At 36.5% G+C, this 72,089-nt stretch overlaps 3 protein-coding genes and 1 non-coding gene across 4 annotated transcripts; 3 read left to right on the plus strand and 1 right to left on the minus strand.

Annotated features, from left to right (window-relative positions):
* The first annotated feature begins 36,669 nt into the window (after positions 1-36,669).
* On the plus strand, positions 36,670-40,590 carry LOC131157243 (uncharacterized). The gene is made up of 5 exons (XM_058111235.1): positions 36,670-37,052; positions 37,191-37,311; positions 37,440-37,543; positions 40,085-40,216; positions 40,300-40,590. The coding sequence occupies exons 1-5, from the start codon at positions 37,050-37,052 to the stop codon at positions 40,324-40,326; spliced, it is 387 nt and encodes a 128-aa protein (XP_057967218.1). The 5' UTR covers positions 36,670-37,049; the 3' UTR covers positions 40,327-40,590.
* Positions 40,591-42,747: 2,157 nt separating this feature from the next.
* TRNAS-AGA (transfer RNA serine (anticodon AGA)) lies at positions 42,748-42,829 on the plus strand. Its single transcript has one exon. It is a non-coding gene; the product is annotated as a tRNA-Ser (tRNA).
* A 260-nt stretch (positions 42,830-43,089) lies between these two features.
* LOC131157245 (pentatricopeptide repeat-containing protein At4g32430, mitochondrial) lies at positions 43,090-45,692 on the minus strand. The gene has a single exon (XM_058111236.1). It carries the CDS (start codon positions 45,525-45,527, stop codon positions 43,179-43,181), a length of 2,349 nt encoding a protein of 782 aa, XP_057967219.1. The 5' UTR covers positions 45,528-45,692; the 3' UTR covers positions 43,090-43,178.
* Positions 45,693-63,719: 18,027 nt separating this feature from the next.
* Positions 63,720-69,260, plus strand: LOC131157246 (protein NRT1/ PTR FAMILY 6.2). The gene is made up of 6 exons (XM_058111237.1): positions 63,720-63,914; positions 64,051-64,153; positions 65,612-65,829; positions 66,518-67,068; positions 67,428-67,768; positions 68,587-69,260. Exons 1-6 carry the CDS (start codon positions 63,912-63,914, stop codon positions 69,120-69,122), a joined length of 1,752 nt encoding a protein of 583 aa, XP_057967220.1. The 5' UTR covers positions 63,720-63,911; the 3' UTR covers positions 69,123-69,260.
* Positions 69,261-72,089: the final 2,829 nt, after the last annotated feature.

Consider the following 72,089-nt stretch of genomic DNA (forward strand, 5'->3'; position numbering starts at 1 on the left):
TTTTAACCTAGGTCAACCTAAATTCTAATTCTTAATCCTAGGTTCTAAGGAAGCGATGTTTAACCGGACTAGGTAACTTTGGGTACCCACTCTTCTTTGGGTCCCAATGGGTTTCTTTTCTTGACAATCCATTTCATCTTCCTCTCTTTGCCTCTTTCTCCTCTATAAGGGCAAAATATCTAATATGACCATTTCTTTCACAATATAAACAAATCTTGTTTTCATGTGAGGGTCTTGACTTATTTGCATTATTTTTACTTATTGAGGCATAACCTTATGATTTATGAGAGGATTTTGAATTATTTTTTGAAACATTATTTTTCTTAACTCCCAAAGATTTCTTGGAGTTTTCTTTTCCTTTTATTACTTTGCCATGATCTTCATTTTTCTTTTTCAAGATAGTATTTTCCTTCAAAACATTTTCAATTTTATTTTTCAAAATTTTCACCTCAACTTGAAAAGATCCATGGTCTTTTTGAGCATTTTCTATAAGCTCATCATTTTCCATTTTTAAGGAGTAATTTTCTTCTTTTAAGATAGAACAAATACAAGGCTCCTTGCCTTTGGATTTTGACAATTTTCCTTCCAAATATTCTATCTTTTCTTTTAAAGTTTCATGCTCTTTTTGAGAATTTAAAACAAACTCTTCATTTTTCCTTTTAAGGGAATCATTTTCTTCTTTCAAAAAAAATTCCATTTGTTTTGACAAAACAAACTCTTTCTCTACATTTTTATTTTTCTTTTTTACTAAAAGTAATTCATCAAACAATTTAACACAACTATTCACAATTTCATCATACGAAGGTGCATAATCCTCCTCATTGGAACTTACTTCATCTTCTTGTTCGTTAGCCATGAAGTAAGGATGTGCTTCTTTCTCGTTTTCATTATTGGTGGCTAATCCATCGATTTGATCCCTAGTAGCATCATTCATGGGATTATGATCTCCATTTAGATTATTTTCTTCATTTTGATTTAGGGGGCAATTTATCATATCATACCTAGAGTTAATACAATTGCAACATTCAATGCATGACTCTTCTTTTTCTTTTTGTTGCATTCTTTTACTTAAAAATTTCTTAACTTCTCTTGTGAAGAATGCAATATCATTATCTTCAATTATTTCTTATTGATTAGCACAAGATGATTCTAAGACAAAACCATTTTCTATCTTAGGTTTTTCTAGATTTCTTGCTTCTTCAATGGTCTTAGATGACTTAGGTAAAGATTGGATAATTTTTTGAATATAATTTTCTAATGAATAAATTCTACCAAATGCTTTCAAGTTGTTTATGAGGCATGTGAACTGAGTGAGCATGGAAGAAATTTCTTCACCATCATTTAATTTAAATATTTCATAATCTCTAACTAGCATGCATATTTTTGATTGTTCATTTTGTGATGTGTTTCCATAGATGTTTTCAAGTACATCCCACATTTCTTTTGCGGTTTGATATTCACAAATAAGACTATGTACATCATCATTTAAACCACAAAGAATAACATGCTTTGCTTTAAAATTTAGTTCAACTAACCTTTTTTTGCTTGGTGATTGTTCCAATAAAGTCTTTAGAATATCCTCATTTTTCTTTGTGATTGAGAAGTCTCCTTTGGAGATGATCTCCCACAAATTCAAGTTGTATGCTTGAATGAATACGGACGTTTGAATTTTCCACGCATGGTAGTTTGAACCGTTGAACATTGGTGGTTGATAAATAGATCGTCCATATGAAGAGGTGCTCACCGAATACTCCATTTGATCTTTTACGCTCTGAATTTTATTCCGAAAATACAAGCGCTTCGCTCTGATACAACTTGTTGGAAGTCCCAGCTCAGAGTATATAGTCTAGAGGGGGGTGAATAGACCCTTTTTGAGGAATACGTATTTTTCTACAAAATAAAAACTCTTGGCAAGATACAAGAAATTATATCGCAATATAAATATAAATCATGCACAAGATATAAAATAAAAAGTATAAGGGAGAGAAAGAACAACATCGATATTTTTACGTGATTCAGCATCAAGCCTACGTCCACGCCTTAGCACCAAGCCAAGGATTCCACAATCCACTAAAGATACTCCTTCACTGGCGGAGAAGTCTTACAACTTGAGAACAAATCCCTAGACTCGGGAACAAATCCCTACCGCACTCACCAAGAGCCTTCGCTTCGGTTCACAAAAAACCTTACAACAATGAATCACAAAGAACCTTACAAGAGATTGGAAATAAAATTTAATGATCCTTAAATGAGCCAATATGAAATACAATCAAATCCTCACTTTATTCTCAGAAGGAATGAATCTTACAAGATAAGTGAGCAAGAGAGGATTGATCACTTGTGAAGAATAACTAAAATGCAAAATGTAAAGTGCTTAGGTTTTGGATAAAATGATATTTTTCACAAATATGATCAACAATGCTCAAAACCATGTTAATACAAGTCTAATAGCTTGTATTTATAGCCCAAGAGCCTTAGGAGTCGTTAACTAGCTGTTGGGGGAAAGAAAAGATATTTTATTTGGTAAACTAGCCATTTTCCGCCCATTAGCGTCATTCTGCCCGTTGGACTCGTCGACTAGGCCCCTGCACTCGTCGACTAATCATATACTGCGACTCGTCAATGAATCCCCTTGTGTTCGTTGATGAGATCCCTGAATTAGAAAAAATCATCAACTTTAAAGTTGTGGAATTTTGTCTTAGCTTTCTAGGGACACCAAGATCGTCTCATTTGGACTTTTTTAGAAAAAGTTATGCCCAAAATACTGAAAGGTGTTCAGGATGTAAGGCTGCACTATGGTAGTGACGATTGCTTTGTGTTTTCCTTGTCAAAAAGCATTTTAATGACTCAAAACATTCTTGGACAAAAGTATATGAAATGTATAAGGTCTAATGAAGATTAAAACTTGTCCAAATGAGTTTTCTTTTAAATATAAGATATCTTAATTAATAAAACACGTTTGAAAACTCATTTTGATATCTTATATGCTTAATATGTCATTTTATAAATATACTTGACTTTCTTTAAACCTTTAGGACACAAGACTCGTTTTGATAAAACTGGGACTAAGTATGAAGATGTTCAAAATACTAAGATGTTTGAAAACTTATCTCTTTAGAAAACATATTTGAGTTTAGGATTCATTTAACAAACTCTTTAAGTTTAACTTTGAAAGCCATAAAAGGTGAGTTTGTGTTTATGTCTTTAGTGCAATCCTATAAGCTCATGTGTCCTAGTATGCTTATGCAGTGGCTCAACTCTTACTCAGAAATCATGCAAGACACACACCGCAAGAGTTACAATACACACCCACTCGCACAACCCTTATTACAATTACTTTATACACAATAAAAACTTCAGGATGTGTTTTGGTGCTTCCGAGTCAGCGTCCTTCCGATCTTTTCTATTTGATGTCTACTCGGTCTGATCTTTGTTTCTGATTTGGTACCTCCATGTATCCAACACTTTGTACTTGTACTAGATAAGATTTGCAAGGATGGAAAATACTAGGAACAACAAATAGGTTAATATCATCGAAACATATAAACCAATATAGTGTAGCTGTCAAAGCTAACAATTTTTAATCACATGTACTCAACCATCGGCCATTTCAGAAACTCTGATACCGTAACAACATAACCTGACCTGAAGAGGATATCAGGTAAGCAGTCATACATACAACCTTATCAGCAGAAGTTAATATACAAATCATCCAGAATACAAATAACGAGAGTACTAAACATGCATACACATATACATATCTAACACACTCCCAAAAGTTAATCAAAACTCTAGGAGATAACATACATCCCTCGGCCAAACATTCACCCTGGCTATCAAGGTACCATCTCCCCTCTATCTCGAAGCTTTATCACCTGGTCTTTCTTGGTTTCCTGAAATATTTAAATGATTGAGTGAGATCAGTCTCCATAAGACGGAATAAATTATTTATAGTGTGTGACAGTATTAATTTCATTATATCATAACATATATTCATTTCAGTGATAATACCTTCTGAGAAAAATATACCAATTCCGCATTTATAGTCATATAGATATAAAACACAAGCTTTTATAAGCTTTATTCCATTCTCAAATTCATTCACACTCAACTCATGTTTACCAACGAAGTTCTCGAGAATAGGGGAGATTACATGCCCATACATGTAGCTCCCCTCTACTCAAATATCATTTGTATTCTTGCCCGATTAACTCAGATTTGGCTACAACTGATACTTATCAGGGCACTCACCTTACTTAGTAAGCTTTCAGGCGGAGTGTTTTTGTAATAACCCCAAAAAGGGTTATAGAAGATTAGTGGAATGATTCCAAAAAAAAATAATAATAATAATAATAATTAATTAATTAATCAGATTTTTTAAAAAAAGAAAAAAAAATTAATTAATTTTTTTATTAATAAAATATATTATTATTAATATTAATTAAATATATTATTATTATTATTATTATTATTATTATTATCCTCCTAAAGCTTGCTGAAGCTTTAGGAGGTTCAAATTAAATTCATTCTTCTTCTTCTTTCTTTCCTTTTATTTTGTTTATTTTTCCTGCTGCAACGCAGGATTCTCTCTCTCCTTACGTTCTCTCTCCCTCTCTCCTCTATTTCGTGACGGATTTTCACTCGATCGAAAATCTGAAGATACCACTGAACTCCATTCACCGCTGTCGTCATTTCTACTAGAGTAGATCAGTGGTAGGAGCGGCGTAGGCATATTCCCTAGGGTAAGCCATTTTTCCTTTTTTTTTTTAATTTCTTGTAAAATATAAGCCCAATTGACGAACGGACACCACCACGAGAATCTAGGGATGATTCTCTACAAGTCTAGTGGGATGGAATTCTCGTGGGGATGTCGGGCCAAACCCCCAAATTTGAGATGCTGGGGTTATTAAGGGGCTTATTTTTAATTAATTAACATTAATTTAGAAATGCTAAAATATTGAGCATCTGGAGCTGAAATAGGATTTCTGGAATTTAGGGCCCGGGTGAGCGCTGTAGGAGTAATTTTGGGACCGGTAGGCAAAATTTAGAAAATTAAGTGGGGGTTTTAAATAATAATTTAAATATTAATTTGAAGTATATGGAACATAGGGAAGGTTAGATGGGTATTATTTTGGAGAAATAGATTAATTAATTTGGGAAAAATGCAAATTGTAGGAGTTAAATTTCGAGCGCCAAGGGCGTGAGATTTTGGGTTCTAGCGAGACTCTCAGTAAACCAGGTAAGGGGAATAAATTATAGCAGTATTTTTAGAATTATTATTTGAATTAATATGTGAAAATGAGCATGTGATATTTTTTCTAAAAATTATTATGATATAAATATCAGATAAATTGTGTGGCATTTGAGTGATTTTAAATTGTGGTATTTTGGAGTGTAAAATATAACGATGGGTAATTTCTAAGAAAATATTGAAATGAGAATTATTGATGTGATTAGAAAATAATGAAATGTGATATTTATTTGTGAGTGGAAATTATTTGCATGAGAAATGAATTTGTACAAATTGTTGATATGAGTATTTTGGGAAAATGTGAAAAATACGTAAAATATGATATATGATATTACGAGATGAGGAAATGTGCACAGAAAATGATGAAAATATTTATATTGAACTGAATTGTGATATACAGGAATATAATTGATGAAATGCCAATACCGCATAATGATTGTGGCTATGTGGTGGTAAACCCGGTTGGATGGTTATGATATTGAGCACGGTACCGCTGCGAGTGGTGTTAGTGCAACCACATGAACTCTTGGAGCGTGTGGCGTGACGGTTGACTGTGCCATTGTGTAGGATTGTTGGGCCCCCTGAGTCCAGATCAGGGTATTAGGCCGGCCAGTTGTACTACAGACGCGATATGTGATATGATATTTGATCTAACCGGGTCAGCCAACCGCGGTTAGATCCAACTTTCGGGCCGCACAACCTTGACCATGGGGGGAAGCATGGCGTGTATAGAAAGATCCTCAGGGTGGCCATGAGTTACAGATGCGATGTTGGTATTTGATACCGAGGATACTCATGACCCGGAAAGTAAAGTGGAAATGAAAAGTGAAAGAATGATAAAATTGGCTAAAATGATAAATGAAAAAAAAAATGGAAATTGAGAAATAAAGAATGATAAAATTGAGAAATGGAACAGTGTGAGTTAATAATATAAATAATTAAGGCGAAGTGAAACTCTCCACCTGAGGGCTTATTGAGAAAAGTGAGTGCCCTGATAGGTATCAAATGTGGCCATACGTGGTTGCATAACGTGTTAGGGCAAAGGGAAGCTACCTGTATGGGCGGGTAATCTTCCCTATTCTCAGGAACTTCGCGGATAAATATGTGTTGGAAACTATTGAATTTGATAAATGATTTTAAAGCTTATAGAAACTTGTGTTGTATATCTATCCGATTATGAGACTATGTATATCAGTGTTTTTCTCATATGAAATGGTGATTTGAAAAGTAAAGTGTATTATAACTGTACTCACATGGCCACACACTGTAAATAATTTATTCCTTCTTACTGAAATGTGTCTCACCCAATTTATCTAAATTTTTCAGGAAACAGAGACCGACCAGGTGATAGAGCTCTGTGAAAGTAGGGAGCGGGAACCCTGGTACACAGGGTGAGTTTTGGACTAAGGGAGATGTAATTCTCCTAGAGTTGTGTAGTTATTTTTAGTATGGGAGGGTAGTGTGAATATTTGTATGTATGGTGATGCTCTGGGTATTGTATTTTGACTGATGTGTGTATATTGTCTTCTACTGTTAGGTTGTATAATAAAATAACTTTTTACCCGGTACCCAATGGGGGTCGGGTCGTATGAATGATAGTAGGATTGTTGATGTGGCCAATTTGTGGATTTATGACGTGATTATTTATTTATTATTTAAAAAAAAATGTATGAAAATCGGGGCATCACAGTTTTACTTCACTTTAATTATTTATGTTATTAACTCACGCTATTTCATTTCCCATTTTCATCATTCTTTCATTTCCCATTTACATCTCACCATCCAGCCCATAAGTGTCCTCGGTAACCAGTTCATCTGATATTCATATCATAATAATTTCAAGTAAAATATCATATTTCAATTTCTCATACTTCCCAACTAGTAATTTTCAGAAAAACTGTTATAATTTATTCCCTTTACCTGGCTTACTAAGATCTCCCTAAAATACCCAAATTCTAAGCTCGTGGCGTTCGACACTCAAAACCCTGAAATTCACATTTCCTCCAAATTAATCAATTAAACTCCCCAGAATAATAAATATTTTAATATTTCCTAGTCCCACACACTCCCAATACTAATTAAACTTTAAAAAAAATTAACAGATATATTTTCACTATCCTACCCTAGCCTTGGGTGGTGCCTAGGAAACCCAAATTAAAAATATGTTCCGGCCAACATGACGAGGATCAGAGCTAGGACAGCGTGGAGGTGTTCGATCGTCGAGTTGGCTAAAGATTTAGGGGAAATTGAGGAGACAGTGAGAGGTTACCTTACCCTAAGATTGATGCCTACGTTGCTCCTACGACAAATGCACTCCTCCAAGGCCCTCAGCTGGACCCTACTTGAAAATCTGAAGGCACGAGCCTCTTTCTCTTGCTTTATGCTGCAGCGCCTCTCTATAGGCCCTCTCAATCACTGCGGCTCTATCCGCTACTTCTGAAAAAGTCTGGGTCTAGAAGCCTATAACTTGCTCAAACAGACTCTGTATCAGGCCCTCCTCGAATTTCCTTGCCTTCCTTTCCTCATTTGGTACCAAATACAGAGCAAACCAAGACAACTCAACAAATCTGGTTGCATACTACTATACCGTCATCTACCCCTGCGTCAAGTGCAGAAATTCCACTGCCTTCGCACTTCTGACAATAGCGGGAAAAACCCGCTCAAAAAAGATCTCCTTGAAGTGGCTCCAAGTCACCGCTACAGGCTTAGATCTCTGCTCCTCTAACAGTTTCGCTAATCTCCACTAGCATTTAGCTTCCCTAGTCAACTTAAACGTCACAAACAGTACTTTATGCTCATTTGTACATGGGAGAACTACCAACACATCCTCTATATCTTGGACCCAATTCTTGGCTACTAGCGGGTCAGCTCCTCCGAAGAATGATGAGGGTCTCATACGGGTGAGTTTCTCAATCGTGCAACTCCACCCTCCTGAACTCCTAGCCATCTCTGACATCACCTGCTGGGTGATGCTACGTAACACTGCATCGGGATCTCCGCCCCTATACTGGAAGGCCCTGCATCATCACCCCAAGCATGTGCACGATTACTCCCTGGATCCATCCTGCAAATGGTATAAAACAGTCTTAGAATTCTATCCTCATAATACCACTAATACACTTAACAAACTAAGATCTATAAAATAATATCCTATAACCATTCATCTTCACATTCTCTATCCTAACTTAAGATTCAATCCTACCACTCAGAAACAAGAACTGGCGATAGTTTACTATGGTTTTCCTGAAGTCATCACCCCAGGAAAATCATAGAAACAATCACGGAACTCCTGCCTCTAGGTCGCAAGATAGAACACTAAACACCAATCCCATCCTCTAACAATAACTAACTCATATCTCAATCTACCCACCTCTTATTCTCATCAAAACCCATTCCTATATTCTGGTATTGTATTCCACTATTTACTAAAGTCTGCAGAACCTAACAACCTAAGCTCTGATACCAAACTGAGACACCCCGATTTTCATACCATTTTATTTTCATTAAATAATAATTATTAATCACATGTACTCAACCATCGACCATGTCAGAAACTCTGATACCGTAACAACATAACCCAACCGGAAGAGGATACCGGGTAAGCAGTCATACGAACAACCCTATCAGCAGAAGTCAATATAAAAATCATTCAGAATACAAATATCCAGAGTACTAAACATCCATACACATATACATATCAGACAAACACCCAAAAGTCAATCAAAACTCTAGGGGATAACATACATCCCTAGGTCAAACACTCACCCTGGCTATTAGGGTACTAGCTCCCCTCTATCTTGGAGCTTTATCAACTGGTCTTTCTCAATTTCCTAAAATATTTAAATAATTGGGTGAGACACATCTTAGTAAGACGAAATAAATTATTTACAGTGTGTGACAGTATGAGTTTCATTATATCATAACATATATTCATTTTAGTGATAATACCTCATGAGAAAAATATACCAATTCCGCATTTATAGTCATATAGATATATATAAAACACAAGCTTTTATAAGCTTTATTCCATTTTCAAATTCATTCACATACAACTCATGTTTACCAGCAAATTTCCCGAGAATAGGGGAGATTACACGCCCATACATGTAGCTCCCATATGCTCAGATATCATTTGTATTCTTACCCGATTAACTTGGGTTTAGCTACAACCGATACTTATCAGGGCACTCACCTTACTCAGTAAGCCCTTAGACAGAGTATTTTACTTCGCTTTAATTATTTAAGTTATTGACTCACGCTCGTTCATTTCCCATTTTCATCATTCTTTCATTTCCCATTTACATATCACCATCCAGCCATTGAGTGTCCTCGATAACCGGTGCATATTGCTTCTATAACTCGTTTCACCCTATGGTCGAGGTTATGCTACCCTGAAAATATTCTCCACGTCATGCTTCCCCCCATGGTCGAGGTTGTGCGGCCCCAAGGCTGGATCTTGACCGCGGTTAGCCTGCCCGGTTAGATCAAAATAAATATACCATATACCCGTCTATAGTACGAATGACCTGCCTTACCCTGGTCCAAACTCTAGGTGTAACAACCTGCCTATTTTACCATAATAATTTTTTTTCATAATAACATTTAATATAATAATCCTGATATCCTATTCAACTGATAAAACATAATCAACCTGGACCCATGGGTACCAGGGATATACCTGAAATACAACTCTCATACCTAAGCAGAAGGAAACGTAATTTACAAACATACCATACCACCAACCATGATACCAGAGTTCTACTAAAACTGTTATATTTATATACATACAATCATCCATCAAAAGATCAAAAGTAACCTAGGGTCACTTCCCAAAAATAAATCTAACCCTAGCTCATCAACTCACCCTTCTGACAGGGTAGCTCAGTCAGACTCTACTGTCGTAGAGCTCTATCTGCTCCTCTACTTGGATTTCCTGAAATGTTTTTATAGTTAGGGTGAGACACCTCTCAGTAAGGGAAATAAACTAACATCAGTGTGTGGCATTATGAACATTTTCGTGTTATATATATAAATGGTATAATAAGCATATTTGGTAAAATCTGTCTGTATCAGAACTGAGTAAAACATGATTTGTCATATCATAATAAAGCATACTAGATTTATATACATGAAAATCATCTTATATAACTGTACAATACTGAAATAACACTCAAGATGGATAGCTAGCTAATGTCATGTTTTACCCCCACATGACTAGGTTGTGCAGCCCGAAGGTGGGAACTGGCAATGGCTGGCCGACCATGCTAGATCAATCATAAGTCTGTAAGTACAATGGGCTTGTCCCACCTGGTCCTGGACTGGCAGGGGAACAACTCTACTCTACACTGAAGCCACATCAACTGCCATCTCTCACACAACTGGTCGTGTGGTAGCATTATCATAATTCTGAACATATGGCTATGGTACCGTGCTATTGAAACTGAATTAAATCATACCATTCGGGTTCTAATAACATATAATATGTCTCATATACTGAACATAACTGTTCCATATTTCATAATAATATCTGACATGATAATATTTCATGAATTCTATCTTATCATACATGATTATGGCATCTGCGCAAACATGAATCATGACATCTGCGCCGACATGAATCATGACATCTACGTCAGCATATCATAACATACTAAATCATGGAATCTCTGTACTGTTTAACATAATATTTAGAACATAGTTCCTGTACTGTTTTATGGTTTATCCTGAAAATTGGTGATACATGAATATTCTGGAAAACATAATATTCCATAATATTCCATTAACATAATTTCCATGGTAAATTTTACTCATGCCACACAAAAGGGTAATATCCAAAACATAAAATCTGTTCTAAAATCATATTTCTGGTAAAATACATTAAAATTATATTCTTGATCAACAACAGTATTCTCAAACATAATTCTACCATATACATATTTACCTGAAATTAAATGCTATTAAATAATAAATATATTTTCATAAGAAGGCCGACTTAGTTTATCCCCTTACCTGACTTACTAAGAAGCCCACAAAATATCCAATCTTACACCTGCAATGTTCCTAGCACAACACCCTGAAATTAACATTTTTCCCAACAAAATTTTAGTATAAACTCATCTAATACCTTTCCTTAGCCCAGAAATACCAAATACCTTAATAAATATTAAAATAATCAACTTACCCAAATTTTGGGATGGCGCCCAAGTTGGCCCAACCAACGATCCACTCCTGTAGAAATGAAGAGAAACTTCCCAAGAGTAACATGGCAACTTTGGATCGTCGATCCGGTGAAGAACCGAACCAAAAAGTTAGAGAGAAGGTGAGAGAGCCGAAGTTTGGAGAGAGATAAAAGGTTTTGCATAAAATTTCCTCACAGAAATTGGATTTGAGCCTATTAATACACCAACCTTCGTCGACGAGACACGTCACTTCGTCGACAAGGCCAAGTGGAGTGTTCCTCGAAGAACACTTATTCATCGTCGACGAATTTCAGGCCTTGCAAACAGTCCTCTCGGTAATTTCTCATCGACGAGACGCGTGTCTTCGTCGACGATCCCAATAAGCCACTTTGTCGACGAGATCCTACTGTGACCCCCTTTAAAATTTCCTTTTTCTCTCCTTCCTTTTATTATTTAATTGCTATAATTCACTGGGTCTCTACATTCTCCTCTTCTTATAAAAATTTTGTCCTCAAAATTTACTATCTGTATTGGACACCATACTTTGAGGAAAATGGGCTACTTATTTTATTACTTATCCTCACTTATGGCAGAGGAATCCATGGTTACATGTAGGGTTTTGGGAGATTACAAATACTTAAAATAAAATTCTCCCACAACCAAAATACTATCTACTATCAAAAGACTATTACATGCACTGACTAACCTACAAAAGAAACACCACATATCTACTTGTATCTTATTTTGATTACTGTTATTCCCCATTGAACAAATACGGGTATTTCTATTGTATCACTTCCTCGAGTTCCCAAGAAGCTTCTTCCATCGCATGATTTCTTCACAAGACTTTTACTAATGGTATTTTCTTATTACGCAATTCCTGTTCCTTTCTGTCTAGGATTTGTACTGGAGTTTCCTCATAAGCCAAGGTATCACTGAGTTCTAACTCAACATAACTGATGATATGGGAGGAATCTGGGACGTATTTCCTTAACATGGAAATATGAAATACATCGTGAATTCTAAATAAAATGGTGGTAAAGCCAACCGATAGGCAATTGACCCTACTCTTTCAAGAATCTCGAAAGGGCCAATAAACCTAGGGCTCAACTTAATCTTCCTCCCAAATCTCATAACCCCCTTCAGTGGCGCTATCTTCAAAAACACATGGTTTCCTACTTCAAATTCCAACTTCCGACGACGAGTATCGGCGTAGCTCTTCTACCGATTCTGAGCTGCACAGATTCTTTCTTTAATGAGCCAAACTTTATCGTATGCCTGCTACCCAATTTATGGTCCCAAACTCGCCTCTCACCAATCTCATCCCAATAAAGAGGAGATCGACATCTCCTACCATAAAGCGCCTCATAAAGTGTCATGCCGATACTGGCTTGATAGCTGTTATTGTATGCAAATTCTACCAGCGGCATATACTGGGTCCAACTACCCCCAAAATCCAGTACGCACGCTCGCAACATATCTTCTAATGTCTAAATTACCCTCTCAGCCTGATCATCCGTCTAAAGATGAAATGTCGTGCCAAAAGATAACTGAGACCCAAGAGCCTCCTACAAGCTCCTCCAAAATTGTGAGGTGAAACGGGGGTCTCGGTCTGATACTATAGACATTAGCACACCATATGATCGTACTATCTCCTGAATATATAATTCTCCCAGTCTGTCTATGAAGTAGTTGACTTTAATAGGAATGAAGTGAGCAGTCTTCATCAATTTATCAACGACCACCCAAATAGCATTTTGTCCTTGTCGTGCCGACAGTAAACTCATCACAAAATCCATAGAAACATGATCCCACTTCCACTCTGGGCTATAAAGTGGTTGCAACTAACCTGTCGGTCTCTGGTGCTCAACCTTAACCTGCTGGAACGTCGGGCACTGCTGCACAAACTCAGCAATCTTCTTCTTCATGCTGCTCCACTAGAAAGACTCTTGCAGATCCCGATACATTTTAGTGCTATCGGGATGTACTGTGTACAGGGACCTGTGAGCCTCATCTAAAATCGTCCTCCTGATATCTGCATCTGTAGGTACACATAATTTGATATGGAACCGTAGAGTTCCGTCATCTGAAATACTGAACTCCTCCCCCTGTCTGTCCTGCACATTCTCGATCAACTCCACCAACTCCGCTTCATTCTTCTAGGTTGCTTTAATCTTTTCATATAGCGTAGGCTGCACCACCAGGCTAGCAATAAATGTCTAATGATCACTCTCCACTAATTCCATACCGAGCCTCTCCAAGTCCATATGGATCGAGTGCTGAATAACTGCTATTAACTGTACTGCACCCCCTGATTTACAGCTCAGTGCATCAGCCACCACATTTGCTTTACCTAGATGATAGCTAATGGTGCAATCATAGTCCTTGATAAGCTCTAACCATCTTCTTTGCCGCATATTTAGTTCTTTTTGCGTAAAGAAGTACTTTAAACTTTTATGCTCCTAGAATATTTCATATCTTTCCCCGTACAGGTAATGCCTTCAAATTTTCAATGTATGAACTACTGCAACCAATTCTAGATCATGAGTGGGATAATTATTTTCATATTCTTTCAATTGCCTGGAAACATATGCTACAACCTCGCCTTACTGCATCAATACACATCCAAGCCTTTTCAAGGATGCATCACTATAGATAACATAACCATCACCCCCTAACATGATGATCAACACTGGTGCAGTAACGAACCTCTACTTCAATTCCTAGAAGCTCTACTCACAACTGTCATCCTATTCAAACTTGACATTCTTTCTAGTTAGTCGAGTCAAAAGCCCTGATAATGTCGAGAATCCCTCAATGAACCGACGGTAATAACCTGCCAGTCCCAAGAAACTCTTGATTTCCTGAACGTTCTTTGGACTGGCCCAATTCATTATTGCTTCAATCTTGCTGGGATCCACATAAATTCCATCCCTTGATATAACATGCCTCAGAAATGCCACTTTCTCCAACCAAAATTCACATTTACTGAACTTGGCATACAATTTCTTTTCCCTAAGCGTCTGAAGTACCAGTCGTAAGTGTGTGTCATGCTCCTCGAAACTCCTTGAATAGACCAGTATATCATCAATGAAAACCACAAAAAACCGGTCTAAATACTGATGGAATATTCTATTCATCAAATCCTTGAATACAGCAGAAGCATTAGTCAGACCAAAAGGCATAACAAGGAATTCATAATGCCCATATCTAGTCCTGAAGGTTGTCTTTTAGACGTCTTCTGATTTTACTTTCACCTGGTGGTAGCATGGTCTGAGGTCAATCTTGGAATAGACCCGCGTACCCTGAAACTGGTCAAATAGATCGTCTATACGGCTTAGAGGATACCTGTTCTTGATTGTCACCTTATTAATTTCCCTGTAATCTATACACATCCTCATAGACCCGTCTTTCTTCTTTACAAATAACAATGGAGCTCCCCGCAGTGATACACTGGGCCAAATAAATCCTTTATTCAATAGATCTTGTAGTTGGTCCTTTAATTCCCCCAATTTTGCTGGAGCTAACCGATAAGGAGCTTTAGAGATCGATGTCATCCTAGAAAATAAATCGATAGTGAAATCTATTTCGCGGTCAGGAGGCAATCCTAGAAATTCTTATGGGAAAACATCTTGAAACTCCTTGACGACTGGTGTATTGCCAAGCTTTAATTCATTTCTTGACATTTCCTTTACAAAGGTCATAAACCCCTGACAACCGCCCAAGAGTAATCTCTTCGCCTGTATGGCTAATACTAACTGAGGCAGAGAACTCACCTGTGACCCCACAAACCTAAATTCTTGCTTGCCTGGTGGTTTGAAGATCACCTCTTTCAAATGACAGTCAATATTAGCATAGTTAACTGCCAGCTATCTATGCCCAGTATTACATCGAACCTATGCATGTCAAGCACAATTAGATCAGCAAGTAGTACTCTCCCCATAATTTCTACGTGATAACCTATGAACACCCTATGATACTTTACCATTGAACCGGCCAGTGAAGCCGTTGACATTTCTACATCTAATAACCAGGTCTCGCCTCTAGAAAATTTAATGAAATTTGCAGACAAAAAAGAATGAGTAGCACCCAAATCAAATAAAACAATAGCATGGCATGATAGAATAGTAAGGGTACTTGTCACAATGTCTGCGGCTGTCTAAGCATCTCTTGGCATCAGAGCATAAACCCTCACTGAGGCTGCATTCCTCTGCTGACCTTCATGAGGCGTCTGGTAACCTCCCCTGAACTGCCTGGGAGCAGGAGCAGTACCAATAGGTGTAGGACAATCTCGTGCCAGATGCCCCAATCCTCGACAACGATAACATACACTTCTCCCTGCTCAGCACTCTCCCAGATGCCTCTTTCCACATATCTAACATATAGGGTAGGTTTGAGCACCCTGAACCTCACGACCCCCAGTCTCCTGCCTTTGACCTCTACCATAGTTTCCTCTCTTCCACTGACCCCGACCAAAGGCCTGTTGAAAGCCTGAAGGTATGGACCTCTTCTTTTGTCCTTGTTTCTCTACACCCAACCGCTCACCGGCCTCAGCTAAAACTGCTCTATCAACTAACTCAACAAAATCCTGTATTTTCAACACCATAACTTGCCTGTAGATCTCACGTCTCAAACCCCTTTCAAACTGTATTGCTTTCTTTGCTTCGTCAGGTATGATAAACAGGGTGAAGCGGGACAACTCGATAAACCTCTCCGCGTACTGCTGGACTGAATGCTGTCTCTGCTTCAAATTCAGGAACTCTTCCACTTTAGCTTCCTTGATAGTAGCTGGAAAATATCTGTCAAAAAATAATTTTTTAAATCGGTCCCATGTCATAACTATTAGCGTCGTCCTCTGCTGCTCCAGAAGTTTCACCGCAGCCCACCACCTCTCAGCCTCCTCTGTCAGTTTATAGGTGGCGAAGAGGACCCTCTGCTCCTCCGTGCACTGCAGTACTGCTAAAACCTTCTCGATCTCCTGCATCCAGTTCTCGGCAGCTACAAGATCAACTCCTCTTGAAAATGCCAAAGGATTCATCTTGGTAAATTTCTCTATCGTGCACCCATGACCTGCAGACGGGCCTCCTTACTCTCTGGATCTCCTAGCGATCTCAGTCATAACTTGTTAAGCCACATTGCGTAATACCGCATCAGAATCAGCCCCGCCCGCACTCAAGGGCCCTGCACCATCTGTAAAGACCTGCCAAATTAACGAGTTTTTTTTATAATAATTATTGTGAAATTCCATTGTTCTGATATTTTCATATATATAAAACTAACCATCCACCTAAGCAGCATGAAACTAAAATCACATAACCACCACCATATATAAGTATGTACAATACCAGAGAGCTACAGTGTTCCCAAACTATATATATATATATATGACTGTTCCCCAAAATACCCTCAACTGAGTTAGGGCTATACAGAAATACTCCCAAAAATACTTACTTTATTGATAGGGCGGTACTCAAGGCCCTCTACTTGCAAGCCTGATATGCTCGCCTGGCTGGATCACCTGAAAAATATTAATTTAATGGAATGAGACGACGCTCAGTAAGACGAAATAAGCTATTGCTAGTGTGTGGAAAATAAGTTCAATACTATGAAAATCTGTTTCTATGTAATCATATATAACTGAATCTGTAAATACAGTACAAGTAATATAACCCACCACATTTTACCATATTGCTTAACACATTTGTATTTTAGGTTTCTATTTATAATACTTTTAATATATAAGTATATTCCCTGTTTCTATGAAACTGTATATACATAATAATAACTGAAAACTTCCCTAGATGTATATACATAATATTTAACCCCTCATGACAGGGTTGTGCGGTCCGTAGGCGGGATCTAACATGGCTGGCCGACGAGGTTAAACCACTATACTCCATCAGTCTAATCAGCCCTCCTTAACCTATATCTGATGGGGAGCCTGTCCACACGTGGGCACGATCGACCTACCTACCACGTATTATCTAAATAGGCGGTTGCACTCTATTTTGTATATAACAATGGTACCGTGCTATGTAAACTGTATCTGTAATGGTCCATCAGGGTCTGATACTATATAATACATCTCTATATACAACTATTTATTTTACCATGATTCTGTAATAACTGTATTAACCATGACGCTGTAGTAAACTATATCTATATCAACTGTGTTTCTGAAATTAACTGTAAATCTGTATGTCATGGTACTATAAACTGTATAATCATGGTATTCTTTAATTACTATAAAACATATCCAGTGTCTATATATTCTGTAAAACATAACTCTGAAAAAATATTGTAAAGTATGTTTTTGTACTATATCTATATTCTCAAGCCACACGGTAATTTAAAACATATTATTCATAATTGATAAACTATATAAAGTTCTGCTGTGAATAATAATCTGGTAAAAATATACATATCATACTGAAAATCATTTTAGAACTGCCTAGCATAGCATATTTCCCTTACCTGATTCTTACTAAAAATCCCCTACTATGATGGGTCCTACACCCGCAGGGTTTTCCACTTAACACCTTGAAAATCATATATCCCAGAACAAAATATTACTATTTTCACGTTTACAGCATTTCCTACAACTGTTGGAAAGTCAAATTTCAACAAAAAAGATCTTACCCTGAATCTGGGATGAAATCCAACTTCGTCCCACTGAAGATTCGCTCCAGAAGACTTAGAGAGAACTTTCCCAGGAGTGTCATGGTGACCTCAGATCGTCGATCCGGTGAACGACGGGGCTGAAATCGAAGATAGATGGAGGTGGAGCCGTAGGAGAGAGAGAGGGAGAGTGAATTTCTGCTGTTTCTGCGTAAAAAAACTGAGTTTCACACTATTTATACTGTGACATTGGTCGAAGAGCCAAGTCATCTCGTCGACGAGGCCAAGAAGGAGGTTCGTCGATGAACACCATCACCTCGTCGACAAAATTCAGAACTTGAACACAGTCTCTCGGTATCTTCTCGTCGACGAAACTTGTCTTCGTCGACGAGGCCCTCTTGTACCCTCGTCGATGAATCCCCTGTGTTCGTCGACGAGGACCAGATAAATTTTCTCAGGTCATTGCATCCCAAAGTGCAACATCGCGTTTGTCGACGAAGTCGGTTGCTTCCTCCTGTTACTGTTTCCATTCCCCTCCCTCTTTATTATTTAATACCATTATTCTGGTGTCACTACCACTCGCATGGGCATTACCACCTCGAGGGTCCATCCTAAAAAGACAATAAACATGACTTAGGGACCCCATCCTTATAACTTACACATCTAACCAAAATTTCCTATCTTGACATCCTTATCTTATTTCAAGATTCAGTCCTACACATTAGAAATACAACCCGACAATAATTTACTATGAGTTTCCTGAAATCGTCACTCCAAGAAAAATACAAAAACCACCAAGAAAGTCCTGTCTCTAATCTGCAGAACAAAACCTTAAATACTTTTCTAAAACTCTGGTATTGTTTCTGTTGTACTCCAGAGTCTATAGATCCTAGCAACCTAGGCTTTGATACCAAACTGTAACGACCTGCCTATTTTACCATAATCATTTTTTTTTTCATAATAACATTTAATATAATAATCCTGATATCCTGTTCAACTAATAAAACATAATCAACCTGGACCCATGGGTACCAAGGATATACCTGAAATATAACTCTGATATTTAAGAAGCAGGAAATGTAATTTACAAACATACCATACAACCAAACACAATACCAGAGTTCTACTAAAACTGTTATATTTATATGCATACAATCATCCATCAAAAGATCAAAAGTAACCTAGGGTCACTTCCCAAAAATATATCTAACCATAGCTCAACAATTCACCCTTTTGACAGGGTAGCTCAATCAAACTCTACTGTCGTGGAGCTCTATCTGCCCCTTTACCTGGATTTCTTGAAATGTTTTTATAGCTGGGGTGAGACATCTCTTAGTAAGGGAAATAAACTAACATCAGTGTGTGGCATTATGAGTATTTTCGTGTTATACATATAAATGGTATAATAAGCATATTTGGTAAAATCTTTTTGTAACATAACTGAGTAAAATATGATTTGTCATATCATAATAAAGCATACTAGATTTCTATACATGAAAATCATCTTATATAACTGTACAATACTGAAGTAACACCTAGGATGGATAGCTAGCCAATGTCATGTCTTACCTCCACATAACTAGGTTGTGCAGCCTGAAGGCAGGACCTGACAATGGCTGGCCGACCATGCTAGATTAATCATAAGTATGTAAGTACGATGGGCCTGTCCCACCTGGTCCCAGACTGGCAGGGGAACAACTCCACTTTACACCGAAGCCATATCGACTACCATCTCCCACACTACTGGTCATGTGGTAGCACTATCATAATTTTGAACATATAGTTATGGTACCGTGCTCCTGAAACTGAACTAAACCATACAATACGGGTTTTGATAACATATAATATGTCTCGTATATTGAACATAATTGTTCCATATTTCATAATAATATCTGACATGATAATATTTCATGAATTTTGTCTTATCATACATGATTATGACATCCGTGCCAACATGAATCATGACATCTGTGCTGACATATCATAACATACTAAATCATGAAATCTCTGTACTGTTTAACATAATATTTAGAACATATTTCTTATATTGTTTTATGGTTTTTCCTGAAAACTGGTAATACATGAATATTCTGGAAAACATAATATTCCATTAACATAATTTCCATGGTAAATGTTACTCATGCCACACAAAAGGGTAATATCCAAAACATAAAATCTGTTCTAAAATCATATTTTTGGTAAAATACATTAAAGTCATATTCCTAATTAACAACAGTATTCTCAAACATAATTCTACCATATACATATTTACCTGAAATTAAAAGCTGTAAAATAATAAATATATTTTCATAAGAAGGCTGACTTAGTTTATCACCTTACCTAACTTACTAAGAAGCCCACAAAATACCCAATCCTACACCTGCAATGTTCCCAATACAACACCCTGAAATTAACATTTTCCCCAACAAAACTTCAGTATAAACTCATCTAATACCTTTCCTCAGCCCAGAAATACCAAATACCTTAATAAATATTAAAATAATCAACTTACCCAAATTTTGAGATGGAGCACAAGTTGGCTCAACCAACGATCCACTTTTGCAGAAATGAAGAGAAACTTCCCAAGAGTAACGTGGCAGCTTCGGATCATCGATCCAACGAAGAACCGAGACAAAAAGCTAACGAGAATGTGAGGGAGCCGAAGTTTAGAGAGAGGGAAAAGGTTTTGCATGAAATTTCCTTGCAGAAATTGGATTTGAGCCTATTAATACACCAACCTTCATCAACGATACACGTCACTTCGTCGATGAGGCCAAGTGGAGAGTTCTTTGACGAACACTTATTCATCGTCGACAAATTGTAGGCCCTACAAACATTCCTCTCGTTAGTTTTTTGTCGACGAGACACGTGTCTCCGTTGACGATCCCAATAAGCCGCTTCATCAACGAACTCTTCGCGTTCGTCGACGAGATCCTGCTGTGACCCCCTTTAAAATTTCCTTTTTCTCTCCTTCCTTTTATTATTTAATTGCTATAATTCACTAGGTCTCTACACCAAGGGGCAAAACTACCCTCCACACTGGCTCGTTCGACTGTCATGCCACACTCTCCACGAGTCCGTGTGTTTGCTTGTTATCACCACTAGCAACGGTACCGTACTCATTATCGCAATCCATCCATTAGGGTTTTCATTTCCACCTTTCCACTTTCACATATCTGTATTCACCATGCAATATTCACGTTGCATTATTCACATTTCAATATTCACATTGCAGCATTTACATTGCAATATTCACATTTTCAATATTCATATTGTAGTATTCACATTGCAATATTCCCATTTTCAATATTCACAATCCAATATACACATTTCAGAATTCACATTTCAATTTCCACATCTCAATATTCATATTACAGAATTCACAGTTCGGTATTCACTTTAGGTTATCATTCTCTTCTATTTCATTCTCGACATTTCAATACACACTTCATCTCATACACAGACACACACACACACACACACACACACATATATATATATATATCTATCTTATTTCATGTTTTTCCACATATATCAGTAAAACAATATTAACATTTCATATTTCTTCCATTTCCCAGCATACAAATCTATGCTCAATTTTTCCTCATTTCTCATAAAGTACTCATTGACTTATCACTTTTCATCATTTTTCCACATTTCAAATCTCATATTTCAATACACATTTCATAACCTCATTATTCTCAATGTAAATCATTTAACCCAATTTCAAATACATTTCAGTATAAATCATATGCCACGCAATTTTCATCTGATATTCATATCATAATAATTTCAAGTAAAATATCATATTTCCATTTCTCATATTTCCCAACCAGTAATTTTCAGAAAAGACTGCTATAATTTATTCCCCTTACCTGACTTACTGAGATCTCGCTAAAATACCCAAATTATACACCCGCAGCGTTCGACGCTCAAAACCCTGAAATTCACATTTCCTCCAAATTAATCAATTCAACTCCCCAGAATAATAATTATTTTAATATTTCCTAGGCCCACACACTCCAATACTAATTAAACTTTAAAAATAATTAACAGATATATTTTCACTATCCTACCCTAGTCTTGGAGTGGTGCCTAGTGTTGACCTAATTGGTCATATCCCGTTTTGGATAATGACAAATATTTTGGTATTGATGTTTGCCATAAGCTTATATGCAGGTTCACTCTATGCATGAAAGACTGTAATATAATATGGTCAATAATAACTGCATCATGCATGATAGGCTTATATGCTCAGGTTGCCTTAGATTGACCCTTAGTTTCCTACATATTAATTGCAAAGAACCCCACTAAACTCACATGTCATTAGGGGTGAATTTAAATTAAAGTATGAACCTTAGCTTAAAATTGTAAAGGCTTCGGGTGACCAAACCAGGCAAGGTAAATTGCCTCGGTCAACCGAATGTAGGAAAGTTAGAAAAGTTGACCTGACTTTGGGCGAACAAATCCAAATGAAATGAGTGTTCACGGTCGACCGAACTCAAACCCTGAATTTTTCCAACAAATCGGGCGCCTGAACATTTACGTTCAAAATACCCTCGGGCGACCGAACATGCAAGTTCGGCAGATTGAACTTAAGTCCAGGCGATCAAATCTCAGACATTTTGGAAAATCGCCTTGGCTAGCAAACCGAACTAATTTTCAGGCTTCCGAACATGGAAAATCATTTTTTCTCATGCGTCTGTTCGGGCAACCGAACCTATGGCTTGGTCGACCGAAACTCTCGACTTGGCCTAATTTTTACCGCGGTTAATTGGGGTTAAAAAGGGTGAATTTTATTAAACTCATTTAAAACAATTCTTATATTTCCTTTGGTGTCCCCAACGATTATAATTTTGGGCATGTCTATAAATATGAGTTCATTTGCTCAATTAAGACATGATTAAAATTTGGATTAGCCTAAAAATCTTTTGAATTTTTGAGTACATATATTTTTTTTTAAATACAAAGCCCATACACTCTTTCTTTGCTATTCCTTTGATAAATTATGCTTCTTAAGAGTGTTCTTAAGTGATCCTACATTGATTCCACTTGCTTAAACTCTCTTTGTTCTAGTTGATTGATTGTTTTTGATTAAGAGTTTTAGCTAAGGTTTTCCCCCCGGTTTAACTAATAATCATTGTATGGGAAAACCTTTGTAGCTAATGAGTCTTTGCATCATTATTGTAAGACTCATTAAGCTTGTGTTTTTTATTGTGCAAAATCTTTTTCACAAGCATAATTTTTTTTTCAAATATCTATTGTGCTTAAAGTATTTGAAAAACATTTTGAGATATTTGATTTGGATTGTACTTTAAACTTCCTTTGATTAATTGTTTGTTGAATATCATATCTTGAATCAAAGGTTGAATTTTCACATATACATATACTCACATATTTTGGAGAGTTTACACATTGGGTCTCACCTGAGCATAAATACTATCATCTATGAGTGCATATTTATCTAGACTATATTGTCGTACATATCTGCTTGTGTAGAAGCACTTAGATTTGTACACAAAATTTCATATCCATTGATTGTATTCTAGGCGTGGCCTGAGGGGGTTTGATCTAGCCCGTAAGGATCGTTAGGGCCTTCTCCACCTCGTAAGGAGAGTATGTAAAGGTTGAGGTTAGCCCTACTTTAATTTAACCTGGTTATCAACAATGCTACTCCACTTGTTAAGTGAGCCTTGGTGAAATCCTTGGACTTGCGGGCCAAGGCGGGGACATAGGTACTTTTTCCAAACCTCGATAACATATTCAGTGTCACTTTTACTTTTCCTGCATTATATTCTACGTTGTGCTTGATTTAATATCCTTGCTGAATATTTGCATATCTGATTGACACGTTATTGTATTTGGTTGAGAAATACTGGAATTGTGTTGCATGTACTGAAAATTAATTAATATATCATATCTGCAACGTCATACATAATTGGACCGTCCTAGGTTGTGGAATACTGTTGCTAGCTTAGTTGAACCTAGAAAGAAATTTTTAAATGTCCAATTCACCCCCCTCTTGGGATTACACCAAAGTCAACACTTAGGAAACCCAAATTAAAAATCTGCTCCGATCAACATGATGAGGATCGGAGCTAGGACCCTGTGGTGGTGTCTGATCGTCAAGTTGGCTAGAAATTTAGGGAAAAATTGAGGAGAGAGTAAGAGGTTACCTTATCCTAGGAGTGATGCCTACGTCACTTCTACAAAAAATCCACTACAGTGAAAATATTGGTGGCGGAGATAGGATCCCAGTGGTATTTTCTTTTTTTCGATCGGCCGAGTATTGGAGAAAAAAATTGAGGAGAGAGGGAAGGAGGAACGAAGGAGAGAGAAAGAGAGACATGAGATGGAGAGAGAGAAAATGGAATTCGCACAGGGGGGCGCTCCTCAGGATTCAATTAAATTGAATCCTTCCAGATTCTTCAGGAAGGATTCTTTTATATATATAATATACTAATATATATTATTATAATATTATTATATTATATTATTTAATTAATAATAATTATTATTTAAATTAAAAAATAATTAATTTAATTTTTAATTTTAATTTTACTTTTTTTTTTTTTACATTTACCTGCATATTATTTTTGGGGTCGCTACAGGCCTACTCGGTTAGATCAAAGGGGAATGCGTCTGTAGTATGAATGGCCTACCCAATCCTGGTCCAGACCCCAGGAGGGCATCACAACCCTTCACAGGACCATTCGACTGTCTCATCACACTCTCATCGTGTGGTTGTACTATCACCTCACTAGCAATGGTACTGTACTCTCTATCAACAACAGTCCATCAGGGTACTCATTTTCACATTTTCATATTTATATTTCAATATTCTCAATTCAGTATTCACATTTTAGTATTCACAATTCAGTATTCACATTCATCTCATCACATTAGTAGTATTCCCATCATTTTTCTATTTCATTCTCCTCATAATATATATCTCATTTCTTGTATTTCAGCATCTCTCAGTAAAACATATCAATACCACATTTCATTATTCCCAAGTAAGTTGCACACACACACACACACACACACACACACACACACACACACACACACACACACATATATATATATATATATATCACATTTCTTCATTTTTCTATAAAATTATTCTGTGTGCCACTTTTCATCATTTCCATATAAAAATCTCATATCATCACAATTATGTATATAAAACATAATTAAATTTCCATAACTTCATTTCTGTATAAAATAGTTCATTATATATATATATATATATATATATATATTTCATAATCTCATTTTCCTCAACGCAAATCATATATCCCAATTCAATTACATTTCCAGTATAACCTCTAATATCATATTTCTCATGCCACACAATTTTTATCTAATATTTATAACATAATAATCAATGGCAAAATATCATATTTCATTTTCACATACTTTAAATCGACAATTTATTTTCAAAAATGGCTATTATAATTTATTCCCCTTACTTAACTTACTGAGAGGCCCGCTAAAACCCAAATCCTACACCCACGGTGTTCGAAACTCAAAACCCTGAAATTCAAAATTTTCCCAAATCAATCAACTCATCTCCTAGAATATTTCTCATTTAGCATTTCCTAGGCCCTATATACTCCAAATAAACACTTAAACCCTAAAATACCTTACTTACCCTGATTTTGGAGTGGTACCCAAGGACTTCAAATTAACAACCTGTTCCGGCCAACTTGGAGAGAATCGCTCCTAGATCATCGTGGTAACTTCTGATCGTCGATTCGTGCGAAAACCGGCCTGAAAATGAAGAGATAAGGGAGAGAAACCGAACTTAGAGAGAGAGAGAGAGAGAGAGAGAGAGAGAGAGAGAGAGAGGAGTGAGAAATGAAATTCACGCTGAAATTCTGATTTCAGCATATTTATAGACCACTGGCCACGTGGCTTTGTCGACGAGACACGTGCATTCGTCGATGAGTCACAGAGGGGAGTTCGTCAAAGAAAATTAGATTCGTCGACGATCCATAGAAATATGTTCGTCGACAAAGATAATGGGTTTGTTGATGAACCCTTATTGGCCTAAAAAAAAAATCTCTGCTCTCGATGTCTTCTCGTTGACGAGAAACGTGTATTTGTCGACGAAGACCATAGGTTCGTCAACGAATCCCTGCTGTGCCCCTCCTTTACCTTCTTTTCTTTCTCTTTCTTTTATTTTCCTTTATTACTTTCATAAATTAAATTTTTCGGATCTCTACAATTATGGCATGCACAACAGTTAAGGAAATATAGGATAAACTATAGGTTACTTATGAGGGCACTAGAGATGTTAAGGATAGTAGAATTGACATGTTAACTAGCGAGTATGAGGCATTCAGAATAAACATTGGTGAATTTATACAGAGCATGTACACTCATTTCACTCACATCACTAACTCATTACATGCTTTAGGCAAAACATATGCCATATATGAAATGATTAGGAAAATTCTTAGGGGATTGCCACTTGTTTGGGAAGCAAAGGCTACGACTATATACAAGGGTAGAGAATTAAAAGCAATGACTCTAGATGAACTAATAGGGTCACTTATCATATACGAGATGACTATTAATGAGAGATTGAACGAGCAAAATAGAGTAAAGAAGGTAACTACTTTAAAGATGTCTGCTAACACCTCTAGTGAATGTAATGAACCAGAATCAGGAGAAGATATGGCTATGCTTATTAGGAAATTCAGTAAGTTCTTTAGAAAGAATAGTATACCATATAGAAGGTTCCAAGGCTCAGTATCTGAAAAGGTAGAGTCAAGCAAAAGAAAAGAAAAATCAAATGCCCCCACATGCTACAACTGTAACAAAGTTGGGCATATCAAACCAAACTGCCCACTGTTGAAAAAGGAATCAAAGAAAAAGAAGAGAGCAGTGAAAGCAGGCACATCGTGGGACAAACATAATAGCAGTGATTCAGAAACGAACTCTAGTGACTTTGAGGTTGCTAACTTGTGCTTGATGGCACACAATGATGAGGTACCATTATCTTGTTCTTTATCTTCTTACTATTCTGATGATGATTCTAATTCTGATAGCATGCCTACATATAAAGAACTGCAGTATGAATATATTCGTGTCTCAAAATTGCTAAATAAGATGACCAAGGAAAATGATGCTTTGAAAAACAAATGTGAAAATTGGTCAAAACTTTTTAAAATTGGAAAGAAGTCCTATGCCGCATCTCTTAAAGAAAAGGATTTGAAATTTGTTGAGCTTGAAAGAAAATTGGAGGATAGCTATAAAATTATCTATAAATTTACAGAGGGCCAAAATAATTTTGAAAAACTTCTTGCTGCCCAAAGAAATTCGCTTGGTAAAGAAGATCTCGACTTTAATGGAATTGAAAACATAAGACGAAATGATCTTTATTTGGGACATTTTACTCGTACATCAAAAACCAACAATCCACCTAAAGAATCATTTAAGAAAATTGTAACGACTTGCTATTTATTTTCCAGTTCTGTTCTTTTTTTTTTTTTATACTATGAAATTTATAATGCTCTAATACCTACTAGATTAAACCAAACCATTAACCTAAGCAACGAGAAACGGAATTCATATAAACACAATCAAGAAAATATGCAATACTAGAGTACTAAAATGTTCCCAAAATATACATATACGACTGTTTCACAAAATACCCTCAACTGAGTAACCTTCTTAAAATATTCACTTTACTGACAGGCCTTAACTGTAACCTCCTCTATCAGCAAGCCTGATCTACTCGCCTAACTGGATCACCTGAAAAATATTAATTTAATGGGATGAGACGACGCTTAATAAGATGAAATATGTTATTGCTAGTGTGTGGCAAATGAGTTACAATACTATGAAGATTTGTTTCTATATAATCATGTATAACTAAATCTGTAAATATAGTACAAATAACATAAACCACTACCTTTCCCATGTTGCTTAACATATCTGTATTTTGGGTTTCTATACATAATACTTTTAATATATATATTCCCTATTTCTGTGAAACTATACATACATAATAATAACTGAAAACTTCCCTAGATGGATAACTGTATGTCATGATTTAACCCCTCATGATAGGGTTGTGTGGATCGTAGGCGGGATCTAACCTGACTGGCCGACTAGGTTAAACCACTATACTTCGTCAATCTGATCAGCCCTCCTCAACCCATATCTGATGGGGAGTCTGTCCACACGTGGGCACGATCGACCTACCTACCACATATTATCTAAATAAGTGGTTACATTTTATTCTGTATATAGCAACGGTACCGTGCTCTGTAAACTGTATCTGTAATGGTCCATTAGGGTTTGATACTATATAATACATCTCTATATCCAACTATCTATTTTACTATGATTCTGTAATAACAGTATTAACCATGACGCTGTAGTAAATTGTATTTATATCAACTATATTTCTGAAATTAACTGTAAATCTGTATGTCATGGTATTGTAAACTGTATAATCATGGTATTCTGTAATTGCTATAAAACATATCCACTGTCTGTATATTCTGTGAAACATAACTCTGAAAAATACTGTAAAACATGTTTCTGTACTATATCTATATTCTCAAGCCACACAGTAATTTAAAACATATTAAACATACTTGATAAACTGTATAAATTTCTGCTATGAATAATAATTTGGTAAAAACGTATAATTTATACTGAAAACATACTAGAATTGCCTAGCCTAGAATAACATATTTCCCTTACCTAATTCCTACTAAAAATCCCCTACTATGATGGGTCGTACACCCGCAGGGTTCTCCACTCAACACCCTAAAAACCATATATCACAAAACAAAATATCATTATTTCTACGTCTACTATATTTCTTACAACTGCTGGAAAGCCAAATTTTGCTTAAAAGACCTTACCCTGAATTTGGGATGAAATTCAACTTTGTTCCACCAACGATCCGCTCCAGCAGACTTCGAGAGAACTTCTCCAGGAGCGTTGTGGTGGCCTCAGATCGTCGATCTGGCGACTAACAGGGCCGAAATTGAAGAGAGAGAAGGGAGAGATCGTAAAGAGAGAAAAGAGAGTGTTTCGGTGAGTTTTCTGCCTAAGAAAACTAAGTTTAGCACTATTTATACTGCGGGCTTCATCGACGAGCCACGTCACCTCGTCGACGAGGCCAAGAAGAAGGTTCGTCGACGAACACCATCATCTTGTCGACGAAATTCATAACTTGAACATAGTCTCTTGGTATCTTCTCGTTGACGAAACTTGTCTTCGTCGACTAGGCCCTCTTGTACCCTCATCGACGAATCCCCTGTGCTCGTCGACGAGGACCTGATAAATTCTTTTGGGTCATTACATCCCAAAGTGCAACGTCGGCTGCCTCCTCCTGTTACTGTTTCCATTTCCCTCCCTCTTTATTATTTAATACGATTATTCTTCGGATCGTTACACAAATGACATGTTTTAAATGCAAACAGAATGGTCATATTCAATTTGATTGTCCATTTAAAAAGAGAAATATGAAAATTAATAAAGTATAGAGAGTCAAAGGTGAACCAAGCACTAACCCCTTTGGACCCAATAGAATTTGGGGACCAGCATTAGTTACTTAAATAGTTTTGTAGGTGTGCTTATGGTCTTTCTCATCTAAGGACAAGTGGTATATGGATAGAGGCTATTCATGTCATATGACTGGCGACAAGGCCAAGTTCGCGTCCATTGTTCCCAAGGAAGGAGGGTTCATGACTTTCAGGGACAACGCAAAGGGCATAATCATCGGAGTAGGTAAGGTTGGTAAGGAACCTTCCCTTGTCATTGATAATGTCTTATTAGTTGATGGTTTAAAACACAACCTACTAAGTATTAGTCAATTATGTGATAAAGGTTATTGAGTGTCCTTTGAAAATGACAAATGCATTGTTGAAAATAAATCTGATAACAAAATTCTTTTTACTACCGATCGTCACGAAAATGTTTACACCACTAGTTTTGATAACTTAGCTTCACAACATGTAACATGTTTTTCTGCTATAAATGAAGCAAGTTGTTTGTGACATAGGTGTCTAGGGCATGCTAACATGGATCTACTATCAAAACTTGTGAAAAAGGATCTTGTTAAAGGCTTACCAAAAACACATTTTGTGAAAAATAAAATTTGTGATGCATGTCAAATGCGTAAGCAAACGAGATATAGTTTTAAAACATAGAAAATCATATCTACTACTAGGCCACTTCAAATGCTGCACTTAGACTTATTCGGTCCTAATCAAGTTCAGAGTTTAAGAGGAAAATTATATGCATTTGTAATAGTAGATGACTATTCTAAGTTCACATGGCTACTATTTCTTACACATAAAGATGAATCATGTGAACAACTTACTAGACTTTGTAGAAGAATACAAAATGAAAAGGGGTACAAAATAACACACATTAGAAGTGATAGGGGATCATAATTTAAAAATGAAGGCATAAAGAACTACTGTGACCTAGAGGGTATATCTCATAATTTATCTACACCTAGGACCCTATAGAAAAATGGTGTTGTTGAAAGAAGGAATAGGTTCTTGCAAGGAATGGGTAGAACAATGCTAAATGATCATAAATTACCCAAATATTTTTGGGCCGAAGCAGTGAGCACTGCTTGCTACATAATGAACAAAGTCTTAATTAGACCCTCTCTTAATAAAACTCCGCATGAATTATGGAATGGCCATAGACTAAACATATCATATTTTCATGTCTTTGGCTGTAAATGCTTTGTGCTTATGGATAACGAGCACCTAGGAAAGTTTGACTCGAAATCTGATGAAGGAATTTTTCTAAGTTATTCACTTGACAACAGAGCTTACAGGGTATTTAATAAAAGAACATTAACTGTTATTGAGTCCATCCATGTTGTCTTAGATGAGTCTAATCCTTTTTTTAAAAGAGATGATGAAGATGGTATTGAAATTAGAACAAGATTACAGAAGCTCTCCATTGAAAATAATGTAGATAAAAATTCAGACATTAATGATAAATCAATTGAGGACAATAAAGCTAAAAATGAGGTTCAAGAACTACCTAGAGATTGGAAATTTATTAGGAACCATCATTTAGAACAAATCATAGGTGAACCCTCACGTGGTGTTGCTACACGTTCTTCCTTAAGAAACCTGGTTAGTCACTTTGCATTTTTATCTCAGGAAGAACCTAAAAATATTAATGAAGCCATAGAGGATGAATCATGGGTACTATCTATACAGGAAGAGCTAAATCAATTTGAAAGAAGTAAAGTTTGGACCCTAGTTCCTAAACCTGACGATCACACTATTATTGGAACCAAATGGGTTTATATAAACAAAAAGGATGAAAATGGATTAGTAACTAGAAACAAAGTTAGGTTAGTAGCCCAGGGGTATAATCAAGAGGAATGAATAGACTTTAAGGAAACATATGCTCCCGTGGCTAGGATGGAAGTCATTCGCATTTAAATTATATCAAATGGATGTTAAAAGTTTTTTTTTAAATGACTATATAAATGAATAAGTCTATGTAGAACAACCACCAAGATTTGAAAACCATAAATATCCTAATCATGTATATCAATTGTTTAAAGCCTTGTATGGATTGAAACAAAGAGACTTAGTGGTTTTCTTTTAGAAAATGGATTTACCAGGGGCAAGATTGACACTACACTTTTCATTCAATTTAAAAATAATCACATGCTCCTTGTACAAATATATGTTGATGATATTATTTTTGGAGCTACAAATGATGAATTGTGTAATGAGTTTGCCAAATGCATTCAAAAAAAATTTGAAATGAGTATGATAGGTGAACTAAACTTCTTCTTAGGACTCTAGATTAAACAAGCCAAACATGAGACTTTCATATGCCAATCAAAATATATTAGGGACTTGCTTAAGAAATTTAACATGGAAGATGGTAAAATTCTAGGAACTCCTATGAGCTCTTCCACTAAACTTGACAAAGATGAGCAAGATATTCCTATTGATGTCAAACTTTATTGTGACATAATTGGTAGTTGCTTGTATCTTACAGCTAGCAGGTCTGATATTATGTTTAGTATTTGTATGTGTGCTAGATTTCAGGTTGCACCTAAGGAGTCTCACTTGTTAGCAGTTAAGAAGATTCTTAGGTACCTTATTGGGACTGTTGAATTAGGATTGTGGTATCCTAAGCATACTTCATTTAAGATTGTTAGTTACACGAATGTTGACTTTGCCAGTAGTAAAGTAGATCGAAAGAGCACTAGCGGCACTTGTCATTACTTAGGACAATCTCTCATTCGTTGGTTCTCCAAGAAACAAAATTCAGTTGTCTTATCTACAACTGAAGCTGAATATATTGCGGCTAGAAGTTGTTGTGCTCAAATGCTTTATATGAAGCAACAACTTATGGATTTTAGCTTGCACTATGACACTATTGCAATCAAATGTGATCACACTAGTGCAATCAATATCTCAAAGAATTCCATCTCACATTCACAAATCAAACACATTGAAATTAGACATCATTTTATTCGTGATCATGTGCAAAAAGGGGATGTGACACTTGAGTTTGTGTGCATTAATGAACAGTGGGCTGACATATTCACAAAACCTATTCAAGAGGATAGATTTATACAGACTAGACGTGAATTAGGTCTAATGCACAATAGAGATGCCACCTAGAAGTATGATTGAGTGCATAAACTGAGGGGGAGCTACTTAACTTAGAAAACTACAACTCTGAAAATTTAAACATTCTCTCACATCAATTATAAATATACTTCATACTTTGTGAGATCACTCTTGTTATCCATTTTGCACTACATGACTATACTATCCTTTGGATGTTGGAAGTAATGTACTTATTATATAAACTGTCTTGATTCATACTGGACTACTTGAATTGATTGATGCAAAATATTGTAAAATATTTGTTGAACTCAATCAGGTCTTTGATATACAAATTTATTTTGGGAATTGCTCTATTTTCAGATGGCATGCTGCCAAAATTTCTAAAAATCTTCCCAAAACCATATCTTGCATTTAAATGACTATTATCCACTGCGTACCTATAAGCTCCTATCTAAGGTTATTTTCACATGATTATATCTTTTCTACCTTAGCCCTTTTGTTGATGTCAAAAGGGGGAGAAGTAGGCAAAACTGGGTAAACAATTTGATTGCATGATTAATTATTTGTGTCTTCCTTTTCTTATATGCTTGAGTTTTATTATAAATTCCTTTATACGTATTCTCAGGGGGAGCCTTTCATGGCTATACCCATTTTTGCTTAAAGGATTTATCATCATAAAAAAGGGGGAGAATGTTGACCTTATAGATCATATCCCATTTTGATAATGACAAATATCTTTGTATCTTACCTATGCCCTGAGTTTGTGTGCAGGACCATTCTTAGCACGAAATGACAAAGATTCAGATAAGGCCATAAAGAACTCAATGCTCACATCATATGGTGGCGTTTGGAGAAGCAAAGGAAATGAAGACCAAATATTTTCATTTGTATTTGTTGTTTAATTCATTTGGATCTGTAATATGGTTTGTAATAATTAATGCATCGCATGCATGATAGGTTTAATAAGCTCAATGACCATATATTGACTTTAGGTCCCCATAAAAACTTCATGAAAAATCCCCTATAACTTAAAAGTTATACCATTAGTAATAGGGGTGAATTCTAATAAAAATCAGGACCTAAAATAATCTTTGAAAGGGCCTCGGTCGATCGAACCCACCTAGTTATACTCAGCTGGGTCGATCAAACCTTTGTTGGCTGAAAACACATAGCCATGGTCAATCAAAAAATGTGGCAGTATAAATGCCACAGTCGACCGAACCATTCGGAAGTCAGCATTTTGACTTCGCGCGGTCGATCGGTCTGAAAATGAATGGATCGTCCTAGGTCGACCAAACTGAAGCGTGTGTGACCCCCCAATTGTTCGGCCGACCAAATGTACAGTTAGCCGACCGTCCTTTATATTGGTCGACCAAACCTAGAAGGGGTTCAAAATCGCCTTGAGACGGTTCACCATATCTGTAGTTCAAAAGTGCCACGTTCGACCGAACTTAGCAATGTGGTTGACCGAACCTCTCGGGTTGGCGAGATTTTTTACCGAGGTTAAAGTGGGTTATTTTTAATTAACCTAATTTAACATTTTCAAAAATACCCATTGAGTGCCAAACGATTATAATTTTTGGAGTGTGTATATATACTCTTTCATTTGTTTTGATTAGCATCGGATTAGCAAACATAATTAGCAAAAATTCTCTAAAATTCTAAATACTCATTTTTCCTCATACAAGCTAAAAATCTCATTCTTATTCATCATTCTTGCTAAAATCTTTTGGTAAGAGTGTTTTAGAGATTACTCATATAAGCTTACACTCATATTATTTGTTTGATATTGATTATATTGAGAGTAAGCTTGAGTTTTCCCTTGTGATTTAATTCATAAGTCTTCTTTGGGAAAACTCTCTATGGCTTGAGAGTCTTGCATTCTTGTTGTAAGATTCAAGAGCTTGTATTGTGCTATTGTGAAAAACATTTTTATCAAGTTAAATCCAAATATCTCTCATACTTATTTGAAAAAAATATTTTTAAGATATTTGCTTGTGCTTTTGAGATCTTTGACTTTGCAACTTGTGATGGTACATACATACATATCTTGACTCAAAGATTCATTCGTAACACACTCTCACATATTAACAGATATATTGACATTATCTTGAGAGTAGTTATATTAAACTTCATTGAACTTATAAATCCTATCATATTGAAGTGCATTAATTGTATTGATACATACTTGCTTATTGGAGAAATATTGATATTGTACACAAAATTTGCATTGCTTATTTGTTGTATTTCAGGCGTGGCCTAACGGGGTATTAATCTAACCCATAAGGATTATTTGTAAAGGTTAGGGTCAGCCCTGTTAATCTGACCAGGGGTTTTCCTTACCCAGTAAGGAAAGAGTGTTGTATTCGATGTCACTCCACCCGCAAGTGAGCTTTAGTGGAATTCTCGAGCTTGTCAACTAGAGGCGGGGATGTAAGCACATTTGCCGAACCTCGATAACACATTATATGTCATCTTTACTTTACCTACTTTGCTATATTGTGCTTGCTTGTTTAAATTTATCTAGAGTAATTTAATTGCAATTGCATCTATTTGTTTATTCTATACTTGCACTAGATTGACTCTTCTGGTTAGTTGACCTAGGAAGAAAATTTTTTAAATATCCAATTCACCCCCACTTTTGGGATTACACTAAAATCAACACTTATCATTAATATTTAATTTTTTTTATTTATTAATCATATAAAAATAAATTTTTATATTTAATTGAATTTAATATAAAAAATAAATACAACGAAAAATAACTTTGTTAAAACTTAATATACATTGTTGGCCCACAACCTAATAGTTTAAGCTTTTAGTTAAAGTGATAATATAACATGATATTAGAACTCTAGTTACCAAGAGGTACTAGGTTTTAGCCTCTTTGCCCGACATGTGGGGCAGTGTTAAAGTTTGATATATATTATTGACCCATAACCTAATAGCTTAAGCTTTTATGTAAGGTGATATTCTAACAAGGTTGTCTCCTCATTTTTCTTTCTTTCATTTTTCCAAGTAAAATCTTTGATCCAAATGACCCTTAGGGTTGAATGATTTTCTAATTTTTATTTTTCTTAAAAATATATATATAATTCAATAATTTGTGTAATTATTGAAATTTTTTTATATTGACACTTGCCAAGATTCAATTTAGAGTTTAACTTTCGTTTGAATTTGAATTTATATAAATTTGCATGAAATATAGACAAAATTTATTTTCATGCTTGAAAACATGACACTTGAAATTTAAATTTATATATACTTTTATTTTAATAAAATATATTATAAAATCGTTTTGGGTTTCTTTGAAGTAAACAAATTCAAATCTTCCAAAACTCTACCAAATTTTCATCCAAATCCACATGCACCCAAATCTGAACACAGTGTCTAAAATTTATATTTCAAAGTATAATCTTTTTCTTTTTAAAATTATAATGAGATAGTTTTTAGGAATATGAATTTTGGGTCTTATATTTAGATAAAATGCAATTTAACATTGTATTGAGTTTTATACAAATTCACACAAATATAAATTTAAGGCTTAGAATCAAACAATAATTCATATTTAGAAGAATGGAGTTTTTCAAATTCTTAATTTGGATATTATGCTATACCAAATTATATTAAAATCAGTGCAAGTCCGTACAAATTCAAATACAAGACATGAAATTCATGCTTAAAGATAACTTCATTTTTTTTAAAAAAAATTCTGGATAATATTTACAATATCTTTTATATAAAAATACTACTTAATACGTACATTAACCATTAAATATGTATAGTTTTTCAAAAAAAAAAAAAATCATTGGTTTATCTGCATTTTGTTTTTTTTGTTTTTGTTTTTGATTATGTTGGGTTCCTCTCATCCCTATCACCACTAGCAGACACTTCCCTTCAGAGCACGCAACCTAACACACAACTTGACGGGACTGACGAGAGAGACTAATCCCACGCCTATACGCACGGCGCCCTCCACACGTGCAGGAGTAAATCGTGGATATGTACTCGAAATGGTAGGGTTTGAACTCTCAACCTTTCCGTCAAGAGGCCTGCGAGACTCTGTCCTTACTACCCGAACTTATGCGCAGGGCTGCTTTTTATTTTTCTATGTTGATGGTTGAAAGGGAGTAGACTTTGGCTCCTTATTACCTCCATCAAGTCTGGCCCAGGGCCATTTATAATGGAGGGGTTCACATGATAAGAAAAAATTAACTAATCCAAAGATGGATTAACAAGCTCCCCACCTAGGGCTTCGTCCTTCACAAAGACAAAGGCCTCTTGAGCCAAGGCTCACAACCTTTTTTATATTCCTAATCTCATCATTTTTCTTTCACAAGCTCCCCGCTCGCGCCCAGGCCAAAACCCTAGCCTCCCCCCCTCGCGCCCTCGCCAGCTACAATGGTACTTTCTCTCTCTTTCTCTCTCCGTCTCCACCAAAACCCTACTCGTCGGCGATATTTTTGCATGTACAGGCGAATTATATTTTCTGTACTTGAGGGGAATTTGTGATTAACTGACATTGTGTTCTTTTAATTGCAGACAGGCGAAGCAGTGAATCCAAAAGCGTACCCGCTGGCCGATGCCCAGATGACGATAACCATCCTGGATCTTGTTCAGCAAGCTGCCAATTACAAGCAGCTCAAAAAGGGTGCTAATGAAGGTTAATCTAACTTCAGGAACACTTCTTTCTTTCTTTCTTTGTTTCTTGCAAGCATCTATATGGATTTTCTAATGTGTGTGTGTTTTATTTTTATTTTTATTTTTATTTTTAAATACTATGATTTTCAGCGACGAAGACGCTCAACAGGGGTATATCCGAGTTTATAGTGATGGCTGCTGACACTGAACCTCTTGAAATACTTCTCCATCTTCCCTTACTTGCTGAAGATAAGGTAATTTTTGTTCTCCTAACTCTTGATGAGGGAAGTTATTATTCTTTTTTTTTTCTTTGCCTTTTGATAATTGATGGTTGTTTATTTGGAGTAGATGCTAATTTATTTGAGAGTTTGCTTTATTTTGGATTATTTGCGACCTTGTTTCTTGTTGAATTAATTGTTTCCAGCCTTCTGATATGGGGAAATAATGAAGAACAATTTTTTTTATGAACTCGAACTGTTAGGATTAAGTTTTCTAAAAGGGCTAAGGTTACAATTAACTCAAAAGCTAACAAACTAGACATAGCTAACATATAAATGAACTGGGTGAATTGCAGGAAAGATGGCTTGGTTTAAATTGCTATGATTTGGTTTGGATTTTCAAACATTAGCTCTATTTGTTTTGTGGAGTGAGATATAAGTTAGCTATGGGAAAAGGAAAAGCAGAGTGAAAGGGGTCTACATGTCTAAGATCAAATGCTATAGGCTCAAAACCCAAACAGGTTGTTGTTTTCCTTGTTCTCACAATCATTAATTATTATTCTTTTGACATTTAATCAAGTCAGATCTTAGTTTCTCCACCACGGACCTGCCCTAGTGAGTTGTACAACTTTAACCCTCCACTGTAAGAAAATATTGGAAAAGAAAAAAAAAAAGTGAGCTCATAGTTCTGATAATGCTTTTCTAAATTTGGTTAAGAGTTTCATAAGAAGGCCTCGTTCTTTTTGTTTTTGTTATCTTATTATTCTCACAATTACTGAAGCCTATGTGAATTCATTTATCTTTTTATTGTCAAACAAATAGAGGCTTCAGAATGTCTGGGAGTGGCTGCAGCCCGCAAGTAGCTTGTAACGATGCTAGCAAACAATATTGTTTCTCTTGCTCTCTCTCTCGAAAAATGTTACAATCCTTTTATCTTAGCTTTCTTCTTCTTCTTGTTAACTATGCTTGGTGTTTCTATATGAAAATCAACTATGCTTGGTGTTGAACTGTTGCTGAAAAGAAATTAGGGCTTTTTATGTTCATGTGGGCAACACACACACGGTATCCCTTGTCAGTGCTTTAATAATTATTCACTCTGATAGATTTGTATGCAACTTAAAAGTTTTCAACACACACGTGTGCGTGGAGTGTTTTTGGAATACAACGTAAACAGAGTCATGCAAAAGGCATACTCTCCTAAGTGCAGGCCTAAGTATACTGTTTGATTTTTGCTCGGGTGGTTGTGTTGAATAAGTGTGGTATCTATTTTTTTTCATTGTGATCTGGGACCCATATGAGGAAGAGGACATGTAGTATACCTTGCATTGCCACTAGTTACGGCTTTTAATTTTATCCCTTCACAGAACTTCTTCTAGTTAATAGTCACCTTGAGAAGCTATAGACCACAGTTTTCTTTTTTTACATTTGATGCTCAGTTTGTGCCACATCCATGCAAATATTGAATATTTTCCAGAAGCATATTATAGGTCTTATGTTAATCAGAGTTAATCTTTTAGAGCCAGCGAGCAATGTGATATAGGTTTTACTGAGATGTCAAGGTTTGTTACCAATTCAGCTATTATCATTTTGGATCAGATGATCTGGAGTGTGGTAAATTTGAAAATTTGTCCAAAATGTTATATTTGGTGACAATTCTTTTGGTTTCTACCTTTCTTGTTTCAATTCTACTTAAAACATCAGAATATATAAATGAAACCTTATATTTTGACATAATTTTAATAAAGCAAGGCATTAGGCATATATTATGACAGCAAGAACCCTGAGAGGAAATACTTGGCATTGTCCACTATTCTGTAGGTTTTTTTAACTAAAGGCAACTTGTGCATTTTGAAGATAAATTTGTATATGATGTACAAGCTAATGTTGTCTATGATGGGTGTTTATTTGTGGTTTCTGTTTTGCATCATTTTCTAGTAGTTCCTGTGCATGCGTTGTTATGTTGCTTGTATTGATCATTTAATGTTGCATTTGCTCTTGCTTAATAATGTTATCTTGAAAAGTCGTACTAAGAAAAACTACCTGTTAATTATTGGATATGAGCTCTGGGAGTAGGTATTTACTTGAAATGACTTGCAATTTACATCAAGCTATTGACTGTGGGAAAGTTTACTGGTTTGCAATGTAGAAATAATTCATGCAGGATGTTATGCTGAGCCTCTGGGTTGATGGAAGTTCATAGACCGCATTTATTTGTCCATTTCAAAATTGTTATTGTGCCGATATATCATAACCTTTTCCCCTCTGTTTATGACAAAGGTAGATTGGGGAACCCTTGGTTCCTACATGTGTATATATAGATTTCAGCTGGGGACATGTCCACGAAATTTTGATGCATGCTTCACGGCCATGCTGAGAGCTCCCTTTTTCACACCCCAGTCCCCTAGACTGATTTTTTAAATATAATTTCCCTGAAGCTCTTATTCCATCAGTAAATGCTGAATTCCAAAATTTGATTTTTGGATTGTTTAGCTAGGTGCATTTGAAACTAATTCGACTCTTTTCAATACACTGCTTCTGGATACAAACTTAAATAACCATTCCATGTGAATTTGGCAGAATGTGCCGTATGTATTTGTCCCTTCTAAGCAAGCTCTTGGCAGAGCATGTGGAGTTACAAGACCTGTCATTGCTTGTTCTGTGACTAGCAATGAAGGAAGCCAATTAAAGTCCCAAATACAACAACTCAAGGTAATTCTCCACTTGTCCTGAATTTATGTTATTTCTTCTATTAAATTTTAAACTGCATTCTGAGTTTTGCTTGTGGAATGCAGGACGCCATTGAGAAGCTCTTGATCTAACGCCTTCATGGAATATCTTTTTGGAGCAATGAGCCTGTTGATTTATATTTGCTTTTTAGAGGCATTGGCCGATGATGCTGTTGTGCCAATGGGTTAGGGAGTCTGTTATTGTTGATCCATATTTAAGAGTCATCTCTATTTGCTGTGATGATGTGAAGAAGACTGCTGTTAAATTTGCTTTTGGTACTGGATAGAGATCACGATGACTGATATGTTAAATTGATGTTATAATCTGTTTACTGCTGTGGTTTTTTGGTGGATGTATTTCAGATCTTATATTGCTATCTTGCTCGTTTGACTTGACAGATATATTTCAAATCTCATATTGCTATCTTGTTTGCTCGACTCAACAGAGTTCTTGTTTAACTTTTCCTGGCATCTCTAGGTTTGGGATGTAAAGTTGCGTTTGGGGGCATCGTAAAGTATGAGTTTTTTGGATTTGTGTTAATTTGGGCAAAACTCAGTACAAGTTTGTATTGTATTTGCCAAAATTCACATTCAAATTTAAGGTCCAAATATTTTGAGCTGCCAAACATGGGATACATAAATTTTAATTTCTGTGGTGTTTTGGAGAATTTAGGTTGGAAGTTCATTCATAGTTTCAGCTTAAAAGAACTATTGGACTGTTACTTCCAAGAGTATTTTAGAAGAGGAAGGAAATGGACTGCATGAAAATAAAGGAAGAGTGATAGGAAAATGAAGAAAATTTAAGGTTGAGAACTTGGGCCTGTTTGGCTAAGGTTTTAGATGTAGGTGTTTGTTATTATATAAGTTTTAGAGAAAGAAGGGTACAAATATTATATAAATTTGCATCTGGTTAAACTGTTAAAATTGTTTTTAAATAATATATTTTTTCTGAAATATATCAAAAACAAGTTTTAAGGAAATTATTTGCTCTATTTTTGGGAAAAGTCTTAGACTTGGATTTGAACAAATCTAGATAACATATTAAACAAAATTATATTGAATTTTGTGTGTTTAGATTTAATGTTTGAAATTGAGGTTTACAAACACAATGTTTGGGTGTTTTGGCTACTTTCAAATATGTTTTTTAGGATTCATTGAAGACATAGATATGAAGTATAACTCATTTTTTACAATATTAATAATAGTGATAATAATAAATAATAATGCTAATAATAATTATTATTATTAACAAATTATCTCTTGTGCCAATGTTAAGTAGATGTAATTCAATTGTTTTTGTTTTTGAAAACAATAAGCTCCTTTTGTATTCTTGACCAAATAGGTTTCTGAGTTCTCAATTCTTCAATTATGTAAGAAATACCTAAATGTTACATGATAATCTTAGGAGATGTCGTTTATTATCATTGTTAAAAATTATTAAAAAATGAATAATACAAATAAAAAATCAAAAACTAGCAACCTGTTTGTTTATTATTTCTAGAACTAAAACAAATAAAATATTCAATTAAACAAATGTTCATTTTTGTTCTTTGCTTATGGGATTATAGAATTTGGATCTTACAATTTGATTTACGTAAATTATGTATTAAGTTGCTTCTAAGTCATCTAAATCTAGCCCTCAAAATTTATAATTCTAAATATTACTTTATGTAATTTTTGGAAAATTAAAACAAGTACTCCTTTTTTTTTATTTTTTTGTAATTATTTTGAAATTTATGAGTAAATAATTAAAAAAATATTTTGCTTAACTAAATAAACTATTTATTTTCCATCTTTTCAATAAGAATCTTGGAAAACTAGAACTAAGTACCCGTTTAGTTTTGGAAAATAATTTTCATTTTTCATTTAAGTTTTTCAAAATATTACCAAAAAAAAAAAAAAGTATCCAATTTTTAATCTTTTAACATTTGTATGAAATAAATGAAAAACAATAAATCATTTGACACTATTTGGTTGTGATTGTTTTATTTTTATTTTTAATTTTTAAATAATTATAAAAATACCACCTTATTTTCTAATTTTTCAAATTTATATATAAAAGTTCAAAAATATTTTTCTAAATTTTGTAACTCTTACTTTCCACATGGGAGCATAAAATTCAGAAGTTAGACTTTTATTTGTGAATATTATTTATGTAATTTTTTTTTTAAAATTCATACAACAAATTCAAACTCAAAAATTCATAATTCTAAATCTTACCTTATATAAATTTTAAAAAATTGAAACATAGGTTGAATTTTTTGATTATTTTAAAATATAAAAATAAAAATTATTTTATTTTCTCCCTTTTTAATACATATCTTGAAAAATAAAAAAATAATCTAAAATTTCCCACCCACCAGAAGCATTTTTTTTTAAATACAAAGAATAGTCATGGGAATGTACTTTCTCCCATTTTTTACTTTCAAAATATAATTAATTTCTAAATTTCTATTCTATCGAAGAAGAATAATTAGAAATTTATAATGAGCGCAGCAAACCATTAATATCAATGTGGGCGTGCCGGAGTGGTTATCGGGCATGACTAGAAATCATGTGGGCTCTGCCCGCGCAGGTTCGAATCCTGCCGCCCACGCTCTCTCATTTTTATTTTTTCCTGGCTACTTTACCTAGCCATTCCCTCCCACCTGCTGTCAACTGTCGACGACATCAAAAGAAGAAGGTATGGCGGAGAATTAAAATATCTGGTAACTTGTGAAAATGATTCTGCCACCCACGCTCTCTCATTTTTATTTTTTCCTGGCTACTTTACCTAGCCATTCCCTCCCACCTGCTGTCAACTGTCGACGACATCAAAAGAAGAAGGTATGGCGGAGAATTAAAATATCTGGTAACTTGTGAAAATGATTCTGCCAAATCAATTTCAATTTAGAATAGTTTTCAATGATTAAATCAAATTTGGAAAAAAAGAAAAAAGAAAAAAACTAGCCCACAGCATAGAGGGGTTCCAATTCCTCTCCATCTGAGACAATATTACAACTGCTACCTCCCTCTAAATGTTTCATTTCTGATCCTAGGCTTTCTGCCATCCTGTATATCTCCTCGGATTGCGGGTGAGACATGTCGTCCGAGGAGAATCCGTGCGAACACAAGGAATCGTCAACATCACCCACATCCACCCAACTGAATCCTATTTCCTTCCTCACACCCCTGTTTTTCATCCCTTTCCTTATTTTTGCCACCTCTTCCCATTCCCCCTTCTCAGCATACATGTTCGAAATCAGTACATAAGAACCTGATGCCATTGGTTCCATCTCCATTAAAGCATCTGCCACCCTTCTACCCATGTCAACATTCCCATGTATCCTGCAAGCTCCAAGCAAGCTTTGCAGCACAGACACTCCCGGCCGTCCTGGAATCCTGTCTACAAACTCTTCTGCTTCCTTCAGTCGTCCTGCCCGGCCCAACATATCCACTATACAAGAATAATGCTCCGGGTTTGGTTCAATATGATGGTCTTTGACCATTGAGTTGAAGATTTGCTGACCCATGTCAACCATTCCCTTCCGTCCACATGCTGTTAATACAGCAAGGAAGGTAATTGAGTCAGGTATTACACCTTCCCTCCCCATCTCCTCAAAAAGACTCATCGCAGAATCATAGTCCCCGTGCCTTGTATGAGCAGAGATTATTGCTGTCCAAGCAACTTGGCCTCTTTGAGGTATTTCACAGAAAACTTTTTGGGACTCACAAATGCTACCGCGCTTTGCATACATGTCAAGGAGAGCACCTGATACAATTGGATCAGTATTTAGTCCTAGCTTTATTATATGAGAATGACAATGTTGGCCATGTCTCAAAGAAATGGCATCAGCAGCCCCAATTGCATTCAAGATGCTGCCAAACGTATATTGGTTTGGCTGGGACTCCATTATTGCTGAAAAGAATGTTCGAAGCGCTTCTTGGGACTGCCCATTTTGAGCATACCCAGAAATTAAGGCATTCCATGAAATGGTTTCTCTGTAGTTGAGGTCCTCAAAAACCTTCATTGAATCCTTCATTGATTCGTGTTTAGCATACATGGTAATGAAGCTATTAGAAACATTCAATTCTGATAGAAAGCTTGTCTTTATACAGAACCCATGAATCATTCTGCCTTCTTCCACCAAATTCCTGACTGATATGGCATGTAGTAATCCGACAAATGTGACATCATTTGGATAAATTCCATCCATCCTCATCCCATTAAATAGAGACACAGAATCTTCTTCGTTCATAGAAATCATTGTTGTCCAGGAGACCACATTGCGGTCAGTCATGTTTTCAAAGACCAGTTTTGCATCTTCAACAACCTCACATTTTGAATACATTGAAATCAACACATTACTAACTGATAAATGAGTCTCATATGTTGCCTTTATTGTCAAACCATGTACCTGTTTCCCTAGGTTTAAGTTTCTTTCATGGCCACAGGCTGAAACTGCACTTGTGAATGAGACATGATCAAGCCTCATTCCATCTCTGACCATTTCAATAAAAGCAAGAATTGCTTCTTGTGCACAATATCCCTCCTGAGTGTACCCCGAAATAATAGCATTCCAAGATACTACATCTCTATTGGGCATTCCATCAAACACTCTCCTAGCTTCCAATAAACAACCCGATCTCGAATACATTGTTATGAGGGCATTCCCAACAAAAATTTCACAATCTAAACCACATTTCAATATAAGAGAATGCAATTGAAATCCAAAGAGAAACTCCTCCTGGTCCGAACAAAGGGCAAGAACAGTCGTATAAGTCACTGCATCAAAGACAACCCCGATTCTATTCATTCGAAGGGCGAAACTCAATGCACCTTCCCCGTTTTGAAACCCCGAAAGAACAGTGTTCCAAGAAACAATATCAGGGTCATTCAAGCTCTCAAAAATATCTAAAGCCCGATCGAATTGCCCACATTTACAGTACATATTCATCAAAGAATTCGAGACGGTGAGATATGAAATAAACCCAGATGAAATCGCAAAGCCATGGATTTGGCACCCGGGCTGGAGCTCCCCACGACATGCCTTGAGAGCGACAGCTATCGTAACTTCATCAATGTTTTTAGCAAAACCCCACTTGACCTGTTTCCTGAAGATGTCAAGAGCTTCAAACTGACGATTCCTATGTACACAGGTGAGCATGGTGCGGTTGAGAGATGCAATGCCCGAGTGAGGCATTTGGTCGAGCACTTGGTGGGCATGGTTATACGAGTGGAAGGTCTTCCTACCATTGGATGGGCAACTGGGCATTCTACGGAGGCATTTGAAGTGAGAGTGGCGGGAAAGCATGAGAGCACAAAGACAGATGACCGTTGTAAACAAAAGAAACTTTAAGACGAAAAAGGGACATCAAACCCATTGACTATCTGCGTTTTGGTTTGATTCTAGAGTAACCTTCACATAGCTAATTTTTGAAGCCATAGTCATTAGGAATATACTCTATAGGCCTTTCCAAACAACACGTAAAAGGGTGATTGATTTTAAATTGACAGGGGGTGTTTGTCATGGCTTGCAAAAGTTGTTTCGACTCAAATAGTATAAATATTTAAATAGTTTTTAGATAAATTATGTAAAAAATACATAAATGAATGAAAGTATTTATGTTGAGACAGTTTAGTTTGTATGTGGCTTTTTGAAAGAACATTTTAAAAAGGAATTGATGGAAAGAAATATTTTTTATATTATTTTAAAAACATTTGTTCCTACGAAAAAAGAACTATTAGAAGAAAGAGTTAGCTTTGAGTGTTTGATAAAAAAAAAATGTAAGGTGTCTGACCCTATGTTAAGGAGAGATCTCTGATTTTGAATTTGTGTAGATTTGAATTTGTTGTAATAAAAATTTGTATTGAAATTTCTCCAAATCCAAGGTTTGAAACACATGCTGCTAATGTAGTTTAAGAGCATTTTAAATGACTAAATGAATGTGTATTTTTAGAAATATAATTAATGCTTTAATAGTTTTGTAATATATATATATATTTTAAAAGTAAGGACAACAATGGAGTAGAATAATTTGTTGAGGGAAAAAAAAAACTAATTTTTAAAATCGCCCCAAAAAAGTTAAAGCTAAAATAATTACCAAACATGTTAAAATCAACTTTTACTTCTAAAAAGGAGAAGTTAGGCAAAAAAGGGGCCAAACTCATCCTTAGTGTAGGAGAAAATAAGATAAATGAGTGAGGAATTAGATAGTTTGGATTTCTGCTAGTACACCAAATAGTGCGCTAATAATGAGTGAGCTGGGTTGTGTGAGAAACAATGAAAAGAATAAAAGTAGATATAAAATAACTTGAAATGAAACAGTGAGAAAATGTTTAATAATCTTAAATTTATTAGAGAAAATTTTCTATGACAGTGTAAACTAGTAGAAAAGTATTCGTGTACTTGACCCATGTGAACTATCTGAATCTTTTAAGGCCAAAAGATTTAGACTTCAAATTTTCTCTTTTCTTCCAACTAAAACTAATATTTGTTTCACAAGCTTTAGCAACCCTATACTCAACCTTTTCTTCAAGCCTAATAGACTTTCAAGCAAGAGAACATGTTAGAAAGGCTTCCAAAACTAGGATTCACCTAACAAGTTTAAATTTTAATGGCTTAAGCTTTTAAAATTTGAATCTAGCTCACCATATATGTTAATGTATTAATAAGATTGTCCATAATCAACTGTGTAGCAAGTGTTGGACTAACAAGACTTAATCTCGTTTTGATGATAATAAATCATAGTTACCTAACATGTTTGTTTAAGTTAAGTTTCAGGACTAAAGTGTTTTTATAAAATCAAGTCTAAGTCATGAGGGACATGAAGGTTATTGAAGAATTGATTAAAGCTCAGAAGGATAATAAAAACTTCACAACATGAAGACTTAAGAATTTAGACATATTCATCTTGTTAAAGTGGCATGTAAGTACTTCAAATTTCAATATTGATGATTGAAGTTCTTAGGAATTATTATGAACTTTGTAGTAACCCGGCTCAAGAGGAAAAAAAAAAATTTAATTAATTAATTAGGTGATTAATTAAATAAGGTAATAAACTAAATAACATAATTGTGAATGAGGTGATAGGATATATATATAATATATATATATGTATATATATAAAGTTAAAAGTAAGATATTTATAAAGTAATAATATAATAATGATATTATATTATTATATGTAAAGTTGAATCTTCCTTTGGTAGATTTCAAAATTGGTTTCTTCCAATTCAAGGCTCGCTCTCCCTCTCTTTCCCTCTCTCTCTCTCACTCACTCACGTTACTCTCTCTCTAGCATTACTCTCTCTCTCTCTCCCTTTCTCTCTCCTCAATTTCTCGGCTATATGTGCGCCGATTAAAAAATAAAAAATACTCTTAGGTTTCAAATTCCACCACCAATATTTTAACCGGAGTGGATTTATTGTCGAGTCGTCGTAAACATATCAGCATTAGCAATGTATAGCTTGTATCATTAAGTATTAAAATTACCAGATTGATTTCTTCATTACTGAGATCATCCAATAAAAAAGCCAACCTAAGACGAAGGACCTCTGCATTTCAAAATTTCAATAATAGGTATTTGAAATATAGACTGGTAGTGGCTAGAAGCTGTGGTTGATATGTGTCTCTGCTGGGACCAATCATCTTCATGCTGATTGCTTCTTGATGTGATCAGCCTCTCTCTTCCTCTAAAAGTTTGATAAGGTTAAACAATGTTCTACATAAATTATCTTTTCACTCATTGTGGGATTACATTCATAAATAAAATGACATAAGACTATAATTTCTATCTTCCATTTCAAAATTTTATGCTCTTCATGATCTCTCAAACTTGATTTTAAATCTTAACTCATGCTATATGATTCCCTCAGAACAAAAATACACAGTCCTGCTTTGCTTCTTCGTCTAAGAAAGACTTATTATTTACGTAAGATATTCAAATTGCTTTCAGACATACAATTCGTAAACAACTACGATTCGTTGCAGAAGTCATTTGCACACTGTTTTGTGGGGGGAGGATCTCAAGGAGAACGTATTTTTGCGTGCCTTGAGCATTCACATTCATTTTATATTGATCTATTGACATATGGAAATTGATGCAGGCATGTATTATTTAATTTCTATGATGAGGGGCCTCAATCAAAGTTTCTGCAGGCATGTATTATTTAATTTCTATGATGAGGGGCCTCAATCAAAGTTTCTAGACAATGCTATAAGCTAAAGAATACAGGTTGTTTGTTTGCATGCCACCAAACAAGAAAAATAAAATAAAATAAAGCAAAATGAGGCCTGTTGAACATCCATGATATGACCATTAAGGCAATATTTCAACCATCCTTCTGTATAGGCATTGCAGAATGGGGAGTTGATTCCCATTAAAATTATTGAGCTTTGATTTATCTTATGCGCACATCACTTTGCACACGCGGAATTAATTAAGAAGGAAACCGGCGAGACCCTTTTTATTAGTCTAGCCAAGCAAAGCAAAGCCTATTCCTTCATCTTCTCACTCATGTAAGAGCACTCAATTATACAGTTGGCTAGCCATCTTATTGATGAATTAAGGGATATTTTTTTGTGAAATGGTCATTCAACTTATGCATGTAAATCATAATGCACACATATAGAGGGAATCCTTGGGGTAGGTAGCAATTTATTTCTTTTTGTGGGATAAGCAATGCAGTGCTGTGAGTAAAATGGATTAAAGAAATCTTAGGCTGCAGACCCAAGGTGGAAGAGGGGAGGGGGGGGGGGGGGGGGGGTGGGGGATTGAGAATGGACCCAAGGGAGATTACCTGCAGATTTTGTGTTGTCGGCAGTGGAGCACTTTGTCAATGTTGAAGTGGGAGGCGGGTGTTCATGAATGTTGCGGGGTAAAAAATAGTTGCGATACTCCTTCGACTCTCGTTGACCTGAAAGAGGAAGAGAAGAAAGGCTTGGAAGACCCGGGGTGTACTCCGGGGGATCTCTCCGATGCCTAAGTAAGAGGAAGGCTTTAAGGAGGCTAAGTGCAACAGTAGAAGTGTTGTATAACTTACCTTTACCTGTACTTCAAATCCCTTCTTATAGGGGCTTGAGTTGACCGCCGGTTGGATCGGATTTATTGCACGGGGGCGTGAATCACTCTCCAGCCATAAGTGCGTGCACCTATTACTCGGTTATTATGGGTGTTGGCGTGGATCTCTCCTTCTCTTTATTAGATCGGAGCTAATCAGTCGTCAGAATGTTAGATCCGGAGAAAGTGAGAGATAAGCGTTGACCTGCCCTTATTAGTGTGATTTATTATGGGCATATCAATGAATAATATATTAATTCAAGTTCTGTGTCTGTTGGCACCATGTGCAGAGGCAGAGGGCGCGAAGGGCACGAATGCATCTGCACATAGAAAGCAAATAGGCCAATGCGATGAGCATATTTGGTTCATATCAACAAATGGAATTTGGGAGCACAGATGCATCCATGCTAGGGAGAGGGATGAGTACAAAGTCAATTGGTTCTCTAATTCTCTCTTACCAAAACTTCCATGATTTCAGCAAACCCCATTTTCAAATCACCAATGATTATATTTTTGACTTGGTAAATCCCATAGGTTCACAGCATTATGGTCATGTTAATTATCATTTCGTTGGAAACCAGCCTACGGGGTCTTAGTTCATCGTCAATTGACATTTTCTTGGAATATGCTCGAAAATTTTAAGCCACGCATTTTGAAGGCTGCTACTGTGCTGTTTCTATCACTCCACTGTTTACTGTCCAATGAAGTACTTGGATGTAACAATGGAAACAATTAGAAACTTTGGAGATTATTCCATTCACATTGGAAGAAATGAAAATAATACAGTTTTTTTTCAGTGATGTCATAAAACCTAACAAGAACGTTACTGATAGGAATTTGATGGCAATTCACTAACTGTAGGAATTTGTATACTTCAGTTAATGGTTTTCATTGAATCAACTCTATGTACCACCCAGTACACAAGGCTCCCATGCCATCGGGGTCTGGGGTGGGCTGTTGGGGAATAAGACCTGGAGTAACAATCACACACAAATAAAAATACAAGCACACACAATGGAACACCGGATTTACGTGGTTCGGTCCAAACTGACTTACGTCCACAGGAGCACACACCACTGCACTATAATCTGGGAGAAATAATACACGGAAGAGCCACTGCTCAACTCTCACACTGTCTCTCTCTCTTTCACCACAACTCTCTGCTGTATGGACACAGCACAGCACTCTCACACTGCTCTCTGCAACACACTTCACACACTCTCACAACTCTCTGCTGCACACAACACATATACCTCACTACAACCCACATATATATATATATATATATAGGAGGGGGGGGGGGGAGCAAAATTCAAAGAAGGTGGCCGCTGTTTCAACAATATCTGCAGAGTAGGTGGCCGCCGATCTTTAGTGTCAAAGGTGGTGGTTGGTTTGGTGCGGCTGTCGGCGGCTCCACACCTGCAAAATCAACAATCTCCCACTTGGAGGCGGAGACAACATCTCAACCAGTGTATATGCAAATGTTGTGCTCATGTCCGTCTTCAATCATGAAGACTAACTGAAGTTGAGCATAACTTCAGTTTCTCTATAGTTACCACCTTTGTCAACATGTCAGCTGGATCTCTGCTACCTTGAATCTTTTCAAGTGTTAGTACTCCATCCTCTAATAGAGATCTGATGAAGTGATAACGCAATCTGATATGTTTGGTTCTAGAATGAAATGCAGAGTTCTTTGCCAGATGTATAGCACTCTGACTGTCGCTATACAAGACATTCCTCTCCTGCTTTAACCCAAGCTCTGTCAACAAACCCTGAAGCCAAATCATCTCTTTGCTGGCTTCTGTCACTGCTAGGTACTTAGCTTCTGTAGTGGATAGGGCAACAATCTTTTGTATCTGCGACATCCAACTAACAGCTGTTGTGTCAACAGTGAACACGTATCCGGTGGTGCTCCTGTGGTAATCAATTTCACCAGCAAAATCGGCATCTACATACCCTTTGACTTTCAAGTATCCTTTGCCAAAACATAAGCACTTATCAATAGTGCCTCTGAGGTACCTGAAGATCCACTTCACTGCTTCCCAGTGAGTCTTTCCTGGATTAGACATGAATCTACTGACTGCTCATTGCTTGGCCAATGTCTGGTCTCGTACAAACCATAGTGTACATGAGACTTCCAATGGCTGAGGCGTAAGGTACCTTAGTCATGAAGTCCTTCTCTTCATCAGTCTGGGGAACCTGATCCTTGGAGAGGCGAAAGTGTCCTGCCAAAGGTGTATTTACTGCTTTGGCATTGCTCATGTTAAACCTCTGTAGAACACGGTCAATGTACTCCGACTGAGATAGCTACAATGTTCCCTGTCATTTATCTCTGGAGATTCGCATCCCAAGTATCTGCTTCGCTGAGCCTAAGTCCTTCATGTCAAATTCCATTGACAACTGCTGCTTCAATTTCCTGATCTCTTCTATATTTGGTCCTGCGATCAACATGTCATCCACATATAATAACAGAATGATATAGCTACATTGATACTTCTTGAAGTAGCAACAGTGGTCGGCATTACACTTTAGAAAATCATTCCTGTCCATAAAGCCGTCAAATTTCCGGTACCATTGTCTGGGAGCTTGTTTGAGACCGTACAAGCTCTTCTTTAACCTGCACACCAAATTCTTTTTACCTTTCTCTGAGAATCCTTCTGGTTGATGCATGTAGATTTCCTTATCAAGATCACCGTGAAGAAACGCCGTCTTCACATCTAACTGCTCAAGATGTAAACCCTCTGAGGCAACAATACTCAAAACAGATCTGATGGTTGTCAACTTCACAACTGGTGCAAAAATATCGGTGTAGTCAATTCCTTCCTTCTGCTTGAAGCCTTTAACTACCAACCGAGCCTTGTATCTCCTGGAGCCGTCATGCTCCTCTTTGATTCTGTACACCCACTTGTTGTGAAGGGCCTTCTTACCTTTAGGCAACTCAGCTAGTTCCCACGTTCTGTTGGAGGTGAATGACTTCATCTCGTCCTTCATTGCAAGCTCCCACTTGCTCGCATCTCATGCCTGACATGCTTCATCATAGCATTCAGGCTCTCCTCCATCTGTAAGAAGTAAATAATCTATATACCTTCTGTTTGGTACATGGGGTTGAGTATATCTCCTAAGCTCCGGAGCTGGAGTAGGAGACGGTGATGCGACGATCTGCTCCACTGGTTCCTCCACCTAAGGATTCTCGGCATTCTGCTGTTGCGTCCCCACACATTCTGGGACATTATCCATATTTACATGGGTTGATTCTCTCTGAATTGGTTCGGTGGATTCAGCTGTGTGCCTATCTTTGTACATTACCTTTTCGTCAAAAATTACATCTCTGCTTTTGATCACCTTTTTGTTTTCATCATCCCAAATGCGGTATCCAAATTCATCTCCACCATAACCGATGAAAGTGCATTTCCGGGATTTCGGATCCAACTTATCCCTAACATGATCATTGATATGTACATATGCAACACAACCAAAAACTTTCAAATGTGAAAGTCTTACCTCTTTGTTACTCCAAACTTCTTCTGGTAGGCAATAGTCCAATGGTACTGAAGGACTTCTATTAATCAAATAAGCAGCTGTGTTGACTGCATGTGCCCAAAACATCTTTGGCAAGCCTGACTGCATACGCATGCTTCTGACTTTTTCTGTCAACGTTCTATTCATCCGCTTAGCTACGCCATTGTGTTGAGGCGTACCTGGCACAGTCCTTTTCATTCTAATACCATGCTCATAGCAGAATTTCTTGAACTCGGTGTCAACATACTCTCCACCGTTATCAGTTCTCAGTCTTTTGATTTTCAAACTAGTTTCATTTTCTACCATCGCTTTCCAATTTTTAAAAGCATCAAAAACATCAGATTTATACTTCAGGAAGTAAACCCATACCTTCCGTGAATGATCATCGATAAACGTGACGAAGTAATGCTTTCCTCCTTTAGACGAAATGGTTGTTGGTCCCCATACATCTGAATGGACTAGCTCAAGTCTCTCCTTCTTCGGGCTATTGATATTTGCCTGGAAACTAACTCTCTTCTGTTTCCCAAAGATGCAATCCTCACACGTGTCGATCTTCACTGACTATAAATCACTCAACTTACCCTTTGAGTGCATCACCTTGAGTCCCTTCTCACTTAGGTGTCCGAGTCGTTGATGCCATAGGTTGTTATCATCATTTCCTGTAGCAACTGTAATAGACATACATGTATCAGGAGTTACATAAAGAGTACCACTTTTCTTACCTCGAGCAATTGTCAATGCACCCTTCGAAATCTTCCATTCATCACCAATGAAAGATGTGTTATAACCTTCATCTGCCAATTGACCGACTGAGATCAAATTCTTCCTCAGGTCTGGAATATGTCTGACATCCTTCAGCTTCCATACTGACCCGTTCATTTTGATCTTCACTGTCCCCTTACCGGCAATGTTGCAAGGTTGATCATTGCCTAGATATACTTTACCGAAATTACCTGATGTATACTCCTCCAGGCAATCTCTGCTGCAAGTGGCATGGAATGAAACTCCAGAGTCTAACAGCCAAGACTCCTTTTTGCTCTCCAAAGAGCAGATCAACAAATCATCAATTTCAGAAGCAATATTTGCTTCTGTCTTTGCTCTCGTATCTTTCTTTTGACTTCTACACTGGTTCTTGTAATGACCAGTCTTTCCACAGTTCCAGCACTCAATAACTTTTCTACTCTGAGAACCTGTGTCCTGAGTACCTCTGGAATCTTTGGATTTGGACCGCCTGGTCCTAGATCTACCACGATTGTTAGATCGTCCATGCCTGCTTCCCTTTCCCCGGCTTTCCACATTCAAAGCTAAACTTGAAGTGGAGTCATTGTTCGACTGCATTCTGATCTCCTCTGTCAAAATCATGCTGATAACCTCGTCGTATTTCAGCTTTGATTTTCCTACAGAGCTACTGATCACAGTGACAATACCTTTCCAACTCTCAGGCAGCTGACTGAGAATTAATAGGGTATGGATCTCACTGTCAAAGGTAATCCCGACCGAGGCGAGTTGATCCGACAACTCGTTGAAATTATTTAAATGCTTGCTGAAACTCTCACCTGCAGACATGCTCATGGTAAACAGTCTTTTCATTAGATGTACCTTATTTGCGGCTGATGGCTGCTCGTACATGTTAGATAGTGCATCCATAAGGGACTTGCTGGTTGTCAAGTGCTTGATGTTGAAGGCAACAGACTTTGCCAACGTCATCCTTACGGCTCCGAGGGCTTTTCGATCAAGCAACTCCCACTCGCTTTCCTTTATGGATTCTGGCTTCTCCATCAGTGGTAAGTGCAACTCCTTACCAAATAAGAAGTCCTCGATCTGCATTTTCCAGAAACCGAAGTTCGTGCCGTCAAACATCTCGATGTGAGAGCTTTTTTCGTTCGACATCTTGATTCGCTGATTTAGAGATGGAATTGGCTCAATCCAATAGCACGGTTGGATCCGAAACGACCGAAAACCCTAGAAATGGCTTAAGTCGCTCGAAAAACGGACTCGAAATGGCTTCAAAAAGCCCGGTCAAACTTTTGGTCAAATTTGGTCAACTCGGTCAACCCTGCTGACGTGGCACGTGGGGCCCGCTGCTGACGTGACACTGTGGGTCACCGATGACATGGCGCTGGCGTGTTCGTGGGGTTCGGCTGACGTGGCAGCTCTCATAACTGATGACGTGGCGCGCGGACGAGGTGGGAGCTGGCTGACACGGCGCTGACTGGCGTGGGTCCCTGCTGACGTGGCACTGACGTCACTCGTCTTCAACCTTCCGCTGACTCACCGTTTGATCGCCGGCGCGTAGCCGCACGTGGAGTTATCCACCGAAGCTCTGCCGACGTGTGAAGGCGCGTGTGTGTGCGTGGGAACGTCCTTTGGACGTTGACAGCACGTGTAGGCGCATGCGGCTTCGTACGAGCTCTGTTTGAGCTCCGGTTACTACCGTTGGCTTCGTCTGGATGAGAGGAGTTTGATGGTAGCCTCAAAATAAAATTTTGAGCTACTGGACAGAGGGTCAAAATCTAGAATTTTTCTCGATCTGGTGATTTTACTCCAACCAAGCTCTGATACCAATTGTTGGGGAATAAGACCTGGAGTAACAATCACACACAAAGAAAAATACAAGCACACACAATGGAACATTGGATTTACGTGGTTCGGTCCAAACTGACCTACATCCACGGAATCACACACTACTGCACTATAAACTGGGAGAAGTAATACACCGAGGAGCCACTGCTCGACTCTCACACTGTCTCTCTCGCTTTCACCACAACTCTCTGCTGTATGGACACAACACAACACTCTCACACTGCTCTCTGCAACACACTTCACACACTTTCACAACTCTCTGCTGCACACAACACATATACCTTACTACAACCCACATATATATATATATATAGGGGGGGGGGGAGCAAAATTCAAAGAAGGTGGCCGCTGTTTCAGCAATATCTGCAGAGTAGGTGGCCGCTGATCTTCAGTGTCAAAGGTGGTGGCTGGTTTGGTGCGGCTGTCGGCGGCTCCACACCTGCAAAATCAACATGGGCGACATGTATGCGGTTTTACCTTCATGCTCAGCAATGGTTTCTATGATTTGAACATCTGACCTTTGGTTTTGGATGTGACTTCCTTACGATTGAGTAAAGGGTCTGTAGGAATTAGATGAGAAAAATGCTGTAATACTGAAAATGTTTCAAGGCACGTTACAATTTCGTTTTCCTTAAAACGTTATTTGCTACTTCCAGATTGGTGTGTATTGGGTCAGCAAATATATTTTTAGGATACAATGAAATCTAGAATATGATTTGATATTAGTTTGTGTTATACACAAATGAAAACTGATCACAAACACCCTTAAAGTAATCTGAACAAACTTTCTGGAATTCTATCACTGCAGAAAATATAATTCAGATTTGAAAAAGATATAATTTGTAGAGGGATTTGAGAGAGAGAGAGAAGTAGAGAATGATGGTTTGTCTTTATATAGACAAAATCATGTCTTTTCCGAAAGGTTGCATCTATTCCAAAAGGTTGCATCCATTCCAAAAAGTTGCATCCTTTTCCGAAAGGTTGCATTTGTTCCAAAAGGTTGCATCCGTTTCGAAAGGTTGCATCTCTTAACTAATTTTAAGAGATTATTCCATCTTGTCATTTATTAATGACATTTCCTTTTCCAATTTTTCCAATATGGGATAAATCCACATAACTTTAAATGTTTTAAAAAATTCATCAAAGGAAGACTTTGAAAACACACCCATAAAATCGTATATTTTAGAAAATATTTCAACATTCCCCCACCATTTTCAAAATATCAATGAAAAATAATTTATTCAAATAAGAGATAATTTATGCATAAATGAAGGTGTCTTTAGGACTTGAACCTTCACTTAGTGAATCACTTTGTTGCGTAAGGTTTGTTTTGTAGGTCTTGTTTTGTTTTGTTTTGTTTGGTCTTGTATCCCGATTTTTGGTTGGATGTTGGTGTTGTTCTTTGGGAGATTTTTAACGTATTGTCTTTTGTTATCTCCCATTAATTGTCTTGTAACCACGGTATTCCTCCGCCAAAAGTGAGGGGTTTTCAATAAATAAATGGAGGTGTCACCCTTCTTAAAAAAAAAATAATAAATAAATAAATAAAAATAGTAGACAAACTTTGAACTAGCAATCCTCTTTTGATTAACCGGATACATATCATACACAAATTATCAGATCTCTGGGTGTTACCAAAAGTTAACGCGTGGATTGGCCTTGTGTCTATATCCCAGTTTGATGAGTGCTCTAGAGATAAATCTATTTCTCATAGGAAGTGGCACCACTTCCGACACTCATACAGGTAGGTTTATCAAAGGTACCCCTATAATTAAAGTACCTCACAAAAACTATTATAAACCTATTAAGAGCTTAAGCTCAACCTTCACCTTTTCACATTACAAGTACAAAGCACTATTTTCCTTGGGATGGATTATGTGAAACATTGAAAATTTCAAGTGTTGAGTCGAGTTTCCATCATTGGTGACTATGGGTGATGGATTTAAGTCTCATCCCCTTTGATGTTTTCCAGACCATGTCTCTTGCAAGTCCTTTTGTTAATGGATTAGCCAAATTTTGGTTTGATCTCACAAAATCTATGGTAATTACCCCATCAGTAATTAACTGCCTCACATAGCTATGTCTTAGGCCAATATGTTTGGATTTACTATTCTATATATTACTATATGCTCGTGACAAAGTTGCCTCACTGTCACAATGCAAAAGATATAGGTGGCACAAGTTTTGGCCAAATTGGAATTTCTAATAACAAATTCCTAAGCCATTCTGTCTCTTTGCTACAAGAAGCTAAAGCCACAAATTCTGATGCCATAGTGGAATCTGTTATAAGGCTTTACTTCTTTGACCCTCGGGAGATAGCTCCTCCACCAAGGGTGAATATCCACCCACTGGTTGATGTATGATCATTACGATTAGTTATCCAATAGGCATATGTGAATCCTTCTAAAACAGTAGGATATCGTTCATAACGTATGCCATAATCCATAGTATTTTTTAAATACTTTAATACTCTATATATAACATGCCAATGTATAGGATTACTAGTATATCTACTAAGTTTACCTATAGAAAATGCTATATCAGGTCTAGTAGAAGTCATATCATACATCAAGCATCCAATAACTCTAGCATATTCTAACTGATTTACTGCTCTACCAGTGTTAGGATATAATTTCAAATTTGCATCAAAAGGTGTGCTAACAGGTTTGCAGTCATAATGATTAAACTTTTTTAGTATCTTTTCAATATAGTGTGATTGAGTGAGAATCAATTTATCATTGTTTCTAATTATTCTAATACCTAGAATCACATCTGCATTACCCATATCTTTCATATCAAGATTAGATGATAACAATTTCTTAGCACTTTCAATACTTTCAATATCAGCACCAAAAATTAACATATCATCAACATATAAGCAAATAATTACACCTTTATTTCTATTGAACTTACTATATACACATTTATTAGATTCATGTATTCTAAAGCCATTAGAAAGAATAACTTGGTCAAATTTTTCATGCCACTATTTTGGGGCTTGTTTAAGTCCATAAAGAGACTTAACCAATTTACATACTTTAGATTCATTTCCTGACATAATAAAGCCTTCAGGTTGTTTCATGTAAATTTTTTCATCCAATTCTCCATTCAAGAATGCAATTTTTACATCCATTTGATGGATTTCGAATTTGTAGATGGAAGCTAAGGCAAGCAAGACTCTTATAGTTGCAATTCTAGCAACTGGAGCATAAGTATTAAAGTAGTCTATGCCTTCCTTTTGTGTAAAGCCTTTAGCTACTTACCTTACTTTGAATTTGTCAATTGTTTTATCTACCTTCATTTTCTTTTTGAAGATCCATTTACAACCTATTGGTTTTGACCAGGAGATAAATCAGCCAATTTCCAGGTTTTATTACCCATTATAGAATCCATTTCATCATTTATAGCTTCTTTCCAAAATGCAGAAGCTTGGGACTTCATTGCCTCTGATTCCACACTTGGTGAAATTATAGTTTGTCTAGAGTGTGATTCTCTAGTACCTTCTACTAGGTAGATTATGAAGTATGGTCCAAAAGACTTTGTTATTCTCCTCCTCTTACTTCTCCTAGGTTCACTAGGTTCAGAAGTATGGTCCAAAAGACTTTGTTATTCTCCTCCTCTTACTCCTCCTAGGTTCACTAGGTTCAGAAGGATCACCACTAGTACAAAGTGGTTTCAAAATCTCCACTAATTTATTTTGATCACTAACCTTTTTTATGGAAGGCAACTTATTATCATAGAACTCTGCATCTCTGGATTCTATCACTAAATTAACTCCTATAGAATCATTTGGTTCAATTACCAAGAATCTATAAGCTTTGCTATGTTCAGCATAGCCAAGGAATACACATTCTTTTCCTCACTCACCTAATTTCCTTATCTTAGGTTCAGGAAGCCTTACAATTGCTCTATAGCCCCAAATCTGAAGATATTTTAAATTAGGTTTTCTTTTCTTCCATAACTCATATGGAGAAGTTTTAGTCCTCTTAAAAGGAACTCTATTTAATATGTGACATGCAGTTAGCAAGGCTTCACCCCAATAACCACTACTTAGTCCTAAATTTGACATCATGGCACCATTTCAATCAATGTTCGGTTTTTCCTTTCTACCACTCCATTTTGTTGTGGACTATATGCTGTAGAAATTTCATGTATCACAAAGTGAATCAACCATATAGACAGAACAATTCACTTTATTAACATTCAGTTTAAAAATACCCTCATAGATATAACATTTTCCCACAAAGACTCCACCCTTGGAGAGTACAAATTTGTCAGATTCAAACACTAACTTAAAGCCAAACTTATTAAGTAGGCTTCCAGAAACTAGATTCTTCCTAATTTCTAGTACATGGTATACATCAGTGAGAGTCAAACTTTTTCCAGAAGTAAATTCTAAAGTGACATCTCCTTTGCCTTTGACTACAACAGTGGACGAATTTCCTATGTAGAGAATATTGTCATCTTCCACCAGTTCATACTTTGAGAATAAACTCTTGTCTTTGCAAACATGTCTTGTTGCACTCGAGTCAATCCACCATATAGTCATCTTCAACAGCATTGATTTTAGAAATCATTGCCACAAACTTGTTATTTTTTGTTTCATCTTGCTTTTTCTTGAGAAGACGACATTCACTTTTGCAGTGTTTAGGTTTTCCACAATGGAAGCATGAACCTTTTTTTTTCTTATTTTGATTCTTGACAAGAATTGTGCTTCCTTTTCTGATTTCCTGTTTTGGTTCTGCTTGAACACTTCCTTAGCTTGGAAATATTGGCCCAATTGTTCAAGAGACATATCATCCATCCTGTGCTTCAAAGATTTTCTAACATCTTTCCATGATGGAGGTAACTTATCAATAATAGATGAAATAGAAATGCATTCATCCATTTTCATATTATGCTAATTAAATTGGTTAAGGATGTGCATAATTTCATGAAACTGTTCTACTACAGACCTATTGTCAAACAAAGTATAATTGAAAATTTTATCAGTCATAAATTTCTTATTAGTCGTGTAATGCCCCAACCTGGGTCTGCCAGGGAGCATTGCGTCTCTCCTCCTCCACCTAGACCAAACAACAGGAGGGTGGGCCTTATCGGACTAATGACTGGCCCCACAAACCAACACACTTCCTTTTCAGTGTGTTTTGTCCTCACACACTTTCTGAGAAAACTTCCCAAGAGGTCACCCATCCCAAGATTGCTCCAAGCCAAGCACGCTTAACTATGAAGTTCTTATGGGAAGGCTCCCGAAAAGAAATGTGCACCTTGTTGATATGGGTAGTAACATCTAATCTTTTTAGCCTTTCATCCATGTGGTATCACATTCTCCCTCACTTATAGAACGCAACGTTCTCGTTGCGAACCCACATTTCCAAACCTAGGCGATGTGAATCTCATCACATTTTCGGCTGGGTGTTGGCTCTGATGCCATTTGTAACGCCCCAACCTGGGTCTACCAAGGAGCACTGCATCTCTCCTCCTCCACCTGGACTAGACAACAGAGGGGCGGGCCTTATCGGACAGATTGTCTGACATTGAATTGCAAATGTGGCCTTTGCAAATATAATCATCTTGCTCCCATTTAAGCCTTGCACGTCCCTCAGCGAAGGTTTCATTCTCATTTATAGCAGGTTTGGGGGTGGTCAAAACATACAGTACTTTGAGACCTGCAAGAAGGAAGTGCATCTTTTTCTGCCAACGCCTAAAATTGCTTCCATCGAATTGTTCAAGTTTGACGAATTGAAGTTAGCAGCGAATTCCCTCAAGGTTGAAGAACCAACCATAGCAAAATAACGTTTTAAGATTGTAGAAATTAGATGAGGAAGATGCTGCAGTACTAATGCTTCAAGGCACGTTACAATGTCGTTTTCCTTAAAACGTTATTTGCCCCTACCAAATTGGTGTGTATTGGGTCAGCAAATACATTTCCAAGATACAATGAAGCCTATAATACGATCTGATATCAGTTTGCGTTATACACAAATGAAAATTGATCACACACACTCTTAAAGTAATCTGAACAAACTTTTTGGAATTCTATCTTTGTAGAAAATAGAATCTATATTTGAAAAAGATATAATTTGTGGAGGGATTTGAGAGAGAGAGAAGTAGAGAATGATGAATTTTTTTGTGTTTTTCGTGGAGTTAGTTCTGTCTTTATATAGACAAAATCATGCCTTTTCTGAAAGGTTGCATCTGTTCAAAAAGGTTGCATTTGTTCCAAAAGGTTGCATCTCTTAACTAATTTTAAGAGATTATTCTACCTTATCATTTATTAATGACATTTCTTTTTTCACTTTTTCCAATGTGAGATAAACCCACATAACTTTAAATGTTTTGGAAAATTCATCGAAGGAAAACTTTGAAAACTCACCTTTAAAATTGTATATTTTAGAAAATATTTCAACAGGGTCGCCCTCCCCAGTATGACCTCCATGATTGAATCAACTTTAAAATTCTGAAACTCAAGGATGCCTAAATCATTGAATCATCTCTAACAAGTGATCTGGTCAGAGCTGTGGCTAATTTGGTTAAAGAAGGAATCAGTGGCTTTAGGAATGAAGAAATTTTTTTTTCCTTTGGTTGGATCAGACGAAAATCTGCCTGCGTTTCAAGACACATTGCTAGACTTTTATGTTTGTTTATTTGTTTTTTCCCTCTTCAACAGTGTATTTATTTGAAACTCTTGATTTGGGCAGCTTAAGCACAGAACTAGAGAGCAATGGAATAAGAGGATAAATCACAAAGAATACAATGAGAATTAAACATGATTCACCGAAATAGAAATACGTGCACGAATGACAAAGACATTCACTGTAATCTAGATAAACAATATGATAAAGGGAGTAAGCCGTAAGCCAAATGCATGTGATGAAACATCCCAATATCTTATCCATGGCGTGTCAGACCCACTTGGTCTATCAGTCTGTCCTCTAAGCCTCACATGCATCAAAGCTGTAACCCAAAACAACACTCTTCTTCAATTCTACCATAACACTACAGGTGCTTTTTTTCTCATGCCTCTTACTAATGACTCACCTACATTTTTATTTATAGAGCATCTAAATTCCTTGAAGCACAATGAGAGGACGATGATAGGAAGCTTTCCTGGATGAAGCCTTTTGTAACCCCAAGAAGTTCCCAAACATATAGTTTCCTAATACAACTCTACAAGCATAATAAGCCATAGAAAGAACCTGAAACAAATCTCTAAGCAACTGTACAGTCCTAAATTCAAGTGAATTTTGCCATTCTATTTTTCAGATACTATCATCCCTTTTCGTTGGGCGTAAGGTATTAGGGCCCTTAGCTATTGTTTTTGAGAAATGACTGGGTGTGGCCCATTCCTCAAAAGAAGTTTTTATGGGATCTCTATCTACCAAAATTTTGACTTCTAGTTTCGGCAAATGAATAATCATCGAATCCTCCTCTTTCCAGACAACACATACAAAGAGACCTGCCAAGAATTAAGTAATTAATAAACCTTGAAAAGACATTTTTAATTTAGTTAGTTTTTACTATTCTATCTCCCCTCGATCTATTTTCTTTAATTATCCACTAGAGCAATTATGATCTAGAAGTTGATTTGGGGCAAGTGTTCAGATCTATTATAAATAAGTTGAAACCCATGACCACTTCTGTTGGGAATATATCTGAGGTATCTTTATTTGCACCACCTTTCAAATAGATTTAGGGATGAGAAAAAGAAGAATCTTTATTTAACCACGTGAGGATTTATGGACACAAAACCAAGGGTGATTTTGTGCGTGTAGAATTTACACCATTGCAAGTTGCAACGAGGACAATTCTTCTATTAAAGACCGTCATGATGACAAATTTGCGGCCCCAAGAATATTTGAAAATGACAGCTTAATATTAAGCAAAATACCACGTTACAGTGACCTCAAATAATTGCATGGCTAGTGCTATTATGGTGCTTTCATGTCAAAAAGCGTTACTCCAGTTAGGATCAATTAAATGTCTGTTTATCTATTTTTAGTGATACAGAGAAAAAGGAGTGAAAAACAGAAGGGGGAAGTTTTTTTCTCTGGGGTAGTGAAAGCAGTTGGAAGGCCCAATGGATCTTGTGGTTCACAGCTTCCATAACCAAAATCTCTTTCTTTTCCCCACCAGATAGGCAAAAGGGAAGACGCATTTGGCAATGCATGTTCCAGATCCCATTTTCCTCTGACCTCATCCAACAAATCAACATCAACTTTAAACTTTCTTATTTTTGTAAACGCATCTAGTACAAATAAAAAACAAAACTTGAAACAGTCCCAGATCCTTCCGTTGAAATGCGGTGGACCTAATTTAAACCTTTATCAAGAATCAACTGTGATCTGTATCAATCTGGTGGGGGGTGGGTGGTGATCATTTTTAAGTTGAACTTTGGCTGGAATCTACCTATAAAAGGAGAAGCTCCAAGAGAACCTAAGTTGAGAGTTGAAGCGTAAAAGAGAGTATCATCATCAGATTATTATCTTTCTCTTCAGCTTTCAAGGTCTTTGGAAGTTAGGATTTTGAAAAAAATGGTCAGTTTCCAGTTTAGTTCCTTGGTGTGTTTTGTCATACACTTCATATTTTCTCATTGTAGTCGGTATCTTCCTTTCATATATAAATTTTTTGTTCTTGGCTGTTGACACTTAGAAAAAAATGTCCATTTCTCAGGATGGAAAAATGAGTTGGACAGTTGCAGATGCCGTAGACTACAAGGGGTTCCCTGCAGATAAGTCTAAAACGGGTGGTTGGGTGCCTGCTGCTCTTGTTCTTGGTTTGTTTCTCTTTTGTTTTTTGTTTTTTGTTTGTTTTTTCACTTCATGCTTTCCATTATCATTGAACCATTTATAGAGTTAGCTTGAGATTAACACCTAAAAGCCAGCTCTAATGTGTTTTCCAGCAAAATAGGAAGTTACTTGGATGTTCTATATTTCTCAATGATCTCCGCCCAATGGATTTTGGATTTATATTAATCTTCTCAAGTGCTCAAATCTTGATTGCAAACAGTTCTAGTTGAGTATAATGTACCTTTTGCTTCAAACAAGTTCATCTGAGATTTGTTTGAATTAACTTTGAGTGAACCAGATATCTTGTTTCATGCAATTATCAAATCGAAGATATGTGCATATGCACAGAGAGAGAGAGAGAGAGAGAGAGAGAGAGAGAGAGAGAGAGAGAGAGAGAGAGAGGAGCATAACCTAGTCATTCTGCATGTTTTTTGTGTTGTCAGTGTCACTGAGGTGAGCAAAACAAGAAGTAGGCGTTTCATGCCAAGGAAATGGGAAGACAAATGGACATGGATGTTTAAGCAGATGTCTATAAAGAAAACAGAAGTCCATTTACAGAGCCAGCAAATCAGCCCTAAAAAAATTTAAATTCTCTTCTAGTCAAAGTCTCATAAAAGTATGCACCACCACTCACCCCTTTCTGGTTTATTTGTTGCCTTTAAAACTTTTTTCCACTCCCACCTCCTCAAATGTGGGACCAAATGAAATTGTCCCCATTCTCATCCCTTCTCCTTTAACCATATTGATTTACACCATTGTCTTCACTTTTTTCTCCTTTTTTTTTTTTTTTTGACAAAATGACATATGTGCTGATCTGTTCTTGGGTTGATGTGGTGTTCCTAAACACACGCACCCTTTTCTACCTTTGCAAAACCACAAACATGAAATTGTTCCTGGGACCCCAATTGCAGTAACAACTAGGAATGTATAGCAGTCTCTAATCTTATCCTGCTTTTTAGAAGCTTGATTTCAAGCCTTGGATTTGGATTTGTGTGGATTTGAACAAAACAAGGTGCAAAATTGTATTGAGTTTCATTCAAATTCTTGATCTGAATTTTCATGCTCCCAAACACTACCTTAGTGATGGGTATATACCATCGGATTGACAGAGTGAAGCTGCAGTTTCTGCCCAGTCATGACCCCATGACCCCTCTTATCATATAAATTAGGCTATCAATCTATTACTAATTGGGTATTAATTATCATCATGAATCTTAATTTCAAAATTAAATATGGTATCCTGTTCAACTGATCAGACCCTAGCAATTCTTTATCCTCATCTCTCCAATGTTGTATATCCAAGTTATCCTTTACCTTGTTTGATTGCACGAAACTGAATTAATTGTGTACACTAACAACACACGCGTACATCCACTCTCTCTCTCTCTCTCTCTCTCTCTCTCTCTCTCTCTCTCTCTCTATTTACTTTTTCCATACTTTTGTAGGGATTGAAATATGTGAGAGGCTTTCAACCATGGGAATAGCAGTAAATCTTGTGACATATCTGGGAGGGACAATGCACCTGCCTAGTGCAATCTCAGCAAATATCGTGACTGATTTTATGGGCACATCCTTTCTTCTGTGTTTGCTTGGAGGATTCCTGGCAGATTCTTTCCTAGGCAGATTCAAAACCATTGCAATCTTTGCCATGATACAAACACTGGTGAGCATTAATTAGCCCTTACTCATTTTGGCTATAACAATTATGAATTATCCATGCTTCATATCAACTGGGCCTAAACTCTGGATTATGACACATAACATCAAGAACAAGAGAGAAGGAATGCCTAGGCATGTACTGTTTTGATGATATGCAATTGTTGGAATATTGCCTCAAGAATTGAACAGTTGGAACTGAAATCCAAGGCTACACAAGTTAAATTAGAAGAAGAGAATATTAGTTAGTTGGTTAGCTTGATTAGTTAGTTTCTTTATTCTTGATTCTTGTATTATATAAATACAAACATATACCATGTGAAGTTTTTACATGGGCTGAAAATTCTTCTCTATTATATCACAAATACAGAGTATATGTTTGTATTTATATAATACAAGAATCAAGAATAAAGAAACTAACTAATCAAGCTAACTAACTAACTAATCTTCTCTTCTTCTAATTTAACTTGTGTAGCCTTGGATTTTAGTTCCAATTGTTCAATTCTTGAGGCAATATTCCAACAGCAATTGATCTAAATAAGGAGGATGATGTGTTACAAAGCAAGTGAAATTATGTTAGCAGTAGTACCTCATCAAAAACAACATAGGATAAGTAATTCTGTTTAAATTTTTAATCTCATTTTTTTTTTCTCCCCCACTTATATTTGTTCATTTGTTTTGTTTTGGTGAATTAGGGAACTTGCATGTTAGCAATATCGATGAAACTGCCACAGCTACGCCCACCTCCATGTGACAAAAGTAATGCTACACACACATGCAAACAAGCCAATGAATTCCAAATGGGAATTCTATACATGACTTTGTATCTGATTGCATTAGGCACTGGTGGCCTAAAATCAAGTGTCTCAGGGTTTGGGACTGATCAATTTGATGAGAAAGATGAAAAAGAGAAAGCCCAAATGACACACTTCTTCAACAGGTTCTTCTTCTTCATTAGCACTGGGACTCTGATGGCTGTTACGGTGCTTGTCTACATACAAGACGAAGTGGGTCGAAGCTGGGCTTATGGAATATGTTCTGTGTCAATGTTCATAGCCATCCTGGTCTTCCTATCTGGAACTAAAAGATACAGGTACAAGAGAAGCTTGGGAAGCCCTATAGTTCCCATTTTCCAAGTTATAGTGGCTGCCATAGGGAAGAGGAAAATGGAACTCCCTTTCAATGTCAACTCACTATATGAAGATTCTCTGGAGGCTACACGAATCCAGCATACAAATCAGCTCCGGTATGTTCTCTTATTAACACCATCAACTTAAGTTATAATAAGAAGAAAACAAAAACTTCAATAAACTTTATATTGGAGAAAGAAAAACTTGCTTGCTAATAACTAAGGATAACTGACATTTTGTTTTTGAATGTAATGAGTATACTTAATAGTATACTGGTAAATATATAAGCTCATGCGCCCACACATCATAAGGGAAATGAAAAAGAGTTAAAAATTGCAATCTCAATGTTGACAAATCTGCAATGAAAGTACTGCATATACAAAAACACAAAATTTTTGAATTTGAAAGACTAATTTTGGTATTCAAGCAATCTGTTGAGTTCCACAACTCAATTTATATTCCATTTTTTTCCTAGTTCCTTGGACAAGGCTGCAATTGTTGCAAAAGGCGATTTTGAGAAAAATGCTGGTTCCACTCCAAATCCTTGGAAGCTTTGCTCAGTGACAAGGGTGGAGGAAGTGAAAATGATGGCAAGACTCCTTCCAATATGGGCCACAACCATCATGTTTTGGACTACATATGCTCAGATGATCACCTTCTCAGTGGAGCAAGCATCCACCATGGAAAGATCCATCAGTAATTTCCAAATTCCAGCTGGTTCTCTCACCGTCTTCTTTGTGGCAGCCATTTTGATCACTTTGGCAGTTTATGACCGTTTCATTATGCCTATTTGGAAGAAATGGAAAGGAAAACCAGGTAGTGTATTGTTCTCCACCCACCTAAAGAATTTTCTTCCATGATATAAACACTAATGCGCATGTATTGCATATGCATGTATGTATGCAAATATGCATATAACCATATGTACATACATATGCATATGGACAAGTGGACAGATGCAATGTCCAAGACGGATGACCATTCGAAGAATCAAAAGAATTAAGCCAATTAGAGAAGGGGCTGTGTTAAAAAAAGTGACTGATTTTAATCAGCGTATTTCATAGACCAAATTTGCAGAGGCTGAGATTCACTCACTCTGACCATGACCTCGTACAACTTGTGCGAGAAGGGACATCATTTCCTTTGAAGCCAAGGAGACAGCTAAGACATAGGGAAAAAAGTGTCTTAAAAGGGGCATCACTTCCTTGGTGCAGTTGTTTTATTGATTGAGAAACTGTAGGCACTAATGGGAAGCAATTGGCAAGCACCACCCTAATGATTTCGACTTTTAATTTTCTTCTTTCATGTTGGGATGTTCGTGAGGTCTTTTCTAATTGAATTCCACCAGAGTCACAGTCTCCTTATCTCTGCACTCATGCTAATCATTAGGTGAAAAAGTTAAGGAAAAATTACTTCTATTGTGCACACTGTGGCAGTCCTCTAGCTCCACAAAACATAAGCCTCCCATCTTGTGATGCTTATGCGTGCTGATAAAAAGTCTTTCATTACCAACCCCAAAAGGTTATACCAGCTAGTAGCATAAAACTTAGGTGTTACAAACAATTTTCTAGCACTATGAAACAAAATATTACTAAATTCTTAGTGCCATTTCCTTTTTTTTGCCTTGGCAACAGGATTCAGCAGCCTACAGAGAATTGCCATAGGCCTCATCCTCTCAACAGTGGGAATGGCAGCTGCTGCACTAGCAGAGGCGAAACGCCTCACCGTGGCAAGAGCTACCAGCACTACCACCACAACTCTCCCCATAAGTGTATTCCTACTGATCCCGCAGTTCTTCCTGGTTGGTGCTGGAGAAGCCTTCATATACACTGGCCAGCTTGACTTCTTCATAACTCAGTCTCCTAAAGGAATGAAAACCGTGAGCACAGGCCTCTTCCTCACAACTCTGTCTCTTGGGTTCTTTCTTAGTAGCTTCTTGGTCTCAGTTGTGAAGAGGGTCACTGGAAGTGATGGTGGACGAGGATGGCTTGCTGATAATATAAACTATGGAAGGCTTGATTGCTTTTATGGGCTTTTAGCCATATTAAGCTTCATTAACTATGTAATATTTTTTGTTTTTTCAATGTGGTACAAGCCAAGGAAGCCACAATCAGCAGCTTTGCAGATGGAGAATATTGCGGTTAATGGGTCCTCTGCTGAGGAGTGCTAGCTACATACACAGTGGTGTATTATGAGACTGCTTAATTTCTTCTTTTGTCAAAATACATTCTGGGAAGAGGTTTTGTGGTTTGTGTCTCTGTCTTCTATTTTTCATCAATAGATCAAATCAATGGCTTTGGTTTCTCTATTTCAAAGTTGTGTTTGTTCCACCAATGCAATTACCATTTCTCACAGCCTTTCCCTGGCTACTTCATTTTGAGTTGCATTGCTGTATGGAGAAAAATAGAAGAATTTTTTTTAAAAAAAAAAATGACAATTACGGGAACAGCATTCATGTTTCAAATAATAATGTTGTAGCCCATCTTTAGTCATTAGATAAAAATATACATCACTAAAAGACTAAAAAGAAATCATGGCTGAGCTCCAGTATTTGTTTTGCACAAATGACCTTTAAAATAGATTTTTTTTTTTTCAAAATTTTCAATGTTTGGGCATGTAAAGGCAATTCAGTCAAAAAAGGTCACTGGATAACAGAAAAAAAAAACCCCTAATAAAGTGGAGAATAATCTCCTCTTACATCATCATGCAACATAGGCAGCAATTTCCCCAGATGATTTTTTAACACATGGCAACTCAAAAATGGAGAGAGAACTCACAAGAGAATATGAAATTTGTATTGCAATATGATTGAATGAGCATGTTGGAGAGCAATTAGTAGTATTAATATTTTTTTTTCTTGATTTGTCAAAAATCAAATCAAATTTTGCTAGACCCATGGAGCATTTTAGGACAACATATACATAAGAAATACGAGAGCCCCTTGCAATAGGGGAAAGATTGTCTTCTCATTTTATAGTTAGGGTGCGAAGGCCTATCCTAAGAGTCATAATGGGTTGAGTGTTGAATCCCATCAAGTTTCATTCATAAGAAGACCTAATCCCCTGCAAGATCAACTACTTCACCACACGTTTAGTACATAAAAATAGAATGGAATCGGGTGGGGTGGAATCGAATTTATCACTTGATTTGTTGACATTCTCCGTTCAAACTTCCATTGCATATTATCTACTACCCGTAAAGCAATAAATTTCCTCCAACATTAGTGTATTTCAAAGCATAAGTGATATGCTTATTTCATTGCTCTTTTCATGCTATATGTTGGCTTTTTAATTTTTCAAATCATTTCCATATGCATCACATCGTTGATTGTCATGGCAACAATCATACAGTTTCTTCAAATTGTTTCTATAGTATCACATCAAAAGAAAAAAGAAAGCATGATTCCACATTCTTTTCACGTTCCTTCCCACTTCTTTGGAGGGGAACAAAAAGGAAAAAGAGTGAATAGGTTTGTTAGATCCAATAAGCATTTTCCGTAGTATGAATAGTTACCTGCTTTTAATCGCCTACAAGCTTCACAGTGAAGTCTTCAAGAGTTCTGCACCCATTATTGGAAATCTCATCAGATTTAAAAACTGTTCCTTACCATATCATATAGGATTGTGTACATATCAACCACTAGCCCAACAGCATTTCCCCCCGAATATGTGAAGTGTGATCTCTTCAAGTGGAGCAATTTTAATTTTAAGTTTTTGCTTTTGTGGTTTAGCTTTAAACGGAAGCAAGACTGGCTAAAAACTCTGATTAATGGTAGGAGGATTGTAGTCCATGGAGGGAAAAATTCAAATAGTTGGTATTGTTCATTATCATCCTTTGCTTTTTGGGAGAAGTTTCTTAATACATATCTAATAATAGAGGTATTCTGGCTTTTGGGATTGCTCTTTGTGAAAAAATGAAAATAAAAAACTTGCACAAAATCAAAAACACATGTTCACATGCACACGGTTAAAGACAAGAACCTGTCATTGGAAAAGAAGTAGAAGGAAACAAATTAGTGAATGCCAAACAAAAATGTTTTATTGTCACATTGTCTTCAATCCTTCACACGTGCTTTTAATGGGTTTTATGTGAAAAAAGAGTATGATAATAAATAGTAGTGAATAAGGATGCAATTTTTTTTTTTATCAGCACAAACTAATTTAGTTTCATCACTTGAACCAGATGAATCCAAGTGATTTTTACTTTGCAGGATTTGAGAGCACAAAGTGTGATATTTATATTTGCGATTGCTGAGATTTGAACAAAATATAATACGAAAGTGCATTAAAACTTTATTGAATTCTATACACTCAATCAAAACATTGAGTTGGATGTGTATTCAAGTATTTATAATGATGAAAATTTCATTATTTACATATCTAAGAGGATGCCTTGGTGCTCTAAGTGTACTTGTCAGAACTCATTTGATTGTTAGATCAGTAATCTAAAGTAAGAATGAATCAAGTAGCACAAAGTGGTTTAAGATATGTCACAAATGTCCCTTACTTTATGAGTAAATTTGGCTAAATTTGCAATGAGTTCAAGTAAATGTATTTTACACTTGTAGGAGAATCAAGATTACAACAATAACAACAAAAAAATAAAGCCTTAAATCCCACTAGGTGGGGTCAGCTATATGAATTCTTTTCCGCCAATTTATGCGATCATGAACGTATTGGTGGTCATATGAGGCCGTTATCGGCTATGGAGGAATTTAACAATTGCTTGGACAACCGTGGTCTTATGGACTTGGTTGGTATTGGCAACAACATGTCTTGGTATAATGGTCACAGTGGTAATTCTCGAAGTTGGGCAAAACTGGATAGGGTGCTCTATAATTCGAATCTTCTCCAAGTTTTGCCAAATATTTATTTCGAGTATGGAAAGAGGAGGACTTCAGATCATAACCCATTGATTATTCGATTTCATAGAAATCTGCATCGGTATGGTCCTTCTCCCTTCAGGTATCAGAATATGTGGAGCACGCACCAGTCTTTTAAGTTTTGTGTGGAGGAAGCCTGGAGGGAGGAGTCTCATGGTTTGGGTTTAGTTAGACTTGCTGGTAAATTGAAACATACGAAAGTTGCAATTCGAAACTGGAACAAACAGATTTTTGGACATGTACAACAGAACATTA

This window comes from Malania oleifera, chromosome 6, assembly GCF_029873635.1.
Source record: "Malania oleifera isolate guangnan ecotype guangnan chromosome 6, ASM2987363v1, whole genome shotgun sequence".
NCBI classification, from domain to species: Eukaryota; Viridiplantae; Streptophyta; class Magnoliopsida; order Santalales; family Ximeniaceae; genus Malania; species Malania oleifera.

Excerpts from the sequence above, each read along its gene's own strand:
- LOC131157243 (XM_058111235.1), top strand. Across the intron at positions 37,544-40,084 it reads CCTTACTTGCTGAAGATAAG|AATGTGCCGTATGTATTTGT; the intron begins GTAATTTTTGTT and ends TGAATTTGGCAG. Across the intron at positions 40,217-40,299 it reads CCCAAATACAACAACTCAAG|GACGCCATTGAGAAGCTCTT; the intron begins GTAATTCTCCAC and ends TGTGGAATGCAG.
- LOC131157245 (XM_058111236.1), bottom strand. The coding sequence starts at position 45,527 with ATGCTTTCCCGCCACTCTCACTTCAAATGCCTCCGTAGAATGCCCAGT.
- LOC131157246 (XM_058111237.1), top strand. Across the intron at positions 65,830-66,517 it reads TTGCCATGATACAAACACTG|GGAACTTGCATGTTAGCAAT; the intron begins GTGAGCATTAAT and ends TTGGTGAATTAG. Across the intron at positions 67,769-68,586 it reads GAAATGGAAAGGAAAACCAG|GATTCAGCAGCCTACAGAGA; the intron begins GTAGTGTATTGT and ends CCTTGGCAACAG.